We start from the raw sequence: 63,940 nt of genomic DNA on the forward strand, positions 1-63,940 counted from the left end.
TTGGCACCCATAAACCCAGTAAACTCAGCATGTGTTTGATGAATTATATTGACTCAAACATATTCCAGAATATAAACCCGAGAAGTGCCGACCGGCCGGATCTCACAAAGTCTGTTACTGATATTTTATTGCATTACAGATTACTGCAGTAGCAAATGGATCTTCCTCACTTGGTTCTTAACTTGCAGATTTCTAACAGTAGCAGAATCAGGTTTTTACTCTAAAAACATGAGTTTCATCATCAGGAAAGCATTTCACTGCGGTGCTTATGTATCTGCCATGCTTCCCTCCATACTGGGAAGATCCTGTACTCTCCCATGAGGTCTCTGGAATTTCGAAGAGAGCTTACAATCAGACCCATAACGGTTTTCAATCAGCTCTGACCCCTTCCCCAGTCACGCCTCTCGCCGAGGCTCCCCGGCGAGCCCGCAGCCGCGCTGAGCTCGGCCTGGCTCGGGGCGGCCGCAGGAGCAGGACACCCAGGAAAGGACCGGGGCTGCCACATCCAGCCCCCTCTGCCGAGCCGGGAGCCAGGAACGGTCGGCACACGCTTCCAGGAAGACCACAGCCCCTCCAGTCCCAGCACCTTTAAATGCAACGTAGTGCCAATGGAAAAGACAGGGTTCCCATGGGAACGGAAAGTGCTGACATTTCTAAACTAAAAAAGGAAAGAAGCAGCAAAGTATGCGCTCAGCAGGACTACCTGGACATGGACGTGTGGGTATACTGCCTTTTTCCCACTTCTGTGCTTGAAGGTAAGAGACTTTTAAAATAATTCATGTTAGGACACGCACAGTTCACAGCCACGATGCAAACAAAGTTTCTGTTTATCTGGTTGGATGTTTTAATTCAGGCCAGTTGCCTGCAAGATTAATTTTTATGCAGGGATGTATTCTGCAGCCTTTACCTGTAACCACATTAAAGGAGATGAAGCGTCCACATGAAATCATGCTGAGACATTTGTCTCTCTCATGCAAAATGATTGAGATAAATAAGGCAAATTAAACTGCCATATTGTTGTAGCTAAATTATTTGTAATGGCAATATAAAATGTACTTGCTGCACAGTAATTCAGTGTCCTAGAGTTTCGGATGGGAAGATCTTTAGCTCAGAGAGATGTTTCTCTGTCAGGTCAAAGTGACATTGGAAGTGGACTCAGTGGAGATGCAGGTGTTGGACACCCATTTCTCCAGCACGCGGGCACAGCGCTGCCCCAGATGTGGCTGGTCCCCAATGGACTGGAAGAGGTGCTGCAATCCTGGCTCTCTGTACAGCACAGCTTCACCATTTAAAAACCAGTAACTTTTTTTGCAAAGGGAAGACGAGAAATCGATGAAGAAGTCTGCTCACTTTAATCCATAACCACGGAAAGGAGTTTAGGAGGGCAGAGAGGATGCATCTAGCCAAGGAAAAGATGCGGTTCAAAGTGCCTGGAAAGCAGCCTGAAGAAAGGAAGAGAAACAAAAAGGAATTACCAAATGTTTCTGACAGAGTGAATAAAAATAACAAATGATTAATGTCATCATTTAGGAATACAAAAAAGTGCCAGTTCTTGTGATCAGGAACCGACTTCAGAGGGAAGGTCGTGCTGCTGCCAGCTGGAAGGGTTACCTGTGCAACCCACAGGCTCCCACAATGATCAGCCACTTTCCCCATGTGAAAATCTGAACATTGACAAAAGCCGCATCCAATTCCCTGGTGACCAGAGTGGGATCTCCCAGTAAAAGGCAAAGAAAAATTGACTAAATCGACTCATTTTTTTCTTCAGGACTCACAGCACAGTTAAAGCAAAGACACTGCCTCCCCTCTGGAGACAGAAAGCCAAGAGCATCCTCAAGCTTGTATGGATAAAAGAATGCATAAATCATGGGTTTGCTGGAAAATACCCCCCCAAACCCTACAAGCAAGCTGGAGCCGCTGCCCTCAGAGCACAAGGGCTGCTGGTGCGTCGAGACAGACGCAGCCCAGTACAGGTCCCCTCTGCACAGCCCAGCAGGCTCGGGGCCACCTCCTGAAGGGTGGTACCCAGGCCGAATCCAGTCCTGTGTATGCCCATGGACTCTCCATCTCCTCCTGACCCCCATGCCACATGCTGTGACTCTGGGGGAGCAGCCCCTCTGTCCCCACCCCTGCAGCCCCTCCGGGAGGGGGTCCAGCTGCAGGGGCCTGGGGAGGAGAGTGGCTGGTGGTGCTCAGCAAAGCTTCACTGGAGCGTGCAGATGGCCAGACCCACGATCCCCAACGCTAAACCGCTTTCTGACAAGCTCCTTTTGAACATTTCTGTCTCTCCTGTTGGCAGCATGAGGAAACGCATCACTCTGGGAGCAGCTACTAAGGGGAGCCCAGATGAATCACACACAGACCATTTCACCGAGTCCATTGAGAGAGGCATTTAAACTTTCTAAATTTTTATGAGGAGGAAATAATGAATTTTTAAGGAAATGCTTGGATGTCTCTCCTGATAGAGCAGGTTTCCCTAATCATGAGCAGAGTCCCACAGGCTGCCCAGCTCTGCTACAGCAGGAGAGCGCCCTTCTGGGAAGCTTCACGGGGAAACGCAGGTCGGCCATCCTGCTGCTGAAGGCGACCCTCCGGCAGGCTGCACGCGTGTTCCTCACCCAGCACTGCAGAATAGGGCAGCTCTCCTCACCCCGCTCCAGTGCACACAGAGCGGAGCCAGGGAAGTCCTCGTGTCCCCAGCCTTTTCGCATCCCCCCAGCACATGGCACTGACTTCTCACCTTAGCCAGAGACCCCAGAGGCATCTGTCCTCACAAATACATCAGTTAAAATCTCCCAGGTATGAACGTGCCTGACAGATCCGTATGGGAGCAGAGGGAATGAGAGGAGCAGAGGCCAGCTAAGCCCTTCCAGTGCTCCTCCTTGTCCCCAGGCGAAACCCTGGCCCTGGGAGGTCAGTAGAAGTTCATTACTTATTTTTGTGGAGCCAAAATTTCATCTCCAGAGCCCAGGAAACTACAGCCTGGAGCACACATCCACACAATTACAAGTCTGTTTCTCTGACGCTGCACGTGAAAACACAAATATTTTAAGGTACTTGTTCTCCCAAAATGTTCAGGAATGTTTCCATCCCTCTTCTGTGCTTCTTCTTGCACCTGTGCCGGATTTCTCCCCCCCTAAAGATGCCCCATCACAATATTGTCTTTTTGGAAGGCAGAACCACTGTACCGAACAGGCAGATGCGGAGGGAGAGGTTTCCCAAGCAACAGTAACCAGGTGAGAGCAGTGCCTGTCCTCCTCCTCCTCCTCAGCGGAGGGCTCCGGGCACAGGCTGGGCAGCCTGTACCCTCTCCAGCTGCCAGCGCCGTCACACAAGCGGGAGAGACAGTGGGGGTGCAAATTACTCATCCCGCTCACTAGCCCGTGGGTGGCATTTGACAACTTGCTGCTGTCACGCAGGTCAGTACACCTCTAATTATAACAGGGACACTTACAATAACCGTGCATTATTCAGCTCAAAGGAGAGACAGGCAGATTTGTGCATGCACGCTCCTAAACGCTGCAGAACCTATTTTCTAAATCAGCTCATGCCTTGCTCCCACCCTCCTCCCATAGCATGCTTTCTCGAGTCTGTCTCACTTCGTGACTGCCAAACGACGGCAGCAGGTTTATTGACGCCATGCAAAGCTACTCCTGAAATAAGCGTCGGAGATGGGCGTCCCCTGCCTCCTGTGGCCACGCTCCGCAGGAGGGCCCTCGGTGGGTGCAGAGGTATCCCTGCTCCCGATGGCAGCGATGAGCCGGCCCGGGGGCTCTGCAGACCCGTGCAGACCAAGATCCTTACAGCCACCCTAAAAAGCACCCTCAGTGAGGCAACCTCGTCCCACCAGGGACCAAACAGGAAAGACTTCCCAGCCGAGGAGCACCCAGCCAGACACCTGGTTCTTCTGCAGCTCTTGCATCGATGCAGTGCCAAGTGAGGCACGGTGAGGCACGGACTGGGCAGCATGCCTCAGCTGGAGGGACTGACTGACTGCTGTCAGGGAGTACCAGGCACTCCTGTCCACCCAGGAGCAGCAGCTGGCCCATCCCTCCCTAATGAAGGGAGCAAGCAGGACAGGAAATGTTGCACTTCCAGTATTTCAGGGTTTTCAGCATAATATGGGTAAGGGTAAAGCCCCTCCTTCCCATTGCAAGGCCATTGCTGGGAGCACTCCAATGAAACCCAGAGCAAGGAGCTACAGAACTGCCCTGTACATGTGGAGATAATGCTCACTCAGCTGGCCATGACTAAGAGGCTCCATGCAGAACCACCAGGCTTTTGTACAGGCAGAGGCACCAAGCAGCATCCCTGCCTCCTCAGATCCTCACAGCAACCACTGACCATCCCACGCACAGCAAAGCAATTTGTTGCTGCCTTCAGGAAGGATTCGTGACAGTCCTGACATGACATACTATCAGGTGAGGTTTCCATCCCACTCCTACACGCTTCAGAGGCAGGAGGACATGCTGCAGTTCCTGCAGGGCCTCTCTAACTGGCCACACTGATGCTCAGAGTTTGCTTTGGGTGCAGCCAGGGCAGGCAGCTGCCTGGAGTACCAGATCTCCAGGGTGGACAAAGGGAACGGTTGTTGTGGACTTGCTGTCTGTTTTGCCTGAGCTGGAGGAGACTGGATGAGTTCGGTCCAACACTGATCCTGGCCCACGCTGCTGAGGAGCGGGGGCTCCTGCCTGCCCCTGACAGTGAGCGATGAATGCCCTTGCAGACAGCGTTCCTGGAGGAAGAGTCCCTTGGCTGCCTCACTGGGCCACTCTCATTAAACTACCAAGTGGTCTTATTTGTTTGATTGACTTAGGCTATAATCCTCTTTTATTTCCGGAAGAATAAAGGGAACTGTTTTCTGCCGTGGCTTTCATGGCTCAGGGGCAGAGTTTCCCATCTGGAGTTAGAGAAGCAAATCCAGTCCTCCTTTGGGACGTGGACGTGTTGAAGGAAGACAATCTGTTCTTGCCAAGGACGGCTTTCCAACAACAGGCCTATGAAGATGTCCTGACAGACTCTGCTTGTCACTGATGGTGCTTGCTCCACAATTGCTTGTTTGGGGACTGAAGACGCGGGAACCTGTAGTAGGGAAGAGTAGTGTTGTAACATCTTTTTGTTTTGAGCCAAATTCCGATCTGGGCTGTCCTGGGACAACCCTGGGGGAGCCTTACAGGAGTCTGTGAGGATAGCTCGGGGTTATTCCATCCTTATTTAGGTGTGAACTCAGCTTGACATCTTGATTCTCCCCACTTCAAATTGCTTTTGCAGACAGTGAGCGAGCACCCCTCAGTGTCACCTCCCCAGGTGGGTGAAGGAGGAAGGAGGCAGGCTCGTCTGTATCCATGAGGCTACACCAGTAGCTGCACTAAGCTTAAAATGGCAGTGCCAGCCCTTAGGAAAACAATATGATCTCACATCCGTAATATGCTGCTGCAATAACATGAACACAGTGAAAATGAGAGTCCTTTCAGCTGAGAAGTCAGTTTGCTGCAGCAGATACAGCTAAATGCGACTGAGAAAATGAGGATCCAGGCTAAGGATCGGAGTAGTCTTCCTGCATGGGAATTAGCAACACAGACTGGTTCAGTAGCACACTGGAGCATACCATGCAGAGAACAATTTTACCTTAGTGGAGGTCTCGTCCACCTCTCCTTTCTTTCCAAACTCGAGAAACCATTAGACTGATTCCTTTCCTTGGCAACCACCTTTTGTCTCAAGGTACCTGTCTCAGCCTTGTTTCCACCTCAGTTGCTGCTAAAAAAGATCTAAAGGCTTTGCGTTATCTCTGCACAGGGTAGGAAATGACAGAAACCTTGTCAAAAGGGAATAAGCAAAAATAAACAAAAAAAAAAGTTTTACAAAAATCTCCGTGCAACCTGTCCTTGAACTATCATGCCTGGCAATACTCAGCTGAAGTTTCTGACTGCAAAGACAAGGCTCCTCGGGCAGCCTCTCAGCCCTCCCATCTGGCCCTCATCCGAGGGGCAGCCACTCTTCCTGCAGGAGATCGCGCTGACGGCAGCTGAAGCACTGAGCAGGACCCGGAAACAAGCCGAAATTTCTCATTTGTAACAAGAGGGTTTTGCTCTTGGCCAAACTTTTTTGAATATAAAAGGGAGCTGTTGTAAGAGTAAGTCATAACTGTAACAGCTCATCTTCCCACTCACACCGAACAGCATCAGCAAGCAATAAAGTGACAAATGGAGCCTGCCTGAGCACATGGCATTCTGCTGGAGACTTGCATGTTCAAGCAATTGCTTCTGCTTAGTGAACAGAGCCACGTGTTTAAATTAAGGACAGCAGACAACCACGGCTGTTAGCCTATTCATCAGAAGCAGCGTACTTGCTGTCCAAAGGGTAGTTGACACTCTAAAGTCAATGATCATGAGCACAGCTGGGACTGGTACGGCACATTTTTCACTCATTCTGATGCACATCTTTTGATGGGGCTCCCCACAGATCTGTGAAAACATGCCGGGGGCTGAAAGCAACCCTGTTAAAATATTAATTTTAAAAAAAAAAGGACCCAGGAGACTGGGTTTGTCAAGAAGAATTTTTCTGGAACTTGTAGAATTCAAACTGACTGAAAAAAGGAAAAAGTTTAGGTTCCAGCACAGTCTACCTGCTTTTGGTAGCTTAAAACATACTTTAGTTAAGGTATGTTTTATGATGATTTCTATGATGTACCAATTTGTCCACATGTGTGATTCTGTGATAGACCACAAAAGCATTTTCAGCATCAATATGGTCTCCTAGGGAAGGAAGTACCACTCTTTTTTAAATTGCATAATCCCACCCATGAGCTGGCCGCCAGAGAGCAGTGAGGTTGCACACACACGTCAGTGGCAGGCGCCCCGAGACCCAACAGCGGCATAAGGTTATCCTGCTCCCTGGCTGCAAAACTCGAGTGGGATGGTCAGGCAGGGATCGCAAACGAGGTTTGGCCCTTTGCCTATGTATTGGAAAAAAGAGGGCTATAGGCACGCACAGGCATACATCATGTCAGCCGCAGAAGCGGACTCGGAGTCCTGACCTCAGTTCCCTTGAACTACAGTATGAATATTTTATAACAAGGCAAAAAAAAGGCATGCAAAACTACCTGCGTTTCAAATTCTTGAAGTTATAAAAGCAATCCCACCTTTCTGGTGGGTGCAATCCCACACATTCTGCTTCCTCATGGTTTAAACCTAATGAATTGTGCTATTTTAATGCACTTTTAAAGTATGCAATCTGTATTCTAACCACCGACCTTTTCCTAATGCCCTTCAGGCATCCAACAAATAGGTTACATCTGTTACTTCAAAAGCAAGACAAAATGTGGAGGCCAACATCTCCTGGGGTTTTGAGCGAAGCAGCCATATCTTTGTTCTTTAACATGACCTAGAAGGCATGAATGTGAGCACCCAGAGTCCGTAAGGACTCACAAAGGGGTCCCCACAGAGTGCCAGACTGGGCCTCGCACTTCTGTATGTTTTCAAGATCATCTTATGCTGAGCAACCCATCACAAAGCACAAAGTTAGATTTTTGCCTACTTTTATTATTTTTAATCTTCAGAGTTCAACTGTCTTTCATTCACTAGCATTAACTTATGTTAACAAAGTGAAATACTAGAGAGGATGGCAGTTGCAGTGACCACCCACCCAACTGACCTGCTACGTGTGAAGATGTCTGTAGTGTACAACAGAGACAGAAGCTTTCCATCCAAATGGGAGCTACCCAAGCACACTCTGCTGAGAGCCAGCAGCCCACAAATCCAACTCTCGCCTCTGTGAGCTTCTTCTCTTTACACTCCTGTGTGCTGGCACTGCCTCACCATTGAGGAGGTCCATATCTGCTCTGAAGTAGACTCAGTCCATCCATTCTGTAAGTTCACCAAAATGCTGGACAAGATCATCTTCTGCCCAGTGCAGAAATGGGCTGGGCTGCATGAGCTCATGGATACAGAGGCAGAGTGGCTCTCACTCTCACAGCCGGCCAGTCTGACTGTGTCACTCCATGTCCGCAGTTAATCCATCTCTAGCCACCACATTAATTCCTCCTTGAGCCAAGGAAAAAATTCTCACATCAAGTAAGATCTTCTGCTCCTGCCATGCCCAACAAAAGGTAACCAACCGTCTGTTGGTAGCAGAGCCCTAGAGGTGGTCATAACATATTGTCACCACCAGCTTTGGCCTTTACCTCACACTGTACATGCTGGGGATGAGATCTGATGAGGTGGAAACCCATCTGATGACCCATGGAGAGGGCTTTAGGGATCCCCATTGGAATCACAGAATCACAGAATTGCTAGGTTGGAAAGGACCTTCAAGATCATCAAGTCCATCCAACCATTAATCCAGCACCACCATGTTCCCTAAACCATGTCCTGAAGCGCCACATCCACACGTTTTTTGAACACTTCCAGAGATGGCGACTCCACCACCTCCCTGGGCAGCCTGTTCCAATGCCTGACCACCCTCTCAGTGAAGAAATTTTTCCTAATATCCAATCTAAACCTCCCCTGGCGCAACTTGAGGCCATTTCCTCTTGTCCTATCACTAGTTACTTGGGAGAAGAGACCAACACCCTCGTTGCCACAACCCCAGGTAGTTGTAGAGAGCGATAAGGTCTCCTCTCAGCCTCCTCTTCTCCAGACTAAACAACCCCAGTTCCCTCAGCCGCTCCTCATAAGACTTGTGCTCCAGCCCCCTCACCAGCTTCGTTGCCCTTCTCTGGACACGCTCCAGCACCTCAACATCCTTCTTGTAGTGAGGGGCCCAAAACGGAACACAGTATTCAAGCTGTGGCCTCACCAGTGCCGAGTACAGGGGCACGATCACTTCCCTACTCCTGCTGGCCACACTATTCCTGATACAGGCCAGGACGCTGTTAGCCTTCTTGGCCACCTGGGCACACTGCTGGCTCATGTTCAGCCGGCTGTCAACCAGCACCCCCAGGTCCCTTTCCACCGGGCTGCTCTCCAGCCACTCCTCCCCAAGCCTGTAGTGTTGCATGGGGTCGTTGTGGCCGAAGTGCAGGACCCTGCACTTGGCCTTATTAAAACTCATACAGTTGGCCTCTGCCCATCGATCCAGCCTGTCCAGATCCCTCTGCAGAGCCCTGCTACCCTCCAGCAGGTCAACACTCCCACCCAACTTGGTGTCATTTGCAAACTTACTGAGGGAGCACTCGATTCCCTCATGCAGATCATCAATAAAGATATTGAACAAGACCGGCCCCAGAACCGAGCCCTGGGGAACATCGCTTGTGACCGGCTGCCAGCCAGATTTAACGCCGTTCACCACAACTCTCTGGGCTCGGCCATCCAGCCAGTTCCTCACCCAGCGAAGAGTAAACCTGTCTAAGCCACGAGCCACCAGTTTCTCCAGGAGAATGTTGTGGGAGATGCTGTCAAAGGCTTTACTAAAGTCCAGGTAGACAACGTCCACAGTCTTTCCCTCATCCACTAGGCGGGTCACCTGGTCATAGAAGTAGATCAGGTTGGTCAAGCAGGACCTGCCTTTCATGAACTCATGCTGGCTGGGCCTGATCCCTTGGTTGTCCTGCAGGTGCCCTGTGAGCACTCTCAAGACCAACCGCTCCATAATCTTCCCCGGTGCAGAGGTCAGGCTGACAGGCCTGTAGTTCCCGGGATCCTCCTTCCGGCCTTTCTTGTAGACAGGCGTCACATTGGCAAGCCTCCAGTCTTCTGGGACCTCCCCTGTTAACCAGGACTGCTGATAGATGATGGAGAGTGGCTTGGCAAGCTCCTCCACCAGCGCTCTCAGTACTCTTGGGTGGATCCCATCAGGCCCCATAGACTTGTGGGTGTCCAGGTGGTTTAGCATGTCCTTGACTGCTTCCTCCTGGATTATGAGGAGTATATTGTGCTCTCCATCCCCGTCTTCCAGCTCAGGGGGCTGAATACCCTGTGGATACCTGGACTGGCTATTAAAGACTGAGGCAAAGAAGGCATTAAGTACCTCAGCCTTGTCCTCGTCCTTGGAGACAATGTTCCCCGCCATATCCAGTAAGGGATGGAGATTCTCCTTGCCTCTCTTTTTGTTGTTAATATATTTGTAAAAACATTTTTTATTATCCTTTATGACTGTGGCCAGACTGAGCTCTAGCTGGGCTTTTGCCTTTCTAATTTTGTCCCTGCTTGACCTAACAAGATCCTTGTACTCTTCATGAGTTGCCTGCCCCTTCTTCCAGAGGCGATAAACTCTCCTCTTTTCCCTGAGTCCCAGCAAAATCTCCCTGTTCAGCCAGGCCGGTCGCCTTCCCCGCCAGCTCTTCTTACGGCACATGGGGACCGCCTGCTCCTGCGCCTTTAAGATTTCCTTCTTGAAGGCTGTCCAGCCTTCCTGGACCCCTTTGTCCTTCAGGACTGTCTCCCAAGGGACTCTCTCAACCAGTGACCTGAACAGGCCAAAGTCTGCCCTCCAGAAGTCCACGGTAGCAGTTTTGCTGACCCCTCTCCTTACTTCACTCACAACTGAGAATTCTATCATGTCGTGGTCGCTAAGCCCAAGACGGCCTCCGACCACCACATCTCTCACCAGTCCTTCTCTGTTTGTAAACAGCAGGTCCAGTAAGGCACCTCCCCTGGTGGGCTCACTCATGAGCTGCGTCAGGAAGTTATCCTCCACACACTCCAGGAACCTCCCAGATTGGGAAACAGCTTCCCAAGCTGTTTTAATTTCCACAAGGAGAAAAACCTTTCTTAATCCAGTTTTATGATTAAAAACCCCTTAAAGGCTGCCTCCTATGACAATGAGATGTAACTAAACTCTGATGTGTCACTGTTCATCACTTGCCATATGCTTTGATGGCTGGAAGTGCGCATGACCAGGAAAAAACCTGAGATGCCCTCTTTCTCTTGCTTGGCTTTTTTAAATGAGAAAGCTCTTTGGAAAGGGTTATGATTATTTTTCCCCACTTTTAAGAGGGTTAGCAGAGCAATAAAGCACTCTTGATGTCTTCACGGACTAACTTGCTGTTGAAGAAGACAGTTCGCTCTTGATGACTCATCCTGCCCAAAGCAGATGACACCAAAGGAGGATGAATGGGACACAGCAGCATCCTCCCCCATGGCTCTGGACAATGCTGTACCCCAAGAGTGCATCCAAAGAGAACTTATGCATCCAACCAGTAAAAATAATCTAACAGTCAATGAGAGACGACCGGTGCCCGTTATCTGAAAGAGCTAAAGCATTTACCAGACTTCGTTTAATTCATGCTTGGATTTTTCTAACATTTACCAGACTCAAAGGCCATGAAAAAATGTCAAATAGTTGCAAAATGAGAGTATTTTTGTCCTCATTTTTCACTGGAGATTGGAAAACCCATCTGTCTTCCCAATGGAGAAGCTAATGTGACTAATGTGCTTTTGCAATAGTTCTGTGTGTGGACAAGTAACTTCACAGCTAATGTTTAGATCCCTGCCGGAGGCCCTAAATCCCACAGGAGCTTCCTGATTCCCACAGGGTCTCTGGAACGATGAAAGTCTGGTTGACCAGCCCTGAACCTCCCTGGGCATGGGGATGGTGAAACACACAGGAGCTCCTGTGGCCCACCCAGGGCTGGAGGTGATGCTACCCTACCAGCAGCCGTTCTCTGGTGGATCTTGTTGAAGCCCACGAGTTTTGTATTGCTGCGGACTTCCAAGTGGTTGAGGAGATGCTGGCTGCTAAATATCTTTGTTTGTGTGTTTGAGAGCCTTCAAATGCCTTGACTCTGTTTTCATGCCTGTCTATGCCATCAGAGAAAAACTCAGGCCCAGTGTTTAAGCCCTGGCTTTGTCTCATCACCACCCGGTGTTGTTTATTGTAGCGCCAAAATACGAAAGTAAACAAAGCCCAAGAGGCTGGGACAAACCACGACTGCAGGTCAGAGATGAGATTGGTGCGTGATTTACCATCACGCACACAAAACCCACACATCATGCAATACTGCCAAATTTCATAAATGTACCATGACACAATGGTTACATCTGGAAGCTATTTCTGTAAAAAGCACATAGATGACGTGACCCTGTCTACTCGAGAAGCACACTGGTTTGATGCATACAGCGTTCCACAGTCCATCTTGAAATATGATCTTTAAAAAGCAACCAAGATTTCAAGTGAAATGCTATCATAGCTGTAGGTTTCCTATTTAGGCTCCAGAAAGGCTTCTGGCTCTGGCTATAGATGGGGGAGGTGAGGCAACACTACCCTCTGGTTTAGCCTGATCAGGACATGGCGTAAGGCAAGTTTGGCCCAATCCCTGTACATCACCTCTCTCTTTAGAAGGCTGTGTGTTCACTCACTGGCTTGTGCATCACTAAAGCAAATCCTCATAACAAGGGCAGACATGTTAGGAGGCTGTGGAATACATTCATTTGCCAAGGAAATCAGTGGGAGTGAAGTGGGCTCAGCTCCTCACAGGATCAGGCCCATTAAGAACAACTGCTTGCTATTTCCAGGAAATAAGTGTTTAGATAATAAAGGTGTTCAGACATGCAAAGCAGCATGGATTTTCCTGCAAAGTTCATGCACCGAGAAGTTCAGTTCATCAATATTGGCAATAGCCAGGTACACGAGACAGACCCCGCACCCAGGGTGTGGGGAAACTAGAATCTACAGATGCACGTAGAGAAGTCAACAGGTCAATCAATCACATAGGAGCTAAACCAGGTAGGATTTGGCCCCAGTTACTCTGTTAGATTTGATTTACCCATGTCTCTTTTGTGCAGTGTATAGGCTTGCACCTGCAAGGCACGGAGAATTCTGACCCAATTCAGCCAACTACTACATAAGGTGCTTAATTCTGAGCACACTGTTAAGCACTTTTCTAGACCACAGCTGAAGAGCTCAGCACTTGAAGGACAGATCTATAAGAATCCAGCCCCTAATAAATACAACACAATAAGATGCTGGAGGCACATACAGGGTGTCAAGAGGCCAGATGGCAGGCAGCATCCCACCGGAGAACTGCAGTCCCCTGGTGCCGTCCCCAGACTGAATGCCACATTCAGAGCTGCCTCTCCTCTCCCCTCCCAGAAGGCCTTCGCATCCTCAACGGGATGCAGTAATTAAGCCGACATGGAAGAATACAGCCATTCTCCAAAGGGCTGGCAGATTGTTTGGGGATTTCTCCTGTAGTTGCACAGCTGCACTTTGGGGGAATACAAATACCGTAAAAGACAAAAAAGGAAAAGGAAGCAAGTAGAAACAGGGGAACAACAGAAAATGAGGAAGAACAGAGGACTGTGATGGAGAGAGTGTGCAGGAAAGATAAAACCAAGACAGAAGAAAAATCTGTTCTCTTTGCACAAAGTAACACGGAGGAAGTCAGGAATGACAGAGCACAGCGGACACTGCCACTACGCTCACACAGATGTTCAGAGAGAAATGTAGTTGGCATGAGATTGAATTGTGCTGGACTATAAGTTTAAAGTCTCCACAAATGCTGTGTCGAGGGTTGGAATTTGCAGATCACAGGCTGCCTTTCTTAGCGTCTTTCTTGCAAAAGAAACGAGGGACACCTGGCATTATCAGCTCTTGCTCTGACCCGCGATGGGGACGCCCCTGTCCGAGCAGCCAGCTCCAGCTTAACATCTCAGATAAATGATACAGCCGCCAAGGCAAGACTCACATGAGGGAATGCACTGTTTGAAAGCAGGTGGCAAATGAAGGAAAGAATAAGATACGCTGTTAAAAGCAGTTCGGTTTCTCAGGGTGGGCAGAGGGCATTGCCCTGTGCACAGGGTCGGGCTCAGGCACAGTCAAGGACAGCCCCAGTTTGACTTGTGATAGTCCCTGACCACTTAAACCCTGACCGTTTAATGGGAGACACCAGAAATCACAAGCATCTCCAGCTGCAGTACGATACCTCATGTGCATAACACAATATACGAGCAGTATAAATATTATTGTCAGGATATATAAATTGCGAGCTTAGGAGGAAGCCACGGAAAGACACGTAGCAAGTAGCACGGCTTGGAGGAGACAGAAGGGACCAAAAGCCAAAGAGCTGCAGGATGATGGTTTGCAGCATGTCACTGTGTGAGTTTGGGACAGTGCTTCAGTGGCTTGCTCGAGGTGAAGCACAGTGGCAGAGAGAGCACAGGCGTCTGCTCGCGGGTACGGCACTGTCCGTGTCTCAGGCAGCTAAATGTGAAAGGCAAGGCCAGTACACAGTGGAAGAACTCTCCCGAATGAGCAGGGCAACGGCGGGGTTGGTATACACCCTGAACCCTGAAGGACAGCCATAATACATCCTTCAGCCTTCCCAACTCGTGGATTTAGCTGCTCCCCAGGCAGTGGGTATCTGGGGCTGGAGATAGCAGGGCAGCAGGAGGAGGCTTGGTGCTCACAGGTAGGAGAGCACACTCATGTTTGGAAGCAGCTTATGCCTTATTTATAAAAACGTATGGGTGCGGGGGTGACTGTACGGTCTGCTGTGCTCTCAGCGCACCATCGTACCTGCGCCGTTCCTAGAAGCGGCTGCCCAACTGCGCTGGTGGGGAGGGAGAGGAAACCAGATCCGTTCCCACAGAGCTCTGCCGGGGCACCCAAGTCAGTGTGTGTGCTGGACTCGTTTAATGAAAAATATTTACCAAATGTGTTTATGACCATGGCTTGGCTTCAGTTTCATCCGTAACAAATACATTTCCAGAAAAACACAAAGAAGAAAAAATCCTCTGAGGTAAGGAGCAATAGAGAGATAAGTCTGATTAGGAAGAAAAGTATTAATAGCAATTATGCTTTAATTACTGTGCCTAATCTTTTTGAACCAGCAGTTTCTAGCAGGTCCTTTACCAGACAATGAACTTAACTCTTCTGATTCTCTGTTCAAGGAGATGTAGAAGGAAAATGAGTGGATATACTTCCAGTAGATTCACTAGCAGCTAGATATAAAACTGCTTTCAGAATATTTACATAAACTATGTATGAGACAATATGGCCTCAAAGAAAGGCAGGAGCTGTTCTTTATGGGTGTCACACTGCATGTGAGTGTAAACAATCCTAACATTCTTTGTCTTGACGGCTGTTTCTCCAGGGCAAGGGCAGTATGCTCCCAGGCTGCTGCCACAAAACTCTGGGCATAAAAAAGGCACTGAAAAGGACATGAAGTAGTCTAGACAGAGGAAAGCATTTCAATGCTGCTGGAAGGAAATGTGGACTGTGGCTCGGAGCCATGGCTTAGACGGCATTTGATGTTCTTACTGCCCAGCAATCCAGGCTCGCAGCGGAGTCTTGAGCCAAGGAACACATTCAACTTCTCTGCATATTGACCCTCTTCAGTGGCATCGTGGTGGACGGGCAGAGCCCTCTCAAAGTGCCTCTCTTCACCTTAGTCTGAACAAAGGACAAAATGGCCAAGAAGACAAAAAAAACCCAGTTCCACCGATCCCTGCGGGTCATGGCCAGGTATCTTTGCACATCTTTGCCCTTAGTAATTATAAAGCCTTAGCTGTCCCATGGGTGGAAAGTGAAGGTGATGACTGGCATGTTAGATGAATACAACTACATTGTGACTCTAACAAAATGTACGTGAAAGTTCCCACTAAGAAATCGTAACATTTTCCAGCATGATCTCATATACTTGACACCATTTTGTGGGAATCTCACGAGCCTATACCTATTCTGTCCTACTCCCCCACTGTCTTTGGGGTAAATATTTTTAAAAGTAAACTTCAATAGTGTTAACTTGTGAAAAATATTGAAGTTTATCAAGAGCAAGCAGACTTGTAAAAAAACCCAAGATACTACATTTTAAAGCATTTTCCAATCTTGTAGATGCTGGATCTTCACAGAATCATAGAATCATTAAGGTTGGAAAAGACCTTTAAGATCATCAAGTCCAACCATCAACCCAACACCCCCATGCCCACTAAACCATGTCCCCAAGTGCCACATCTACATGTTTTTTGAATACTTCCAGTGATGGTGACTCCATCACTTCCCTGGGCAGCCTGTGCCAATGTTTGATCACTCCCTCAGTAAAGAAATTTTTCCTAATATCCAGTCTAAACCTCCCCCGGTGCAACTTGAGGTCATTTCCTCTCATTCTATCGCTGGTTATTTGGGAGAAGAGACCAACTTCCACCTCACCACAACCCCCTTTCAGGTAGTTGTAGAGAGCGATGAGGGCTCCCCTCAGCCTCCTCTTCTCCAGACTGAACACCCGCAGTTCCCTCAGCATCTCCCCATCAGACTTGTGCTCCAGACCCCTCACCAGCTTGGGTTAATGCAACAGGATAGGATTTGGGGGCAGGGGCGAAGTGTCTTCTTTCTTCTCCATAGAAAACTGATGAACAAGAAGTTGACTGTCTAATGCTAAAAATGAATCTTTTTGTACAACTGAATAAACAGTCCTACCAAGCACTGTGGAACAACTGACCCTTGCTTTGAAATCACGCATAAATCTAAAGTATACAGAAAGATTAACTGGTCTATCTCAGAACTTCTACCAATAATTTGAATGTCTGGCCTCAATTAAAGAGAGGTCCCAAGACCAAACTTGGCACAAAGACATTGAAAGCTGACACAGTGGAATGGCCAGAACAAAAACCTTGCAGCGGTGAGGAAAGTAGAACTGTCAGCAGCATTTCACCCAGCAGATAAACAGCCTCCTCTGCAAGCACAGGGTGCTGTGACACCCTGGGAGCTCATTTTCAGCATGCATGGCAAGATCAGAGCCACCGGAATCTGTACTCAAGGGCTCTCCGCAATTTAATCCAGCCCTAAAGAGAAATTAATTAAAGAACCTGCGTGTGAAGAGGAAGGGATTAACGCTGCTCTTCACTTGGCAGGGTAAAGTACAACTGAGCGGGCACAGGTAGGGGCCAGCCCACGGCAGAGCCCAGCAGCAGCATGACCGCGGGTGTGCAGGGCATAGCGGGATGGAGCTGCGGTCCTCCAGCGTGGAAAGTGCCCATTGCCTGATCCTGGCTCAGAGCACGGCTGGTCCCAGCGGCGTGGGTTGTGGAGCAAGTGAGAGGAAGGATTCAGGCTCAGAAAGGATGGCGAGAGGTACATTACAGGTGCACTCCTACTTACATGCAGAAGTATCTCTGAAGTAAGCAGCTGAGAGCGTCTAGACCCTTACTTATTCTTTGGGGAGCAAGAACAGTAATTCGGTGAACAGCAGAACTAAAGACACCTGATTTCCAGAGCATCTGTGTTCTTCCCCTACATACACCTCCTGGTGGGTCTCTTCCCTCACTCTTCACCTCAATGGGAAAATTGCTCTGTGTCTGTCTGACAACAGCTACCAATTTTCTCAGCACGCTGAGGAACACGAGGTTTTGCAGACCTGCACACTTCTGCCACAAGCGGACAGGAGGCACAAAAGCTCTCGGAGGGGGACTTGCAGACAGACAGATGGTGTGACTGTAAAGCTTCATTTCTTGGCAAAACTGGGCTAAAAATGTAGATCACTGTAACAGAAACAGTCTTGAGGAACAGGCTTAAGAAGCTGTACTAAAACCATTTGAGGATGACCTTTGTGGAAGAGGTCCCCAGGAATAATTACTCCCCTCTGGCCGCCTGCTGTTTGCTCCTCCCTTTATCCATGGCAGGATCACACCCTTGGTGCCTGTTCCTTGGCTGAAGACACCTTCGGCACTGCACAGGACACAGCTGATCGTAGCAGCCCTGTGCTTATAGCTTTGCCTACGCGCAGCCTGCTGCACATCTTCATGCATCCTGAGCACTCTGATGCTATTAAACTGAAGGGGTTTATTATTATATCCCAGTCACTCTGAAGTAACTGAATTATCCAAGTTCTAGTTGAACCAATTAACTGATATAATACATGACTTGTGCTTTCTTAAAAGAAGAGAAGCATCTTGCTTTCTGCTCATGTCTCACTGTGAAAGTGATTTTTTAAACACTTAAATCTAATTAACTTTTTGAGACTGAGAATCTGTTGAAGGAGTTCAGGTGATGAGGATTGGATGTTGCTGTATGTGGTGCTAACCAAGGAGAATAAGTCTCCAGGGTTGTGAAGATAAGGGGGGCTTAGGGAAAAAAAAATGTCCTTCTTAGGATACACTGGTTTAAAGTCAGGGAGGTCTTGCTGTCTGACCTGCTGTTCTTTTAAAATACGTCTGGAAGGACAAAACAATCAGGAAAAAGTGTTTTCAGAATGTACTGGCTACGGTGTAAAGCTAAATAAAAGGGGCGCATGTGACTGAGACCACAGAAACTCAGCTACAACGGGGAAGTCAAGGATGCGCACACACGTGCGCAGCCTGACCCCAGCGCGTCCCGATCCCAAACGCTTTGCCATGGAAATACTGCATTCCCTCAATCTGCTAAATGGTCCCTTCAAAGGGGATGTTTTGTCGTGATGCAGCACAGAAGGAGTTTCCTGACCATCAGCTGTTTTGCACAGACAGGTATTTCAAACTGAAATTGGAACGTGCCCAACGTGGAGCTTGATGCTGCAGAGCTCTGCAAGAGCAGGTAGCAGCATCCCCGGGAGTCTAACGTGAATCATCCCCATAGCAATGACCTTGCAAGCATTTGTTACAGGAAATTACAAGAGTACAGACCTTGATGAGTTCACTCTGAATTAAACAGCCATTGTATTATCTCTTAAGTGGACCTGAAGCACTAGATTACAAAGGGAAAGTAATCGTACTGGCCCATACAGGCAAGGTGATAAGGAAAACAGGTCAAAGGGTGGTGTGTGGTAAATAATAACTGTATTTGAGGTAAATTATCTCCCAGTGTTTCTGTCTAGAAATCAACAGTGAATCAGATAGAAGCATCATGGATTAATTCCGATTGGCCCTTGCAATGTTATTATAAAATAAAGGATGAGATATTCTAAACTATACTCTAAATGAAAGAAACAAAAAAATGAAGCAGATTAAATTACACATTTGTTACTAATGTGTACAAACATGATACTGAATCTCACAACCTACACCCTTCAGCTGATTTTAAATTAGGACAAAAAAAGAGGTTTTCTTCTTTTTCTTATTGCGGTATTTGAGCTCCTGTGGTTGCACCCTGGGCACACACTGATGCTGGTCAAACCAGATTGCCCATGATTTCCTCTGCTGAGCACATCAGCCCATAGTGGTTGGGGTAATATGCATGTCAGGCTGGCATAAGGTCATGGGAGTCCTCGTGGCACCGGTCCCCATCTGCCCCAGCCTGCCCAATACATCTCCATCAGCCCCGACACTGGACATCCTACCCAGCTCACTGATCCTCCCCACTGTGGCTTGAAATAGGAAATGGGCAAATGCAGCTTCCCACAAGGGTGCTGCCTGGGGTGGTCTCTGTACCCCACATGGGCACCCCACAAAACAGCACTTTCATGGGGTAAGAACAAGGGCAATAAGGGGCCAGGGCCACTCTCCCCGGGCAGCAGAAAGGAACCAGACCCTCTGGCAGGCTGCAGAAGGCAGGAGGAGCGGGAGGTCTGCAGCATCTTCTCTTCCACAGGACAGCCAGCCCTTCTGCCTAACCCACGCCATGCAGAAGAGGCCTGGCTGACATGGCTCCTGCTGGCGAGGACAACGAGCCATCAACAGAGGCTACAACGTACATGCGATTCCCTCAGCCACCTGAAGCAGTGGTCCAGACAATCTGAAATGACATTGAGGCTGAGGGCACTCTACTCTCTAAGCCCACAACCTTCCACCCCAGATGGGTCCTCAGACAGGACCTCACATCCCCGCAAGCCTGTCCCACCAAATGACTTGTGGTAGAGAAGAGGAAACGAGAGAGGGATGAGGGGTGGTCACACCCCAAATGTAGATGGAATTGTGCTCCCCTGATATTTTGAGACTCAAGCCAGATGCAGGGATGAGATGAGGGCATTGAGGGCATCTTGGTTTCTCAGCTGCTGTATAAGCAGATTAACATTACGTGCGGCTGATCCATGGAGAAATGGATCAGCAGGAGTCCCTGACACAGACAGATTTCTCCCTGACTCACATTCTGCTTGCTCACAGTAAACACACTGGATGATGTTATTTACATGACCTATCTTCTCTTCTCTGACTTGCATCACTTCACTACTCAACCTCCAACCTGGGCTGCAGCCATCCCATTAAATTAGGCCCATTGCTGAAGCAGCCCTGACAGCCATTTTTCTTCCTGATCTCTCTGTTCCCCCCAGGAAAGCTCTTGACACCAACTGCAGTCCACTGGAAGAAGGATGTAGAAGACAGAAATAAACCAATTGCTGTGAAAAGCTCCATCACTTTTCCTTTCCTCACCAGAGGAACAAGAACTGAACTTCTAACATGCCCTCCAGGAAGGAGGGAGTGAGATTAGAAGGCACCAGCCCCGCTCTGCTCTCAGGAAGAGAGAAGCTGAGCCTTGAGGAGACCACTCCTGTCTCCCACAGTCAGCAAGTGCTCTTGCTTCTCAGGAAGCTCAGGTGTGTGCAATAGGCACTGTAAAGGAAGGTAGGAGGACATTCCCAGAGAGGGAAAGCAGCTATGGCCATTCAAGATGTTTCCCTACGTCTGCCCGTCCTCCCTCTCCTCTCCCACACAGAGCCTGACACGATGTGCCTCCTTCCCGGCGGCGTTCACAGGGACACCCCTGGCAATGAGGCAGCCTGGCTGGCTCCCGCGGCATTTTCCTTTTCTCGTTCCCATGCAGCAGAACAGCCTCCCATGAGAAGCTCCTGGTGGTAATGGCTTGTCTTCAGCGCCCTTCTGATGCTCTGGGTGGTTTGAGTCAGCTCACCCTGACCTGCCAGTCCAGAGCAACTCTGCTGAAGCTAATGGAAATTTACTGCAGTGTATTCAGTGGAGTTACTCCAGGCTCACACCATGGAAGTGGGAGCACAATTGACCCTCTTGTTCTGCATCTCTGGGCTCAGAGGGCTTAATTAGACCGAGCATTTAAAAAAAAAAATGAGTGAGAAGAGAGAAGATACTTGGCACTTAAAGAGCAACAAAAAATTTGAAGCGGGTGTGTGGCAGAGGGCAAGGAGCAAAAGCAAGAATAGGAAGAATCATATTCACATTGGTAAGGAAATATGAATTTTCTCTGGAAGTATTATTTAAATAATTTGTAACCTAATTTAGCACATCAAAGACTGTTCAGATTGTCAGTGCCCTGGTACTTCAGGCCAGCTCTAACTTCCAAGGACGCAAGCACTTCCCTGGACTTAATGGAACCCTTTGCTCTTGAAAATGTATCACGTTTCTGACCTATGTCAGCTTTTCCTTAACCTGGCTCAGTATTCCTTTTGCCTTTTGGGGAGCATCTACACAATGTCTGCTTCCATTTCCTTTAAGATTAAAGACCGGGATTTTGCTACAGCGATCTATGGTTAACAGACCTGGAGGGGACTTGGGAAGTCACCTAGCCCACCTTAATGTCTGGATCCTGTCCTGCTAAGGAAGGACTCCAGCAGCTCCGGTTTTTGAGGCTTCAGTAAACCATGGCCACCTGATCAACACCCAGGCACATCAGTGAGCTGGGAGATTGCTGCAAGGAGTTTCCTCTTTTCTCCTTCTTCTCCTCCCCTGCACAGGCTGTCTGTGCTATTCGCCACCCTCTGGAAGTTTCCCACAGCAGAGAAGTCCCAGGGAAGATGAGCCCTGTATTACGTGATGAGCATAATGGGAGTAGGGTTGAGCACAGCTCTGTGCTGGCGAGGCAGTAAATATCAACTGTTGCAATGGCTGCTATTTTACTGACAACTAAATTAAATTAGAAATGCACACAATTCATATAATTGAAAATATGTTAATGCACAATGCGCACGGACAGCTCTTCTAGTCCCCAGCTCAAAAAAGTGTTGCTTTTCCTATACTGAAAAGCCAATTCCTCTTAGAGCAATATAGAAAATCTGCCGAAATTCTGATCAGTAGTTTATTATTAAAATCATAGGTTTTCTACTGTGAAGGAAGAAATAGATACATGAGATTCTCAAGTATGATAAAAAGTGCTTTCCAATCCATGTATTGTAATAATAATTTGTTTCCTTTTTTGTTTAGGACAAAGGAAGATGTTCTTAGAATATATGTGGGAATACAAAAGCATGTTTCAAGTTCAGCTCATGGTCTGACACACGGAGCAAGAATCTATGGTGCTCAATTTGTGGCTTGCTTAGTCTACAAGAAAAAAAAAAAAAAGCCCTAACCTAGGAATCATAATTGTAAACTAAACGAGGTGCACAAACAGCACGAGGAATTGGTCTATGGAGATAGTGGTATTCCTGCACTCAGATACACGAATCGTAATCACCTGCTTGCAACAAATTACTCTGTGTTTTGGAGCTCTTCCCTCAGAATTGCCGTTTCCAATTGTCTTCCAGAGCATGAGTGGCAAATAGTAGCAGCCATTTGTGTGCAAGTTGGGAGAAGCAGAAGAATTAGCCAGGCTCCAGTACTACTCCTTACGGCCCAGTGAGCTCTCATTGAATCTCTTAATCCTTAATAAGCATTTGGCCTTAATTGCTGATTTTATCTTAACCTAGTACTTATGCCATAATTGATGAACATTGTTTGCAGCGGAGTTTTATAGCTCTCCAATACAGATGGAAAGTCTTGCTTCAGTGCTCGTGCAATTGGATCTTCTGCTCACGTTGCATCGCGGGGTGGTGCCTGGCACCATCTAGTGCTGAGATGCCAGGCTGTGGCATGGCCCAACGGGCGCTGGAGACCAAGACGCCGCATCGTCTCTCTACGATGTAACTGTTCCTTGTTAGACCAGCTCGCATCAGCTGGAGTAGAAAAACTTCTTAAAATTTATGGTCAGGGCAATACAGAGCCCCTCTGTAAAACAGGAGTTTTAGACAAATTTCAACTTGAGCTTGACAAGCAAGTGTCAAAACAGTCTGTAAAATGGAGAATATGCTCAACTCCCACAGGCTTCCCAGTGACTTAGCAGTGCTCCCTGTAGGACTGGTTCTAGAGACAATAAAGAGAGATTTGGTTATGTGAACCTTTACATATTATGGCAAAGCTGTTGGGTTTTTCGATGTATGGAGCAGGAGATTCCCCGATGAAGCTGGGGATGCTTAAATGCCTTAAAATCTTGGTCTCAAGCTATTATTAAATTTAGTGCAGGCAACAACAAACATAAACCTGCCACCATCCCAACCACTTCATAAATCAATTATTTTAGCAGCACTCATCAAATTAATGTTTTTAAAAAGATGTTTCATGACAGTCTGCTTGAAACCAACATCCATTTATCAGAAAGTATCTCAATATAATACAACGTACCAGACCGAAGGGGTCTTTTGGAATAAGACATGCTGATATAATGGAGAATTGTCTACTATCTTTTTGAACCTCATATAAAACAGCATTAAATTAAGTCTACTGTGACTAGCATAATTTTGCAGATAGAGATGAGGAGGAGTCTTTATTAGAAGGCAATTCCAGCAACCATAGTTCAGAAAGGGCTTCATTGTCCTGGGGAGAGTGAAAATACAGACTACCTGCCCCTGGAATATATAAACGTACGTATTGTGACCATAAAAATCTGGGGAAAGTGAGGTAATACATACATTTTGATATATTTTCTTGAAAATTTAAGGGTATGGTCTGAAACTTGTATCATCCCGGACTCTAATTCCCACAAATAAATCCAGTAATAACTAGCAATATGTGGATATATTCATGTGTAACTTCAAGAACAATCACATGCGCTCCTGGAGGCAATGGCTTTATTAGTGTTGCCTAAAACATTTTTATAAAAATGCTCTTTTATATAAAAATATAAAAATGCTTTTTTATATAAAAATTTCAAGAATGCTCCAAGAATTTTATTGGCTGTAGTAGGGCCTTTGAAATCTGGCACAGCAATACCCCCTCAAGCTACAGAATTCTTCTCTTTGTCCCATGAAATCTCATTTATATTTAGCAGAGTTAAATTTAACTTATTTTCCTTCTCTGCTTGGGTTCCCCAGCAACAAAACAAAAGAGTAATTGAATATGAATGTTTTGCAAAACCACAACCACCCTGTAAGACAAAGGAACCACACCACCACTATATTTAAACAGTTGTCTTCACTCTTGCTGAGCCACAGCTGCTTCTTCACAGGGCAAGTAACCTTTTCCCTCTGGAAGCAGGGAATCCTCAAAAGCTTTCTGCACCTACTCGGGGGCCACGGCTACACCCATCTCCAAGGATTTTTTTCTTCCCCGCCCTGGGGTCTTGGCAGGATTTACAACCAGCTCTCCTCCTCCTGCACTGGGGAGCGAGTGGCAGTCTCTACTGCAAGCTTCCCATGCACATGAGGGAGCACTCGGGTTTTCTACAAGTGCTCTACTGAGGTGTAATTTACTCCATCAGGCACATCTGAATCTCACCCGTGGCGCCTGCTCCAGCCGGGCACTGCGGTGCACCCCAGACTGCTTTCCTCAACAGCTACTAGACGGGCCTGGCTGCAGCTCTGCTCCGCTGAAGTTCATCTCTTCCCAGGGAAATTCCCAGGCAGCAATGCCTTCCCTGCTCCGCAACCACTCCTGCTCCAGGGGCAAAGGGGCATGTGTGTCCCTGCACCGGCTCTGTGCATGCCCAGCTCAGTCTGCATCTCCCAGGAGCTCTTCGGCTGCCGCAAAGTCAACTTCTCGCCAAAGCTCAGGTATAAAGCCTTTTCCAGTGCAACATGCACGCTTCATTTCCCACACAGACAATTCTCAGCCGTCCTATTGCAAACAGGGAGTCTAAATTAATGCTTTGCCTTTTCAATAATTATTCACAAATAACCTACAGGAGTTCCTGCCAACATCTGTGGTTTTTATCCTTGCTGCAAATGTAATTTGCTGCTAAAGGAATTTCACAGGCCCATCAGAGCTGCATACATCGCTGTGACTGCTTCTATCAAAAAAGAAAATAAACTTAGTTAGGTGGAAACGCTATTTAGAAACAACATCTTTTTTCAAAATGCCAAACTCTGCACTGAATCTCCCCAGCTGCTTCTCGCGAACAGATGTGTTTCCTGGTCGCTACCTGCATAGGAGCTTCAAGCCAAACGCTATTCCCTGGATACAGGTGTACTCTTTACACTAGTTTTTCTTCAGAAAGTGCTGCCATTTGATGAGTCAGTCCCAGATGTTCCTTGGCTTGTTTTCATAATGCAACATGTTATAAGAGATTGATTCTGATACCTCACTCCAAATCACTTATTCTCAGAAAGATTTCCAAATCTCAGATGTCCATAAATAAACAATACCATTTTGGCTATAAGAAAAAGTAGTGATTCTATTATGCCTTCTTTTCAAGCTGTTCCAAGTGCCATCTTTATCCTTAAGAGATAAAAGCAAACATTTTCCTTAGATGTCAACATACCTTAATCATCTTCCGCAGCCAAAGTTACATTTTATTTCAGAGATGGGGAAGATGTAGCCGAGATGCTTATGAATCAAGATCAGAGCCAAGAAAGTGGTTCTGTGCCTCCTCATCCACCTCTGCCAAGACTCCGTACCTTGACCCTGGTATCACAATCCATTTAGTCTGTCTTCCATGCCCCCCCCCCCTTTTTTCTTCCAGCTTTGCCTCCCACTTCTTTTTTTTTCCCCCAAAGTATTTGATTGGTTTTAAATAGCTTTAATTCCTACTGCATGTTGCCCTCCATCCCTAAAAAAAAAATTACGCCTTGCTGAGTAGATCTACTCAAGGATGTGCTAAAAAGAAAAGCTTGAGCTGATGGGCTGCCTGTCTGACCCCACACTCAGTAGTTCCCCTTCTTCTCAGTACTCCAAGGATAAAAAATGCTTTTGCTGCATGACAGGAATATCTATACAGTTGTGCAAATATAGCAAACTAACTAAAAATAAGGAAGCAAAAAGCAGCAGCACATAATTTGACTTGCTAATACACATCACTTTATTACAAAGTGTATTTGTAATGTGCACATGTATGTCCAGGTACAGGTGTGCCTGGATGTGAAGTCGTGAGCTCCTTTTAGCTGTTTCCACTTCTTTTTATGCTCCCTCACTAACAGTCTGCTCCTCCATGCTTTCTCTGGAACAATACAAGGGAAGCAGCACCTCAGCTTTCCAACAGTGGTGGAAGAACAGGGGCCATTTGTGATTTTGACAAGACAGATCATTTTACCCTTAAAAGACATGAAGTCTCTTCCAAGACAGATGTTCTTAATAAACCTCAAAACATTGTTTAATCTCTCTTCTTGTTGTAACGAGTTTTGATAAAGTCTCAGGTGAAGAAAGAGTTGTCAGGAAAGTATACAATTACTCTAATGCAGCATCAGATGGTAAGGACTACAAGCAAACTGCTGTAAACAGCAGTTTGCCTGTGATGTATCATTATATATCACTATTTATTCATCTTTATGCTTTGTTGTTTTGCTTTAAGAGGAGAAAATTTCTTGCCTTTTTGCTGAGTGCTGTGTAAGTGCACAGTGTTAGAGACACTCATTTGAGTATATATTTACAGTGTTGATTTTGAGAGATTTTGAGAAAAACTACATATTTTAAACTCAGCAGCAGTCTACCTGTACCCCAACTTAACAAAGTTTTATGTGAACAAACCATAAAACCATAAAAGCTTTTACCTTTCAAACCTGAAGATAAACCAATCAGACAATGGTAATCAAAATATCAGTAGCTGCTCATCCCAGAAATGGTAAACATCAGGATTCAAAGAACCACATTTCTGTGACGTCTTTCTCAAGCTGACAGAAATCCAGCCTGTGACTGCATGGTAGGGCAACCCACCCCTATGAAGGTCTCAAAAGTATGCTCCAAAATGACCACTTGCAAGTACTCAGAAAATAACTGCTTTTACTAACTACTAGTCTTGCAAATAAGCAACTAAAATGCTTAATAGATACAGCTCTAAGCTAAGTAGGTGGTAGCCACTTTGCAAGACAACTGTACTTTAAGCCTCTATTTCATCCACCAGCTCAAAGAATCATATTGGGAAAAAACCCCACAACCCACCTTCCCCTGCTAGAGTGCTATTGTGGTATTAAGCTTGCTACTTTAACTGTGGTCTTACAGATCTGCATGGAAATGTTTGTAGGCTCTGCTGCTCATTTTGACAGTTGCTCAGCTTACCAACAGATGGGGTATGTTAATCAGTTTTTAAAGTATATGCTAAAAGTCTGGGCTAATTTAAGTTCTGTATTCAGAATGTTTGCAAAAAATACAAACTTGTAATACATGCAAAAGAAAGAAGCTTCATTCTGCTACAGTTGGAAGGAAACACTGTATTAGAATATTTAATTATATACTTTTAAAATCACTAATTTTCTGTAATGCTGAATAGATTATTAAATCCACGTGTTTTCTTATGCAGCGTTCACTATTCTATATCTAATTGTACATTAAAAATTTAACCTACAGTTGTATTTTCACTACTTAAAAAGAGGAAAAAAAATCTGGACTGAGTCAGAGCAGCACCCCAGCCAAGAGACCCAGAAGTCCCAGAAGGCGGTTCAGCCTAGGAATATTTTCTTAAGGCTCACCTTATTAACGGAAGAGTAATTCAAGCAAACGAATACAGCTCTGGATCTCTGACCACGGCTGGACCTGATAAACTACAGCCAGAGCTGACAGAAACAAAGGTCACACTCACCCAGGGGCCCCGAGGGGAGTCCTCAATCCCACCCCACCATCCCCAGCCTCCTCCTGCTCCTGCCGGGTGGGTGGCTCAGAATCCCAAACCTCCTCCTATGTACTTCACTGAAACGCCTTTCCTCAAAATCCTTGGGACCCTCCTGGCCAAACCAGTCACCTGCATTCTCTAAACTGGCTTTAATTGCCCTGCTCAGCCTCAGATGTCATTTTTTGGATGCTGGTAACTTACAGATGGATCTTTTCTATCAGCACCTCTTTCCTTCTGCCTGAACTCACACCTAAGCCTGTTCTTCTGACAGCTCTTCCTGGATGTCCAACTATCATCTTTCATAGAGTGCTCTTCCTCTTAGCCTTGAGTTAAATTGTGCACAAAAATAAACAAATATATCTAAATTTATCTTTCATTTAAAAACTTGCTTCAGGTTCTGAACAGATCAAAATACCTGACTAGAAAACAACCCAGACTGTTTTTGTTGGTTTAAATGATAAAAATGTCATGGCATAACATAATATACTCTATATATACACACTAATATACTATATACTAATATACTCTATAGTTCTAAAAATACGTGGAGCTCTTAAACTTTCTAGCTTCACAGCAAAAAAATGAAGAAAAAAAAGAAAAAGAAATAAATAATCAGCAACCCCTTTACAAAGTAAAATGTCTGAAGGGAAAAAGAAAATCAAATGTACACTATGCTTTTCATCAGCAAAACCATCCTACTTAGCGAAACCAACCAAAGAGAATGTCTGTGACTTGCCTGTAGATGCTGTGGAAGAATATGACGCCTGAGCAGCTCTTTGCATGCAACGCAGGAGGCTGTGCCAGCCAACAGCCTGGGGAATTTCAGGTACTTGTAAGTCCGTGTGCATATTCTTGAAAGTCAGTAAGCCTTTTAGGAACTCCACTGCGTGTCTGTTCGTCACTATACATGCCCTAGATCCATACAAGGAACTGAAGAAATGTGTTTTCCCCCTCGCCCTGTCTGGTCTTGGAGCATCCAGAAGCATTTGATTTCTCAGTTACCCTTTTCACCACCGTACGCGTTTCTCCAGTGCGTGATCGGTCCCTAGCACAGCACGCCCTCAGCCGAGAGCAACTTCTACATCCAAAATATTTTAAAATGTTTTCTGCTCACCACAGTACTGAGTGTAAAAGACCAGGAAAGAGGATGCATTTTTCAGGTTATTAGCATTTAGGCCTTGATTATGAAATGCAGGGTACACAAGAAGAATACATAGTTCTAGGCAGTAACAGCACATAGATCAAACCAGCAGTTTCTTAGCTTATGAGGTTACTTTGAACGTTTGCTTCGTTTATAAGGTCTTGCACGCTGCAGCTTACACTCCTCTGCAGTCACCACTCAGTTCTATCATTCTTTCTTGGAAAATGTTAACACCTTCCAGAACTACTATAATTTCATATTATCAAATCTCCCCACACTTTTATTACATCCTAGCAATGCTAACATACAATTAATACAATTAAATTCATTTTTCTTCTCTGTGACCTACCAAAAAAATCCATGAATACTGTCTGCATTACTTTTTCTTGATTATCTTAATGAATATACTGTAAGAGTTTGCTATTTTATTACTATTAATTTGCCAAATAACGCATATATTAATATTATCAGCAGCAGACAGTTGATCTACAGAAGCTCAGCAAATAGCAATCCTTGTCTGAAGTGAGACTCGAGGGTAAGTTCTGAAGCTTAAGTGAACACATCTTTCCTCCGCAGTTCCCCTCTCCCCTCCAGATTTTGCAGCCTGGCAAGGAAAAGCTGTTCCAAACCGGTACTTTTTGATTGCTGCATCAAGAGCCACGCTTGCCACTGCAGCAGTACCATCAAGGACAGTGTGCTTCAGCACCTCGTTACACAATCTGCCAGTCACCGCCGATGTTCTTTATGCTTCATTGTTTCTGCCTGACTCTACGCGCCCTAGAACCCCTCATTTGTCCCCAAGAGGACCATGTCCCAGGCGTGGTTTTGCAGAGCTTCATGCTCTGGCTCTCAGTACCCAGAAATACGTTCCTGCAGGAAAGGCCACGCAGTGTCACGTGGAAGGTCCATCCATTCTCTGCGTAGCGAGGAGCAAACGCTTAGGAGCAGAAGTATGCAGTGACCCTTTGCCTCACATACCCTCTAAGGAGTCTAGGTTAGGAATGCGGTTTGAATCTTAACCCTGTGTTTCGCAGTCCTGGAGGAACTGCTCCTCTACTGATTTACATAACAGCTTTTTTAATTCATTCATATTTTTGACCTGCACAACACAGTGGTGGTGATGCACAATTAAAATGTGCAGTGTGTGAAAAAAGTATGTCCTTCCCTTTAATCCTGCTGCCTAGTAATCTCACCCAGTGCCTGTTAGTTGTACTGGCAACAGAAAAGGTACATAATCTTTCCTATTCATTTTCTCACACCATTCATCATTTTACATATCATTATCATAGTCCTTCTCCCTGTCCTCCTTTGCAACTGCCTTGCTTTCTCCTCGAACAAAAGCCGACCCACACCTTTGATCACCCCTCATTTTGTACCTTTTTATAACCTTGTGATCGGAACTGCCGCGTTCAAGGTGCGGAAGAGCAATGAAAATTCATACACCGACAGTATCTTCCATTTTATTCTTAATTTATATCTTGCCAATTCCCAGCATTTACTTCTCTTTCTCCACCCCCTTTTTTCTGAGGATAAAGGAGACATTATCAGAGGGCACCAAGAGCCTGCTGTGTACGTGGCATTGCGGTAATTTTCTTTCTCCTGTATGCATTACTTGACATTTATCAAAACTGAATTCCTCTGTTGTTCTGTTTACTCAGTTACCCAGTGTCATGAAATTCAGTAACGCTTTCTAGTCAGCTTCACTTTTGATTATCTTGAAAAATGATAACATAACTTCCACAAATTACATCACCTTGTTACTAATTCTTTTCCTCAGATCACTTACGACTATGTAGAAAAAGACAGGCGACAAACTGTCATGTCACTAATAAAGAAGCTTTCTCCATTCTTCCTAACTTTTACCTAATTGCTAATTCATAAGCAAACGTTTCCTCTTACTTTATAGCTTAATAGCTTAAGAACCTTTGGCAAGGGCCTTTCTTAAAAATTCAAGTGCATTATGATGATCAAATCAACCATGAGCATTTGCTTTTTGCCTCCTTCAGAAGTCTCTCACAAGAACTAGAGAACTGACCTTCTTCCAAAAGAGCTGTGCGGACTCTTTCCATAAATACCATCTGCATCTGCTGGTCGACTCTCTCTAGTACCCGTAGCTTGGATGAACCTGCCTGATCAGGCTTCTCTTTTGTAGTTCTTCAGGTCACTCCTGGGAGGAGATCAGTCAACCAGTGTCCTGGCCACCTAGCTGGAACCGCTGCTAGCAGCTAAGTAATGTCATGTCTGAGTTCCTCTAAAATCTTGTGTTCTGGTCCTGAATAGCTCATCAGTCACTTAAATTCCAATGACATTTCCAGTTCTTCTGACATACACCCACCCCAAGAAAAGGCTCTGCTCTGAGGAGAATCTGCTGCAGTGAATAGAAATGCAGCACCTTTTCTGCTACAGCCTTATTTCTCCTTGATCACTTCTTTTTACACTTTTGACAAAGCTGGTAAGATGGCAGGTGACCAGATCTTAATTCTAATGCATGTGAATGTGTTTGTACGCCTTCAGCAAGTTTCTCTGTGAGGTCGTTCTGGTTGCCACACAGTAGTTCTACATTCAACTTGACAGACTGCCTTTTCTATTTTCTTTGTTCAGACACAACTTCTGTTTCCTAGGAAGGTGGCTTTTTATGTTAAATAGCCTCTCCAGCTCTGTTAAAGTATGCTGTTACTTCCGAGATCTTCTAGAGTGTTTCTGATGTGACCTGGGATGAGTTTCTAATACTCTGTCTTGAAACAATCTCCACATTACATAGGATCATTACATCCCCTTAAACAATTTTGTTTTGACAAACACATGCTATGTTTTGCGCAGCTCCCCTTTCTGAAGTTAGACACTACTATTGCATATTTTGACTTTTTTTTTTATTTCTACAAGGATGCTAAATTTGAATACCTTATGGCTACTCTTACAGAGAGGCTCTTCAGTTGAAAGATCTGGAAGCACATAAGGTTTTGATACATTCCTGAATAAATTTTATTCTTGGCCTCCTTCAGTTTCTCCAAGATAGGGACGGTGTTTAAAACTTCGTTCTTGTGCTTGCATTGTGTTTCATGACGATACGATGCAGTGTGCACCAGGCAATGGCTCAGAGTGAGGAGGTCTAGAGCCAAAGAAGCCAAGACAAACCATTCTGAAGGACTAGCCAAGACCCTGGTCAGAAGTTGAGCTGAAGATGCTGAGAGATACGTTATTTCAATGTGCAATCCAAGATGATAGCCAGAAGCTCAGGAAGAGGGAGCAGGCATACAGCCTTCCAACCAGGAAAAGACTAGACTAGGACTGGATCATGGGGCCTGGAACACGGCTGATATTAAATGGCAAAATAATTGGAAAAAGAAAACTGCCTGGTATTGCCTCACCTCCCAGATATGCAAAGGCAACCACAAAAAATGCGCAAGGGCTGGTTCTTACCCAGGCTCACACAGCTCCCTGTTGTGAGGGAGATTGTTTGCTGCCAGCTATGGAGCTGGGAGCTCGCACAGAGTCTGACAGGAACGGCTTAAACAGGAGGGGGTAAGTATCACTGAGCACTATGTGGCGATTTCTGAGCAGAAAGAGAGGAGATTTCTGAGCAGACTTTTACAGGCTGTTAAGAAATCAACGTGTGTGAAATCCAGGTATAGTTCTGAGCTCAAATTTGTTATGTTTATATTGTATTTACATTATTTAGACACACATTTCCCTTCTCACGGTGTTCAGGTTTGCACAGAGTAAGTGTATCCAGAACGAACAAGCCTAACAGAGCCGACTTAAAAACCTGTAACTATCTAGCTTCACGATGAAGTAAAATTTGCAACACCGGATTTAGAATGTGAATCTACATCGCCATCTGCAGAAAGCAGATTGGCAAATTAATTTGCTATGAGTATAGCAGCAATTAAAAGTGCCAAAATGCAAATATTGGGATGCAAGTATGGTATACAGTCAGGTGGAAAAGAGAAAGGGATATATATGCCATGACACCATTATTACAGCTGACATTCTACACAACGTGTGTTGTATCTCAGGAAAGGAATGCGTTTTATACTTTATTGCTTCAATGTTGTTCTTCTTCCCCCTTTTAGGAGGTAAACTGATCCCTTTCTGTTTCTCCCACATCCTCTCAACATCATTTTGCAATTTGAAGGTACGGCGATTGTATCACGCATGCGCTGTACTACAGGAGCTCGCTCCAAACCCTTCCTCCTGTCTGAGGTGGTTGGCCTCAGGAGTGCAGCAGATTTATTAAATCTTATTACAGAAAGAATGAAAAAAAAAGAGAAGTCTCTGAAGCAGTAAAAACTTGTGTGCCTGACTTTGTTATGATCTGCCCACCCTCACATACGAGACAGTGGCTGCTGCCTGCGGCCGTGAACCAACCCATGTCCTGAGCGTGGAAGCCAGCTCTGCATTTCTGACCAGTTCAGTCTCCCTTCTGCCCTGAAGACCCATGTACCACAGTGATACAAGAGATTAATGCTTGCGAAGCAATCTGATTAAGTATAAATGCTTTGAGCATTTCTTATAGAACAACTAATTTCCTCACATGATTTCGAAGACACACTGTGTTTCCTTCAGAACCACCTTTCAAAACTACTCAGTGGCCTACTCTGCTGCTCCTCCTCCCCAACCGCCTGTTATATTCGCCCAGTGGCCCAGCCCGACTCCTTGGGGACCCGGGGGCGCCGGGGGGGAGCAGTGTTCGTGCGTGTCTGTGAACGTGCCACCGGCGGTACAAACCCGCTTTCCCCCCGCCCTACCCCGCAAAAGATGGCGCCCGTCGGACAGCGGGAGACCACGCTCTCGCGAGAGGTCGGAGGTCTTATCTCGCGAGAGGTTGCAGGCGGAAGGGGCGGAACGCCAGGCGGAAGGGGCTGGGCGGCAGGGCCCGCTGCCGGCCGGCGAGGTGGGCGGCGCGCCGCGGTGGCGGCGCCAGCGCAGCGTTGCGGCCTGTCCCTCCCCGCGGGGCGGGAGCGGCGCCTGGGCCGGCCACGGCAGCGCGGGTAGAGCCCTGCCCCCGGCGGCTTACCCTCGCCTCGGCCGCTGCGCCCTTCGCGCTCCGCTCTCCTCGGCTGCCCCGGCAGCTCGCTCTCCTGTCCCCCCTCGCCTCAGGGCCCTCCGCCGCCGGGGATGCGCCCAGCCTCCTGGGGCAGCGCCGCCGCCCGCCGTCCGGCTCCCTGAGCAGCCTTCCTGCCCCGCCGTCCCTGCTTCTCCCCTCTCAGGTGCGGGCAGAGGCGGTGAGGGGGTGAAGTCCCCGCCCGTCGGCCTTCCCCCATGGTGGGCTTCGGGGCCAACCGGAGGGGCGGCCGTCTGCCTTCCCTCGTCTTCGTGGCGCTTCTGGTGGTGATCGCCATCCTCGCCTTCAACTGCTGGAACGCCTCGTCCCGCCAGGCCCTGCTGCAAGAGGAGGTGGCGGAGCTGCAGAGCCAGGCCAAGCGCACCGAGGTGGCCCGGGGGCGGCTGGAGAAGAGGAATTCGGACCTGATGGGCAAGGTCGACTCCCACAAGAAGCAGCTGGAGCAGAAGGAGGCCGACTACAGCCACCTGAGCAGCCAGCTGCAGGCCAGGGACGGCCAGGTGAAGAAGTGTGAGGACAGCAAGGTAAAGCAGAGGGTGCATCCAGTCCTGGGGTCGGCGGGAGGGTCTTTTTTTGAGCTCTTTTTGAGCTTTCCTTCTCTGCTGAGATGATTTGATCTTGTGTGATCAGTCAAAAAGCTATACAGAGCCTTAAAACTGCAGTTTGCTTGGCCTCAAGGAAAATGAAACAAGTATAATGTTCAGTTGTAGCACCGCTGAGCTTGTTTTCCCTGTCTCGCTCAAAATGCCTTGCACATCAGGGTCTGGTTCTTATGCAGGCAGCATATACTTGAAAAGAAAAATTCTTGCTGCTAACATAATGTGTCATTTTCATTAGCCGGGAAGAGAAAAGCTAATACAAAATTCAGCTTGCCCTTTTATGTGGAGGTGGCCTGGGGATTTCTTTTGTTGTGGAACGGAAAATGAGTGAATGCATCAACTTTTACTGTTCCACTTTCATAATCGTCACAGGCAACTCTTTACAGTGGAGTTAAGCAGACAAGTTCTTTTACTCAGTCGTGTATGGTGGTGTGTATTCTGTTTGCATGCAGTTCATAATTCCGCTAATTGAACAACACTTTTACCACAGTAGGATGTAGGGAAATACCACAGTCTCAGGCTTATTACTGGCTGAGTTTTTTCTGGCCCTTTCATATTACACATTTGATGAGCAGTATAAGAAAATGCATTTAATTGTCACGGAAAAATCTGAATATATACATCTCATTACAGAATTACAGACTTCTTCAAATTAATTTAGTTTGTATTAAAGTTATGTTTTCTTTCCTACTGAACCATTAAAATTAAGCCATTTGTGTGTTCAGCAAACATGTTTCTTTAATTTTTAAATTTTTTTTCTGAGATTAGAATAAAAAGCCTGATTAAGTATGTAATGGTGGATACTGGTGTGCTCCATTGGAAATAAAAGCAACTAACACCATTGTGATTAAAAATATTGTGATACTATAAAACCTAGTTTGATTTATGAATAAGTATTTTATAGAGGTATCAATAGTTAAGTCTGAGTAAGTGAAGCTGAAAGATGCTTCCCCTTGTAGAAGACAGAAAACAAGTAGTTTTCTAAAGTGTTGAGGGGTTTTGTTATGTTCTTTGTTTGTGTTTAAATTGAACTTTTACATGCAAATGGAGGGCAAATAGGTTTAGTTGTTCATTGCCCTCTGATAAAAGCAAGCATCCAAAGATGGTAGTAGCTTGAAGATACAGGCTGTAGTCAGTGCACGGAGTTGGAACTCCCTTTCTCAGGCTGTTGAGGATACTAAAATAACATGAGTTCATGGCTAGGCTGGACAAATTAGTGGAGGAAGTCTGCTGTAGGTTGGTAAGTGCATTGAAGCCTCCTCCAAGCTGCAGACTGTTGGAGAGGTGGCCAGGGATATCCAAGGGAAGTAACATAGGTGGGTATTTGTAGTATGGCTGTTCTTTATGTAGGTGAAGGTGACTGTGTGTTCCCATGATATAGCCTGTGTTCGTAGGGCAATGAACTTTAGTGCATTATTGTAACTGACCGACAGATGTAAAACTCCACTGGTGGTGTTCAAGTAAGCTATTAACTATTGGGCTGCATGGCAAGGCTTGCTTTTAATACCAGAAATTGGTATTTTTTGGAAATGTGGTGTCCTACAGTAAAACATTACAGGAGCCAATGCAAGTGCGAAGTCAGGGTGTCTAGCAAGGGTTACTGGAAGGCAGAGCCTGCTTTGATGCACATGATACAAGCAGAGGTGCTATTGAGTTGCCCCTGCCTGCTCACCACTTTGTTGTTCTCTGTAGATCTGGCTGGTTGCTGAATGCTCTCAGAGTCTGGTATCTCACAGGGCAGAGCAAGAGAAATGTGACCAGTAAACCTCACAAATTAATTTTATTGTTGATTGTGTGCATACTGCAGTGTATGCCTGTATCTTCATTCTTAGTTCCAGAAGCTGCCATTTAAGGCCATGTAAGCTAGTAGCTTTTGAATATCCTCACTGCTTGTGTTCAAAACCTTCAATGTGCCTTAATAGGCAAGAATAGCAGTATGTTTTATCAATAAACAGCCACTGTCCCTTTCTCTTTTCCTCCCATGTGAACTACTGTCATGTTCTCAGTGGTGACAATCCTATTTTTTTTTCCTAAAGAAACCTTTTAAGTGACTTAACTTAGAGTAGAGAATAGAGCTCTGTTGTAGAGAATAAAGATTTGTTACCAAAAAAATAGTGAGTAGTAGGCATATAGTGTCTGACCAAAAAAGGCTTGAATGATAATTTTTTCTCTTCGAATTTGGCAAGGATGTTCTTTGAACAAACTGTTTTTTACCAATAATCTTAGTCCATTTGTGAAATACAGGAACTATAATAAAACACCAGCACTGATAGGTCCCAGGATATCAGGAGATCACAATAAATCTAGGCTTATTTCATAGAAAACTCATTTGAAAGACGCTACTCCGGTGGTTATCATGGTGTCAATTCTGCTTTATGCCCCTTTGTCTTCCTAAGAGATTCTTTGCCTTGTGGTCATGTAAATCAAGTGTGCATTTCCCAGTGTTGAGGCAACATGAATTTCTGCAGGCAGCTTCCTCCTAGCTCAGTGATATCTGTAGTCAAACGTAAACCCTTGTCTCTCCTCCCTCTCCCTGCATGCATAACAAGCCAGTCACACTGCACCAGAATATTGTTTGCTCTTATGAGCAAATGTAGTAGTGTGACCTACTGTGTTGTAGAAAGAAAAAATAAAACCCATGAGTTTTTGAGAATGCTCCTATCACCCTGTGCTCATCTTGATGGGCTTGTGATGGTCTGCCAGACCTTGGAACAAACCAGAGGAGTGCTCCTCTTTTGGAGCTTCTCTTGGGAGGCAAACGGGGTTAGTGATTGCCCCAGTGTTTGGGGGGGGGAGATACGTGCAGAGTTAGCATTAGTTTCCTGACTATTTCATGCTTCTTTGCAGCATGCAATGAGGAAACTTTTTTTCATAGCTCTATACATCCCTTTGCAATAAGCTCAATAAAATGATTGAATGGCAGGAATTTGTAGTGGAGAGCTTCCAAATGGCAACCATCCAGTGTGTGGGGGTTCATAGCTCTGTATGTGCTATTGCAGCTCTCGGGAGCATGCCTTTCTCATTCCAAAGCTATTGCTGATGATGCCAGGTGAGCCCTGCCCCTTAGCTGATGCCTGGAAATGGTGCTTCATAGGATGAAACTGTTTAGTAAGGCACCCTTGGGAGCAGCTGTTATGTTTATGTTTGATAGCTCCTCAGTTCAAAGCTGTAGCTTTACAGCAGTGATGTTGGGTGCATTTTCCAGTCTTACCGTGTGTTCCTGATAATCACAATGTCATCTCTGACGCTGTATTAATTGCGTGATGTCAATTCTGGAAAAGGCAGTTGTCAACAGTAGAAAGATGATGGAATTGTGGCGTGCAGACCCTTGTGCAAACAGACTTTTAAACAGCTTTCCTGTGCTGTTCCAGCAGGTGCCCTAGCAGTGTGTTGGGAATGCCAAAGCTCGGGGAGCTGCACAGAGGGGTATGGACACCTGCTCGTGCTGCTTCGACAGGCAATTCGGGGCTGTTCTTGAGAGAGAAAGAAATGACTCACAAGGAAATATGCCTGAATGTCTACAGTTTACCACTTTGTCAGGAAGCAACACCACCTGTGTTCTGTCTTGCCATACACCGTGATAAACTCCAGCATGTTTATAACTTCTTTCCTTACAGTGCCTTTCATATGACAAGACTGTTAACAATTCAGACAGCACTGGAAGGTTGCCTTGCATGTACGTAGCTACATACATACACAGGATTTTTGATGCTTTTTCCTACAGAGAATTTCTTTTATACATGGCAACTGCTTTGGAAAGGATCTGAGAAGCCACTGAGAAATATGAACGGTACAAATAGGTCTAGACTCAAGGAGGACACAGCTCAGAGAACTGGATGTGCGCCATGGTTTGTGGAGTGTATTTTTTGCATGTGTAGGTGGAACAGATCCCATGAATCATAAAAAAGCTTCTTCCCTTTCTGTCCTTCAGATGAGGGACATTTGCTGTCAGCTGAGCTGTTTTGGATATAAATTCTGTCACTTTTCTCTGAAACCCAGAATTGCCAAACTGAAAGATTGTGTGATAAAACTGATGCTATCTTCAAATCAAACTCCTGTTAACAGACAGGCAGCCGTCCCCCAGCCCATTACAAGTCAATCATTTTATAGGATGAGCAGAAGCAAGCTAGTGGGAAGGCTTTCTGTATCATGAATTCTGGTAGGTGAAGGTTTGAACACAGAACTCACTACTTCCCAGGATCTCCTTTGTAGATTTACTGGGTTCTGGGAAAGAACTGCATTAGAATGGAAGACAGGAAAAAACTTGTCATTATTGCCAGTGGCACTGCAAAATAGGGAAGGATACTTTTTCATTAACGCTGAACAAGTCCCTCTCTTTGTGTCTGTTCCCGTGTCCCGGCGTGCGTTCGATGGAGAGCTGGCAAGCTGGGCGCCTGTTGAGGTAGAAAGGCTCGGCGGTTACTTTCGTCTTGTGCTTCTGTGTGAAGTCCCCACCACAGGGCTTGCTTGTGCTTTTGAGATAAAGCATAGGAAAAGTGCTTGAGATAAAGCCAACACAGGCTTTCGTTCAACTATTGTTCTTTGTGCATCCTGTAACTAGAGTGCCTTAAATGTCTTGGTGAGCAGAGCACACGTGTAACCGCTTCCCAAATGCGTGGCGCTCGGACATGCCGCGAAGGCTCCTTAGCTGTCCCTGCCGGGTGTTTTTATTTTGTATCATATTTCAGAGCAATATGGTCAGGGTTCTCAGGTTCCCGAAAGATTGCAGCATCTGCCATTCTTTCTTTTTTCGGGAAGAGCCTTGTGAAGTGGCTGGGCGTTCCCCCCGGATGTTGGAGCCATTGCAGTGGTGCCTCTCGGCGAAACCCTCCTGGCTTGTGTTCTCGGCCGTGGGGCAGGGTTTGCTGCCAGCACTGCCCGTGTGTGCATTGCTGCTAGGGATGAGCCAGGACACTGCAGTCTGGCACGAACAAAACTCTCGATGGAGCACTCTGTTTCATAAGGAGCCTCTATTATGTGACTGGAGCTGTTGGATGCATGCCTCAGCGTACGCTCTGTTCTGCAGAAAATCACGATTTCAGCAGTTCTTGTATGGCCGTAGTTCCTAAAGTTATAAATGCCAGCCTCAACCCATATGGGACCAATTGAATCGGGCAGTCCAGAGCTTGAGTGCCTCTTCCAAAACCAAAAACATTATGTGAAACATTTTTAAAGGAGTGAGTAATTTGATAAAAGGGAAGGTAGAGGTGGGTGGAGGAAGTCTTGAAGTAAAGGCATACGTCTTTTTTTGTTTGTTTTGACAGGAAATGTAGGTAACTGACTCAGACACTAAGCTTCAGAATCTGTGTGGGAATTGGAGTAGCCTGTGTGTGTGTGTCCCGCGCCAGAGTAGGTGTGCTCATACTTCATTCTGGTATCCCGAGAGGCAGTTCTGACCGTGTAACCCAAGAATGACAACCCTCTTCCAGCACCCTTTCTAGAGTTACTGTTTATACCGATCATCAAACTACAAGAAAAATAATTACAGCATCAGTGTTGCCTGATGACGGTCGTGGATTTTTTCATCCTTTCTCAGGGTGTTCTACATGTGCATCTTTCTCTTAATTTCTGCTATTTTTTGTCTTTATATCTTTAAGAACAAGACAAAGCGTCTTTACTTAATGACTTTGTGTACATGCATTTCTTATTTATTGTAACTGCTATTTTTCTCCTTACTAAAAATACCAAATTAAAAGCTGTTGTGGAAGTCTACTGGTGTCAGATTTGCTCTTAAAAAAGTGTGTTATGAATATTAGGTAGCATCATGTAAAAACTTACTTTAAATATACATTGGGTAAAAATTGTTTCTGCTAATGATGCTATGTGTTTATTTTTATACACTTTCACTATGACCTTGGAAATTTGCCGTCTCCTTCTGCAGTATCAGAATGCAGTGTGTTTAATTTTAGTCCTGACAGAATCTACTTTTTGTCAGATAGGTATGTTCTGGAAATAAATTTAAGTCCTTGTAGCAAAGCCTAAATATAGTGTTTAGGTTGGTGATATCATTTACAGATAACTAAATATACACTACTTAGATTTACAAGAACTTTGTATATGTTGTTCTGATAATCCTTTACATACATTCATTGTTTTCAAAGACAATGTAAAGTGAAAACAAACACACCTGAGTCTTCACAGTCTACACCTTCTCTATTCTTCTGCTGATTGTCTATATAACCATTTCTTCCTTTCAGATGAAGCTGCAGAACAACATATCCTATCAAATGGCAGACATACATCGTTTGAAGGGTAAGGAGTTTATGGCCAAACTGTGAATTTTTTTTTTTTGGTGTTTATTTTTTATCTGCCTAGGTACTGCAGAATACATTTTAAATAAAAGATCAAGTGATGCTGGAACATTGCATAATGTGAAATTTCAGTGTATTTGTTTATTACCTAGTCTGGATAAGCGTAGGCTTGGCTCTCGCAGACTTTGCTCTACCGGCTGCAGAAAGAACCTGTATTCTGGTCCTGCTTAGTTCCAGGGTACTGGAATCATTGTCATGACCAAATACACAGTTTAGTATTGTTTGGATCAGCAACACTGTGTGTGATACTTACGCTGGGTCAGAAAAGGTCCAGAAAACATCTTTCAAGGCTGTTATATATAGACATGATTACAATGCCTGTAATCTTACTGTATGGCTTTCAGAGTGACCTGGAACAGCTAATGCCAAAATTTGTACATGCCTGCAGATAACGTATTTGTCATTTCTGCCTCTATCTGTGTAGTTGCCACTTAAAATATTAGGAAGCCTAACAATTATTTGTAGACTGTGGAGCAGGGAGAAAAACTGCCAGAGCAATTACTTATGAAGACAGGAAATATGTGTTGGTTTTAGTGTGAAGGTACCTTCTTTTGTACATTTGTTGCAGAAAAAGCATATTTGACCACTGTGCCTAAAGTAATCTAGTAGTATTTTTGTATTACTCAGAGTGAAGTAGCATTGTATAAGTCTTCTGAATGAAAAGGTAAGGAAAAATGTAGGGGTTTTGGCATAGTATCAGAAGAATTGTTCTATAATTCATAGTGACGTCAGGCATACAGGAGTAAATTGGCATCTTTCTCAAGTTAGTTTAAGAATCTTTAAAGTATATCCAGAAGAAATAACATAAAAACTTGAGCAAATTTTTAACTTCTATAGCAATGCTGAAAGTTGTATCTGACATGGGGCATTTTTTCTTTTATTTCTGTATTCATGTTGACTCTGCTTTTTGGTCTAGAACAACTAGCGGAGTTACGTCAGGAATTCATTCGCCAGGAAGATCAACTTCACGAGTACAAGAAGAACAATACTTACCTTACAAGGAGATTGGAATATGATAGGTATGTCTTCAAGAATGTTAGTAACTGTAGGTTTGTGTGTGTGTAAGGTTAAGTCTGTATTTATTAAAAAGTGCAAATTAATCCTATTTCTGCTAATCCTGAAACTTGAGTATACTCCCTTAATGATGTAATACCTTTGACTTAGCTGTTTGATTTTAAAGTTCTATTTTTTGTGTCATTCTACTCCTCCTCTTAAAAGTGAGATATGGTCTAAGAAAAATCTGACTTACTAGAATTGTTCAGCATTGGACAATTTTAAGTCAATGCATTTTTTTTATAACATGGAGATCTTAGTTAACAAATACATGGAAGATTTTAATCAACACACCAAGGCTGTTAATTGCAATTTTTCTAGAAGTGTAATTTTATTTTTTTCCAACTGAAGTTGAAACTATTGTGTAGATTGAAATTTTAAGTTGACCTCAGTCAACTTTTAAGTTCATGGTGGAGAAACAGGGAGAACAACTACTTCTGAAGCCTTGAGGAATGGGGGAGATTAACACTTGCGAAAATGTTTGAAACTTTCACACACACACAAAATATCCTTTACCCTATGTGTTATGTGGAGTATTTGTGGGTTTGTGGGAGAAAGGAGTTTCGTTGAATTGGGTTGATCTCTGTGTGGCTTGTTAGAGAAGTTGGGACACTTTGTGTCATTCAGATGTTATTTGAGTTGGTAGCAGTAACTGATAGCAGTAGTTGTGCATCTTCTGTGTTGACAGCCATGGGACATATATTGCTTTCCTACTGGAATTAATATATGCTGATGACAGATTAACTGTGAAGCTTGAATTTTCTATCACTTTCCAGGTTTTGGAGGAAATATGTTCAAGGCCATTCCGTTTATTTTACTGTTTTTCTGCTCTGTCCTTATTTTTTTTCCAGTTCTGCTTTCTTTCTGTATTCAGTCCATTTCCACTCCATACACTTTCCAGGACAAGGCTTTTTGGACAGACTATTCTAGTTATATCTCAGGTTTGGCTTTTTGTGCCACTTCATATTTTTCCCCCTATTTTATTTATGGAAGAGCAGATACAACAAATGAAATATAACTAATAATGTGTTTCTAATCAAGTCTGCAGTGTGGGCAGCAGATCAAGGAGATGAGACTGCAACATGAAGAAAACATAAAGAAATTAATGGACCAAGTTGTGCGGGAACAAAAGGTAATGCGCAGCTATGTTTCTCTGTTGAATTAGGCGAGCCCGAAGTCTGCTGTTTGACTCAGCATTTTGGATATATGGAGGCCTTGGACATTTGTCCCCTGACTTTTCGTTAAATATAGTCCGGAGCAGCCCTAAATAAGTGTGAGAACATTTGCCTGTTTTGCTCAGTCAGTGAACTGAGCCTTGAAGATCAGGCTTAATTCTTTACTCTCCTACAGCCTTCCTGCATGACATCATTGCTAAGGATTTTGGTTTCTTCTCTGTAAAATGGATGTTACTTTATAGCTCTCCAGGGTAGGATCTATGTTCTTACAGCCTTCCACAGTTTATCGCAAAGGGAAACCTGATCTCTGTTGAGGCCTCGAGGTGCTAATGTGATGCAAATAACAATGGTATTTGAATGGTATCAAGGGTGTAATTACGTGGTGCAAGCTGCCAGTAGAATATGGGCATCTTTCCTACAAACAGATGAAATAACCTGCTTTTCTTAAAATTTCATTTCCTTTGTCCCTGTTTACAAACATTTCAAATAATAAGGCAGACTTGAAGTAGGGTTCAGTCAGATCTTTTCTTAAAATCTAGAATTCTTTCAAAGCCTCTGACCTGAGGCTTAAGGCCAATGATGTCTTAACCTGTTTGCCTTGTACTTAAGAGCTACATATATACAGCCATGCTGTATTTTACATTTTCTGTTCAGCTACGTGTCCATACTCTTGTCTACCCTCAGGGTTCATATTTGTATAGAGAGGGCTTCTGCTGTTGTTTGCTTTGATCATGTAATTCATAAATGTGATTTTGCTTACCCAAAGTAGTCTTGAATTTGAGGGGGTTTGTTTTGTAATTTTCAGGGTTGTGCTTAATATTGATTCTTTATGAATTTATTCTAACAGGCCACACAAAAAATCCAGTCCAGTAAAGACACTGAAGTAAGTCCTAATAACAATGACCAGGCAGTATCTAAGACTGTTCCAGAGGCAGAAGATAAAAACACAGTGAAGAATGAGCAGCCTTCAGATCATGTTGTAAATGGCAAAGGTATTTCTTTTTTTTTTTGTCATTTCTGATAAATAATGGGCCAGTTGTGTTGCATCCTTTGCTATCATACAGAATGGTGCATTTCTCATTAAGTAGAACAATGAATTATTTGGCTCAGATAACTTCATTAGCTGCATGTGATTGTACTAAATTAGACTTCACAGGTATCCAGAGATTGGCATGTCCTTTCATGAAAGTAGTTTCTTGCACAGTTTTGTGTTCACTTTGTTGGTTCATTTGACATCTCCTTCCTCATGTGGCCAGTTGTGAACTAGAGATTGCCTCTCCGCTCCCTGTGAGATGTGTCTTGGGGTGAGCTAGGGAAGGGGCTTCTTGGAGACCTAGAATCTGCACAGAGAAGGTGGCTGGAGGTGAGGAATGTTGAAACTGCTGTGAGAAGTCTCTAGCTGGGTAAGTCAGCAGGAGCAGCGGGGACCTTTTGGTTATCAAGAGCTGTTCAGGAGGCTCTCTGACTAACTGTTGCAGTTGTTGCCTCCCTCTAGGCCTCTCCAAAAGACAGACGGGTTCTTTTTGTTTCTACTACTTATGTTGCTGAATCAGCACCTTTTTGTATCAGTGTCTGTTCTGGCCAGCTTCTTGCAGCAGGCTTTTCCTACTCTGCTACCAGGAGCAGTGCATCTGCTTTCCATCCTTTTCTGAAGATCGCACTGACTTCGGGAGCCCTGCTCCAAAGCAGTCTTCAGTGACTTCGATGGTACAATATAAGGAGTGTTGTAGTTGCATTATCAATATGGGATGTGTTCTGTGGATAAAGGACTTTTCTTCTGGTCTTAGAGCCTTCCACAAGAGGGAAATTCACTGTTCAAACTTGAAGGTTAATAAGGCAGAATATCCTATTCTTGTCTTACAGAGAAAATCAAACCAGGAGGAGATGCAGGCATGCCTGAAATAGAAGATAATGACCCTGCTAAAGCTGAAGATACTCCCACGGGTTAGGAGAAATATTCTAATACTTTCACATTTGGGTTCTTGGTGGCATACGTGTTCTGTTTGAATACCATGTGTTTTGTAATGAATGCAAAGTTTTGAAAACGGTGTACGGTAATAAAATTCAAGTGGGGTGTAAAATCTGATAATTTTTACTGTGCTTTAGAGGTTCAAATTCTCAAAACTGAATGCTTCTGATAATTCTCCCCACCCCCCGAAATCTTGTATTTTATATTTTCATCTATGGTTTAAAACCAAGAAAATAACAACAAAAAAGTTTACAAGATTGTTAGAGGAAGACCTTGTATATAGTGTCTGTTTGTTTTGTGTTGATGCTTTTGTCCTTATGTTTTATTTTAGCTTTAAAGAAGCCACTTATTTCAGCTCCTAAAAATGAAGGTCATCAACCTGTTATAAATCTTCCAACTGAACAGCCCCATGCTCCAAATCTGGCAACAGGTAAAATTCTTATTGGCTGGTGACGAGTCAACATTTTATAGGAAACTTACCATTTAATATCTGCTACCATGTCATGAATGTCAGACAGACATGGCCAGCCCCTTTTTTGTGTTTGATGTGGTTACAAAAAGACAAACAATGATGAATTTCTGCAGGATACAAGATTGAGTGTATTCTGAGTCTGGCCTCCTGAGGCATGAGGTTGCTGGTTATACAGTCTCTCTTCGCCCCCCCCCCCCCCCCCATAATTTCTGAGCCTTTTGACCAACTTCAGCCAAATTTGAGAGTTAGAACTTTCAAAGGCAAGTGTTTCAAGATTTCTCCACTGGACAGAGGAGAGTAATTGAAATTAGTACTCCTCCTTAGGGGTACTAATTAGACTGGGCTGCAGTGTGTCGGGAGTTGATTGTTGGTCTAGTGGTAGTTATAGTTGGAGAATAAACAGTGTGGTACTGTTGCTTGCTCGGTGTCCTATTTCTGTGAACAGCTCACTTGAGGGTGACGTGGGGAAGGTTTAGGACATGAGACCACTGAAAGTACTGCAGTGAAAGGGTTTAGAAGAATTGCAGTTAGAAAGTACAAAAATCCATTGAAAATATACTTAAATTTAATGCTTGTGGATCAAGTCACTTTGCTTTAATGTCAAAGAGAACGTTAGGTTATATCTGCCCTGGAAGTGGCATGTTCAAATACTGGCCTGCTAAAAAACATTGAATACAATGTACTCAATTATTTATTTGTGACATGACCAAACAGCTTGAAGCTTTTTATTATGCCCATTATTGGTTCTTTTGAAAAAAGACAACGGAATTATTTCTTAATTTCTTTCCTTTTGCAGTAAACATGTAAGCAGATTAGAATACCAAAATCAGTGAGCTCAAAGTCTGTATACACATTTAAAGTTTATTTCCAAATGTCAAATCTTTTAAATTGTTTCTTTTTGTTGTTCTGAGACCTTCGTTTTGACTTTTATTAATGAGAAAACATAAAAGACAGCAAGTGAAGTTTGCTTTGTTGAATTTGGAGTATATCAACAGAAGGTTGATGTGAATTTCCAGGGGACCAGGGTTTTCTGTATTCCTTGGTTTTGTAGTCCTGTGATTCTGCTTATTATTTTTAGCATAACTTCTGTGACCTGCTGCAACCTTCTCAGATCATAGCGCTTGAAACAATAAGTGGTGCTTAGTAGATTTGAAAAGCAGAATCAGCAGGAGGATATAAAAATACAGAAACGTATTATTGTCCTGGGCTTCATCAAGTGCTTAAGTACATACAGAAAATCACCTGAGAAGGTAACAAATTAGGATTGATTATGTATTAAAATGTGATGCATTAGGTTTTGCGGTAAAGTTATAGCCTTCTTTTGGAACCATATAAAAACCGAATATGCTTTCTCATTCTGTAGGACTGCACAGTGACAATGATGGAAATGCTGATATTGCAAAACAGATACCTCCAAATTCTCTCCAGCACTTAAATTTTGAAGAAAATATGGAAAATCAGAAAGAACGCAAAATTGAGACAGACCATATAAAAATCCCAAAGAACAGAGTTAGTGACTTGCAGAAGATGAAGCAAAGTAAGTTGGCCAATATCATATACTTCAATATATTAAGAAAATCACTTCATTTTCTATCTGTAATAGTGTGTGTCTGGAAAATAGGAGCCATTACAGCAGGTGGCCTTCTGGAGAGTAAGCCTGAAAAGAAACGTAACATGTTACCGTGTAAAAGATATGCCTTAATGTGTCACTTTTCATATATATATTTGGTCATTAAAAAAAAAAAAAAATTTGCTTATAGGAATTTGAACTGCTTTTGGACATTATTACACATTTAAATAGATTAAGCCAAGACTTTTGATACATGCATGATACTGAGTGACTTACAGTCACACTGGATTACTTGACTTAAATATGATGTTTTGGACAATATCATAAGAATTTAGCCCTTACATAGGGGGTCTTTGTGGTGCAATGTGTGTATTGGCCAGAAGTTTGTTCTTCTGTGAGAGGAAGTTTTCCAGAACCTTTCTCTTCCATGTCTGCTCAAGGAAGAAGCCTTCAGACAGGAGCAAATCATGTATTTGTTTGTGTGTGATGGTGGTAATACTGCTGAGGCTTAGTGGGCAGACAGCAGGTAAGAACTTGCAAATGCAGGTACAGTTGTCCGTGTACTGTTGTTTTTGAGACGTGTCTCTACCTTGTGGCTGATACCATAACGTTGGGAGAGTATTATGCCTACAGCGTTTGATTTAGCGTCTTCCTAAAGAAACTGTTTTCAATATAATGTTCCTAATGGTATCAGTGGAGATACTGTGCTCCGAAGTGTAGTACAGAGTATACTGACTAGGTATACCTTAACCTAGTTACTTTTAAAGAACTAATTCAACTCCTTTAGCATTTGAGTGGGGAAAGGGGCATCTGGAAGAAAAAACATAGTGCTGAAACATTGCCTCCTGTTTTTTACCCAACTAAGATTTTTTTTTTTTAATTATATAGCTATTATAAATTCAACTTTAAATTTCTTTGTACTCACAGATAAGTAGCTTTCACTTAGGCTTTGGTTTCTATGATTAACATCTGTCTGTACTCCAAGATGACAAGTTGTTATATCAGACCAGCCACACTCAGAGTCACAAGAATTGAGAGGAAGAAAGGATTCTATAGCATCCTGCCAGAAACCTTTGTTAATTCTGTGGACGGATAAACAGTAGTACAGAAATAGCAATTTTGTTGACATAGAATCATGAATTGGTTTCAGCAATCAATGAAAAATGAATTCTGAAACTTAGGGTCACTCTTGGGAACATGAAACTATGCATTCATTTTTGTCTCAAAAGGTTTAGTTTGGGAAGTTCCCTTTGTTAAAGTTAAGTTGTTGCAATTCCTTTTCATGGTCTAGAGCTTGACTGGCACTTCTGTAGCTTAGAGAAATTGCAGGAAAAAAATGTCAGCTTCTAGCAATCTCTTAAATATTCCTTGAATAACAGAGAAATAAGTTTAAAATAATACTCCATTTATTCTTGTAAAATATTTTAGTTGTTGTTCTGAAGCAGAGGTTAAATTAAAATGGGGCCTGAGAGCACATAGATTGGCTAGCAGATAGCTAGCGTTGTGTGCGTTGGCCTAAAGGGGTGTACAGGGATGTGGGAGTTCAGTGTGTCCATGCCTTCTCCCCTCAACCCCTGGAGGCCCCCAAAGGGTTGGAGGCTGAAGCCTGTAGGTAGTGCCACACCTCATCTGAGAGGTTTAAGAAGCTACCTGAAATGGCTTCTGAACCATCTACAACTTCGAGAGGTATCGTTGTAGCACAAGACAACATGCCTTTAAAAAGTGAATGGAAAGAGGATTGGGGAGTTCTAGAGACCCAGCAGCCTAGCTTTGATACCTGGAAAGGTAACAGAACAAATTCTCAATCAGTTTGAATGTAATATGACAAGTGGCTAACATGGATTTTTCAAGAACAGAGATTGTGTCAAAGTGATACAATCTGAAAAGTACATATTCGAAGGAATGAAAGCAGTAAAAACAGGAATGTGACTTCGTTGTAGGCAAATTAATGGAGACCTGGTCAGGAATAACGAGCTATTTGGTGGGTGCACAACTTTAAGAAAAGAGTATTTCAGGCATAGGTGTCAGAGTTTTACTTGAAAAGCTTTTGTGAGGTTTACAAAGATGCAGCCTTTGCTTGGCACCGTTTGGTATTTTGAGTGCTGGGTGATAAACAGTATATGAGACGTGGTTTACAGAAATGTAAAAGCTTGTAAACATAGAAGTAATCCACAATTAAGAATGGAGAAGTACATGCATGGAGTAAGTGACAAACAGCAAGTGAGCAGTTCAGTCAAAACCAGTGTGGTCAACACTGGGTATTAGTTACTAACAAATGTTTCAAGTGAGGTTTTTCTTCTGGGATGTGTTAACAGGAATGTCAAATAAGATCATGAGATGGAGTAACTAACTGTTTCAGCTAGTGCTTGTGAGGCCATCCTCTGGCTTTAAGTACCAAAGAAAGATGATGGGAAGCTGGAAGGAATTCCAGGGAGAAAAAAAAAAAAAACCGGGGAGGGAGCGTAGTATGAGGGGAGAGTAGCTCTAAAATAACTCAGGTTTAGTAGGTAGGGAATGGACATCAATTTACTGTTGGCTTTTTTTAGAAACAGTTATTTTAATATCACTCATGGATTAAGTGGGAATAGATATATTCAAAATTGGCATGCAACCTGTGCAAGCTTTTCTTCCATTTTGTGCATCCTGAGATGTGCAAGACTATGTAGTTTCTCAGAGGAGCTTCTTGAAGACCCTTTGCTTGTCTGACTTGAGCCGCTACGGCTGAAGTGACAGAGCCTCCTGCTCCAGTTGTTGGGGTTTTTAAACGGATTGGCTGTCTTCCCTGGTAATGGATTAAATGGTGGCAGCTACCTCTGTAGGCCGGAGCAGTGAATGTCGCCGTCGTAGGCTGTGAATGGGTGCCTAAGAGCCAGTGATCGTCACTGATTAGTCTTTTCCTTTTCTCTTTGCTCCTTCGTATTTGGAATAACTTACATTGTAATGATGCAGTGAGGGAGAGACTTTCTGTATCACATATGGAAATAGCTAACCCAGGTTTGCAGAAGATTTATTTCCTGATTGATCAGCAGTGGGTGTTCTGAAAGGTCTGTTGGTGGTGAATTCAACCCTCTGGTGTAGAGGCACCCTGCACTGGCACACAGCTTTCCCTGTAGGCACTTGCCTGGCTGGGGTTTTGGTTACTGAGTGCTTCAAAACCTGCTATGCATCAGCCCGTGGGATGGTAACCATCATGGGTCAGGATATCCTTCATATCTGTCTGGTTTCAGTGTCAGAGAACTTCTTCCCAAAAGATGTTTTTCTTTTTGATAGCATAGATTTAGAGAGTAACTTCAGTACTAGGCACAGAGATAGGCACACTGCAGCCCTTTGGTTTCAGAAGCAGCAGAACCTGAAAGCAATTGCAGCAAGGTTGCTATTTGTGCTCCTACCTGGAATGTGGAAAAAACCTGTGTGCAGCAAACCTCCACTCCATGCTGCTGTTTAAAGTTGTCCTGTAAGCAGGTCCTTAGTGATGAGCGTGTGGACAGCCGCTCTGAGTAGCGTGCTTGTAAGGATCTGGCTTGGAGTAATATGGCATGTGTCTAATCAGAATTAATTTCAGCAAACGTTACCTGCAGATTTTAGCATCAGTGACATCCTTATGGGACATCCCATGCTGTCGCTAACCTCTCGTGCTTCATGACAATGTATTCACTGTGCCTCAAATAGTCAGTCCGTGTATTGCCTGCGTGATGGCCACTGACTCGTGGTTGGAGTGACTGGAGAGATCTGCAGTGCCATCAGGACTCGGATCTTGTCCGTCTGCTTCAGACAGCAGTTGGTGCCTTGCTGGCTCGAGCTATCAGGGACTCCTGTTCTGGTGTTTGCCTAAAGGCTTGCTATCCCATGACCATTGTATGTGCCCTGTGCTAAGAGCATTGCTGTTCTCCTGGTGTGTGCGTGAAGTCATCTACTGCCTAAACCTTTTGTACACCTGACTCTGCACGCACAGGCAGTGGAGTTGCTGTCAAGACCGCCTACCCAAAATGACCACTGCTGAGGTTTGTGTGCTCAGCCTTTTCTCCCTGGATTTGAAGTAGCTTGAGCTAAAGTACTGAATACTTGATGTGAATGAAGTACCTGTAGCGAAGGAGTAGCTGCATCCTGAAGCTGTGCTGGAATCCGAGCTTGCCAGGGCTGTCCTGGAGGCTGGGGTGCTCCCGCGAGCCCCAGCACACAGCCCTCTCTGGGCCGGCTGTGTTTCCTAGGATCTCTTTCTAATATTTTAACCTTTCCTTCTGTCAGCTTAAATTTATTCAGTAATTGTTTGTCACAGTATTGTTGGCATATCGACAGGCTCATTTTTTTCTGTAAGTTGAGTGCATTCAGTTGTCTTTCCATAGCTTGTTTTATATTTAACCATGCGTGAAATGTACAGTTCTGTCTGCTTTTTATATATAATGCAGTGTCCAAAAATACAAACAATAAAATCAAAGATTACTCAATTAGAGATGAATAGAGAATGAATAATATATTAAACTTTTGATTTTGAAACAGATAATAGTTTCATCTTGCTTATTTAATTAAAATAACAGAAACTTCTGTTTCTGTACATTTGAGCTGCACTATATGTGATTCTTCTGCTTTTCTTTCCCACCCAGATAAGCACTATGTTATTGTTTCTGTCCTGATTTTTATATACTGCCATATGTGATAGTTTTCATTGTTTTAAGAAATATTTTCATTTTTACATCTCTCCATGTAACCAGCCTCCTTTTTAATCCTAATGTCGAAATCATATTCTTCAGTTCTACTTCGCTGTTTAATTGCTTCCACTGCAAATCACTTAACATTTGCCTTGGCAGACTTTTTTCTCAGTCCGTTTCCAGTCTGTAAAGATTATATCACACTTCAATCCTATTTTTTTAATTTATACATAATCCTTCCAGACTTGTATCCTCCACAGACTCAGTGTCACATTCTGAACTGCATTGGACTTGAACAGATCTCCTTGTATCGCATTAAACACCAGCTCTGAACTTGACATTACACCATTAATCTTTCATCATGTACTTGGTTGACTGTAGTCATTTCATAGCTTCAGCTAAATCTCATTTTTCTTGTGCATTGTTTCAGTATCTGGAACTATTCCTAATTCTTTACTGGGAGACAAAAATACTGGATTCAGAACATTTTGAAAACTGTTAAAGCTTAGTAGGAAACCAGAGTGTAAAGCCAAATTAATTAGTTAAAATCAGTTCAGAGATGCGAGGCAGATCTTTGCTAGATTTTTACCCTTGACAGTATGGTACACGTTCTGCAGACCTTACCGTATATGCAGTCAGCAATATATTGCTCTGTTGTTTGTAGAAAAATGTCAGTCCTCAGAAAAATGTCTAGATACAAAAACTTTCTCTGTATGCTCTTCAGCATTTTAAGAAAACTTGTATTAGTGTTTGTAGGTAATCAGGTGGAGCTTTTTTGCTTGCTCTAGCTCTTTTCTCCTAAGAGTGAAGCTCGTAACAATCAGGTTTGACAAGATCCAAGTGCTGAATGACCGAGTACAGACTTTTTGCACGGAGGTGTTCCATAAGCCTTGTTATTCTCCCCCAGCCCTTGCCCTTCTACCCCCTTTCTCCTCCAGCTGAAACTACTACAATAAACCCGCCTATCTTAACCTGCAGTCTGCTTTCATTTAGAATCTTCCTATTTCTTTCCTCTCTGCTTCTGACTTAATCGTTTGCCTACTTCACAGGCCGATTCTTTGATGAGAATGAATCCCCTGTTGATCCGCAGCAGGGTTCTAAACTGGCAGATTATAATGGGGATGATGGTAACGTGGGTGAGTATGAGGCAGACAAACAAGCTGAGCTGGCTTACAATGAGGAAGAGGATGGTGATGGTGGAGAAGAAGACGTCCAAGGTGAGCTTGGGCCTTATCTCCATCCCATTGTAATAAAATCCACACCGAGTTTACTTGTTGAATTTGTGTAAAGTGTAGCTATTTTTAGCTGATCAAAAATTTCCGATACAGAATAAATAAGCTGTACGCAATCCTAAAAATTCGGTCTTGCTCTCCGTTTGAAAGCAGTGTTATGTTACAGCAGTTTTCAGTGAGAGCATGTTGATACCTTATTTCAGTCGTGTATACAGTTTCTGCTAGGCAAATCACGACACTACAAATTCCAGAAGTGGTTTTGTGTGAAACCCCAAATCTGGTTCCTAGCTAGTTGGGATGGAGTCTTCGACATTACTAAAGCAGTTTTCAAATACTGAAGCGTAGTGGGGTTTTTTTGACTACCGCTTTTGTCCCACCTGCCTTGAGGTGGTATGCAGGGGGGTTTCAGTTAGCAATTCTAAGTGTAATTTTCGTGTATCGTACACAGATTCAACAGGCTTCTGGTTTTCCTTGCTAACCAAACTGCAAAACTCATTAATCTGGTGCTAGTGTGATACCCGTGTATGCATGTTCACCACCTCGTTCTGCATGCATTTCGGTGCAGCGCCTCTCCATTGCTTGTCTGCCATGCACATCTGCCACGTTGTCTACCATTTTCCATCTACTTGTTTGGTAACATTTTGTGAAAAGCGTGCATGTCTGTAGGGTGAAAATGTTTATGTAAACATATATAGTATTACCAATTAAAGAAAGTGCAAAATAAAAGAGGGGAAAAAGAAAATAAAACATCCAGTTGAAGTGCTACAGGCACTCCAATTTTGATCCTCCTAATGCAAGTTTTTTAGCTGGTAGTTTTTCAGACATGTATTTAATTGGTATCCAAGCCTAATTAATGGGAAAAGCTAACAAAAAGCAACTAATTTCTGTGTGCGGGCATCTAACTATGCAGTATAGGCATTTTTTGGCTGGGCTGGTAGTTTGAAATTCATGAACAAGCAAAAGAAAAGTCTGGGTCAGAATCCTGGGCAATTAATTAACTTATCAATGAAAATGAAAACTCTGCTGCTGCTCTGGAAGATGAGGCCTGCTTTGTTACATGTTTTGCTCAGAGCTGTAGCAGTGGATTTTACTCTGGGTTGCCAACGCCTCTTCCCCTGGATGGGTCGTTGCTGGGTTGCAATTTGCGTGGACAAGAAGGTACAAAAGTATATAGAGTGTCTTCTGTCGATGCTGTGCTGTGGAAGTAGGAGACTTGCTTCTAAAGATTACGATCTTGTAGAGAAAAGGAAAGCATGGTATGTCGTGCATGTTTGTACGTCTAAGCTCTGCTCTGCAAATCCAGGCAGTTGTGTGGGCTGGGTTTTTCCTTTTCCCAGTTCGGTGCCCCTTACTGAGCGGCGGCTGATGCCTGGCTCCTCGCCGCAGTAGCTCCTTACCCGGACTCGAGGATAGTTCTCGAAGCAGTCACCACGTAACAGTTACTGAAGCTGCGCTAACTTCTGCCGTTTGCCTCACTCAGCCCTCGGGCTCGTCTTTACGCGCAGCCGCTGCGCTGCTGACCAGGAGCCTGGGCGGAGGTGGGCCGCCCAAGCGGTGCGGGGCTGCAGCACCGTCTTCCCGCCGGACGCGGCTCTTCTGTACTGTGGCGCTCCGTGCTCCTTTCCTTATTGGCACAAATACGTTGCTGTGGTGGCCTCTACAGGGGAACTAATGGCTTTAGGTAGCAAGAGCTGGTATCGTGTGTGCTGTGAACTATTACCGGTAGCACGAACAACGTTCCTGTATGCCACTTAGGAAAGGGTGGGTATGATAGAGTAGCAGGTGGTGGAAAATTGGTAGAGATTGTGCTTATGGAGCTTGCCATGCAAGGGATATTTAAAAACAAACAAGCAAACAAACAAAAACTGTAACTGAAAGTGGCCTCACAAAACTGTTTCCCATTTCACTGTGGCACCTGTCAGTTCACTGCTCTGGTGGCTTTAAATTTGGAAAAAAATTGGTGAAAATCTTTTTTCTGATCAACCCCTCTGTATATCTGTATAGATATAATGGATTTAATATCTGGTAGTAAAGATTAAAGAATGTCTTCTGGAAGCCTTTTCACGAAGAATAGTCTGAGCAGCCTGTGTTGCTACCTCAGACTTAATTTTCCAAGCCCTTTGTTATGTTGTTTCCTAATAACTTGTTGACTTGATTTGATAGAAGTCAAACAGCATGGCAAGTGATGCTTCCAGAAGTACCATTTTAGAAAGTGTCTGCTTTAGTCTTTACACAAATGTCTTTGCAGGGTAGGAGAGGGTAGAATTATGGGGGCTTGGAGGGAGGGTGGTTTTAATTGTTTAAGGAGGGGAAAAAAACCTGAATTTCTGTCTAAAAACTATTAGAAAAACATCACATGGTTTTGCATTAGGCTGGAACCAAGCATGTGGCATGTGCAAACAAAGCAATTTAATTAAACATGTTTTTCTCTTGCTGCTAGAAATGCGTGGGCCCTAGATTGAAATTATCAGAGGAAAATACACAAATTTGGGAGATACTCCCATGTGAATGTCAGTACCAAATCTGGCATTCCTCCTTCCAGTCCACCTGTTCCAAATGCAAGGTGATACTTCAAAGTTGTTGGCTTCTACTGTAGTAAATATGTTGTTGTGGTGGCTGGATGGTGGAGGATCATATAAATCAAGTGATACCCACATGCTGTATTAGTAGTTTATTACCAGACAAAAGCATCTGTGGTGTGGATAACCTTCAGCCTTCTGCCGTTGGGCGTGGGCTACCATCGAGTACCTGCCTCGTGGGCAGGCTGACGAGTGATGGTTGTGGCAGTGTTGAAGAGCTTGAGACAGCTTCTCATCTAGTAAAAGACCTGGTCAACTTCAAATTTGCTTTCCAAATTCCTGTGAACAAGCATCTTCCCTGCATATAAAGCAACACAGCTTTGAAATGCAGCAAAAGCTTGTTAATTGAAACAAACTGATGTTTTATGGCTCCTTCGCTTATTGAGGGAAGAAGGCTGGGGACCCACACAGGAGAGAGCTGAACTATGGCAGGTAGAATGCAGGCTATGTAATACATTTTAAAACATCACTTGAAAAAAATACTCAATGTGCATTTTCTTGACGTATTTTTTGTATGTGCTACAGTAAATGGTTATACTGAGGATGCACGAGGTTGGTTTTTTTAATTTTATGATTTTTCATGAGCCTCAAAAACCAAAACCCAAGGGGTAGAAGTCAAGTAGAGTGGTGGAGAGAGAGAGTTGTTCTGGATCTGAAAGACAAGGTGAAACATCTTTGTGCTTCCAGTCAAGGACAAAGCTGTAAATCCATTGTTAAAGATGAACCAAACGCAGCGGAGAAAGATCTGGCGCTCCTCAAGTGGCCACTCGGCATTGGTTGCGGGGCCGCATACAGTGCGTCGCCCGTGCCCGGCTCCTGCTGCGTTTCCTGGCTGAGTGTGCAGCTACTCTGCAATTCAAGACAAGATGTCTTGACTGGTGGGCTGAGTGCTTGCCACGTAGGAGCCTGGCTAGATGGGTTTGTTTCAGCTGTGAAGAGTAGTGGTGAAAAACGTATTGTTGATTCTTCAGCAGTGTGGAGAGACAGAACAGGGATTTCTGTTGATAAAAGGTGTGAAAAGCTGGAGAGCTCCTTTTGCATTTTTAAAAGTCTCTCCTCAAATTTTACCCTCAAGTCTGAGATACGAGATAGTGGTATGTAAAAATGTTGACAGCTAAGTTAACTCCAGCATCGGTAAAAGTTCCATCACTGAAAAATGTGCTGAACCACGTCTGTGTGCAAGGGATCATTTTTCAAATCTGAGAAGTAGGTGGAAGAAGTACTAGCTTAGCCTGGAGGGGGTCATACAGAGTTCTCTGTGCTCATCCCATGAGGTACCCAACCTTGGCAAAATCTTAGACCGTATTAACTCTAGAATGGGTTAAAAAATGGCAGTGTAACTCTCTGAAGTAGTTGTCTTTGTAGGTGGGCTTTAGTGGGAGAGTTCGAAACCTTTACAGGAAGTTTCTCAAATTACAATAGTACGTGTAACTAGTTCTGCAATCTCTCAAGTCAACAAATCTCTGAAATGCAGTTGCAATAGAGCCAAAGATATTAAATAGTGTGAAGTCCCTGTTCTGCATGAGGGACGACTCCCCGGGTGCTGACAGCTGGACTTGTAATCGCAGGCCCATAGGCGCTCTCCGTATTGTCCCCGATGACTTCATTCCCATAAGCAGACGAGGCCAGTTCCGTGTGGATGTGTGTGTGTTCTGGGAAAGTATGCTTAAATATTTTTTCAGTAGCATCACATCAGATTTGATCTGAGTATTTTAATTGCAGATGATGAAGAAAGAGATCTACAAAATGACCTCGATTATGGCAAGCCACGCTTCAGTGATGGTGTTCTTTAAGGCTGGAATTAAGCAGGAAATGTGGATGAGAAGAGATCTTCACTGAGGAACTTGAAGTGCTGCAAAACTGAACCATTTCTACTTCAGCGTTTCTTACTTTACAGGAAGCTGATCATTGCAAGTGACGAGTATACTCAAAGTCAGCACAGTAACAGAAGGAAACAGTTCTGTACATATGTACATAGTTGTACTATTGCAGATTGTATTAAAACTACATTTTTGTTGTTACATTGAGCCAATTAGACTGTACCTTATCTGTAATAATCTTTACATTTAAAACCAATATTATAAATACGGGCTGAACTGTTTCTGCAATTTAGAAAACTTTGTAAACTGGAGAACTTGTACAGTTTGTATCTCATGTAACAAATACACTGTGGAAACAATGTACAGCCAAAGGACTCCTTTTCTACAGTAATACCTGTATGAGCAAAACTACTCCTGCTTTTCTCACGAGTGCTATGTTTTTGTATTTTGCAGGTGAGCTATCAGTTGAGAATGAAAACTGAACACTTAAAAAAATTGCTCTTAATGTAACTGAGGAAAGGCTGTGATGTGACAGTCTTTGGAAGCAAGTACCATTTTAGTTCTCATATAGTGACCAAATCTCGTAGCTAAAGCTGGAGATCGGCAATATTAGAATTTTAATAATTTGATACATCTTGAAAAAGTTGTGTAACTAATAGCTTATTTTAAAAGGTAATATAAGTAATTCAGCACAGCCTGTAGGAAATCTTTGTGTATGTGTTAAAGAGAGCAAATGTGTTAGTGAGAAAGAGAAGTCTACATCAGCGTTGTAGGAACCTTAATGGAAGGAACAACCCTCACCCTCAGTAAATATGTTATATGCACCGTTTTGCTGTCTCGAGCATCCATCCTGTGTCGCAGTCACTTGAGTTAATTTACAATTTAATACTTCAATACAGATCTCTCAACATCTGCCATGTTCCACGTTTTGATTTTCTATATCGGAAGGTTTGTAAGTTAGATACTTTTTGTATTCTGTGTTTAAGCACTTTCTGAATTTTATGGAAATTACTCTGTTGATCTACAGTAGTGAAAATTAAGGTTATTAACCCAACCTGCTTCTCCAAAAGGGCTACTGTGAAAAGAAATTGTAGGGCCTATGACATGGGTGATTGATTGTACTTTATCTCTGTACTCAGGTTCCAATTTGAAGTAACAGTTAAGGTTTGCTTGATGCCAATTCAGTGAGCCTTTTAAATACATTTCAGCAGTCATACAACTTGGGTTTGTGTTTTTTGGTTTGTTTGTTTTTTTTTCTACAGGCATCTTCTACCAATCAGTCTTAAATGTACAAGTAATAAAAATTTCAGATCCTAGCATTGCAGCTCCAGGGTTTTATTTTTTGGTTTTGTTTAAGGCTTGAGCTCTTCATTCCATAGTTCTGGGAGGCAGATGGGGGAATAGCCCTTTGCATGGTGTGATGTACTTTCAGTTGAAAATAAAACGCTGAACCTGCTCAGAATTAGGTACCATACTAATACCACACAATACGTATAAACTTAGCATTCTTCAGTAAGTACTGTATTTAGGCACTACAGTTTTTCTGTTTGTCTTAAAACGTAATTTCACCCTGAATTAGGTGTTAACTTGATTCTTCTAATGAAAGCAACAGTTATGGGTTCTAATAAATTAAGTTGTTTAAAGTATGTGAGGCTTCTGGCTATTTTTTTTCTCCTTTTGACTACTTAAAACTGGATTAACTGAGGGCTTCCCAGAGGTTGGGGTATTCTGACACCTCCTCAGCAGTGGTTACAGCTGTTTGGGGCAGCGATGGAGGCGAGGAGCTCGCTGGGTGCCTCACACTTGCCTGTGTCACCTGCAGGGCAGTGCCAGCAGGTGCCAAAAGTCTCCTTCGGCTCCAGTACCAACATGGGCAGGGAATTTTGAGCTGCTTTTACGGGTATGTAAGAATAACTTGGCCACGTTGTTAAAGTCTTCCCTTAAGTCTGTCAATGTGTAACCTCTGGCACGGTACAACAGCTGCTTTGGCCAGTCCTGTGAGCCGTGGCTCCGGCGGTGCACGTCTTAGCCCCGCTGCTTTCCACCCCTTGAAGCCTGAGGGACTTGTAGTCAAACGACCAAGTTACTGAGAAGTTTACAACAAATGAGCTGCCCCTTGAGAAACGCCTACTCAGAGGTCAGTAACTTTCTGTTGTTACGAAATAAATTAGGCTGGCTTAGGGCGAGGAATGCGTGCCACAGGCAGGTGCTGCTGTTCACACCCAGCTCAGTTTTCGATAGATCTCGTGGCCGTACCCTGACTCAGCTGGTGTTACCATTCTTTCCCAGTTACGTGATGGGGAGATTGATTAAATTTTAGTTCAGCTTCTCGTCCCTAGAAGATTAAACGATTTCATGTTATTTCTTTGAATCTGTACAAGTGTGATGCTTTTGAAAACAGACCAAAAAAACGGTCTTCTCCATCAAAAGCAGAATGCTCTGTTAGTGCTCAGGGACCACTTTTGTATATTTACCATCTAAGTGAGATGGTCAATGACGTGAAAGATTCCTTAATGTGTTTCTGTTCACTCTGCTTTTCCCTGTAACCTGGTTACTTCTGTATGTGATACAGAATGATGTTATCTGGCATTTCTAGACAAAATCATTAGGTAACTGATGTTGGGAAATAGGTGAATTTTACAATTAATAATCTTGCTATAACTGTTATGTACATAATCAATTTTGTACTATGTAAAACTTCTCTTCTATGCCTCAGGCTGTCTCTTCATATGTAGAACGGTCCCGTGTTAAGATTCTCTGGGTCTAGCGATAGCAAAAACTACACATCATCCACCCTCGCTTTCAGTGCCTTTAACTGCCACGTTGGTTACCTCACTGCTCTGGAAGGGGCCACAGAAAGCTCATGAAACACCCGCCGTGCCGTCGCCTGCGCACAGTTTGAGCAAGGCTTAGTTAGTTCACGAGGTGGCACCAACTCTACGTCTGCAGCAAGTGACCTGGCACGTGACCGCGGTGACAAAGTACTCTGCATCTGCCTTCCCTGGAAAGAGCCCTCGGTCTGCGCCCACCTCCCAGCTTAAAATCGGTTAGGCAAGGTAAGAAGAACGCATGTTTTTCATGCTCTTTGAAGATGGCAAAATGGCAAGATACCAGCCCGGATGGACACTTGCTCTCAACCAGTAGGCTTGCGTCTTGTGGTTTTCTACTCTATTCCTTGAGAAAGTGATACTCACAGTTTTATGGCTGATTTCATAATCGGCCAAGGGAGGGAGAAATACAGTTACGGAGGAGAGACACAAGCCTTGGAAGAAAATGTCACCTCTGGTTTGGTTGTGTCCGCTCGGCAGGGCGAGCGGCGCTGCTGCTGCTGCACCCACAGCGCTCAATGGAGCTGACAACAGGCAAATGCTCCCAGTTCCCTTTTGCTATTCGAAAAGCGCTAGGAGACTCGGGCAGCAAACCCTACGCACGGACTTGGGCTTGTTTTGCCTCTGTATTTTGGGAAAACATTTGGCTTAAGTATAGCCTGTATAGAAACACAGTTTGATCTTAGCGGGTATCCTTTTAAGGAATCTAATTTAGGTCACTAAACACTTCACCCTTCATTATTTAGTGATTCAATGTTTAAAGAATTTTATTTCTAAGGGGAATTGTTCTGTCAAACAAATTCCACTTCAGTAAAAAAAAAAAAAGAGAGAGTCTATGTTCTTTTGGGAAACTGCCAATGTTTTTAGAGCAATGCTCCTTGCTTTTTTTCCATTTGATTTGTTTGTAGGTGCTTTGTTTGCTGAGCCATCTCCCCTCTCACACACACATGTGGCTGCTGCTGCTTCCTCCACCCCAGCAGTCAGTCCTGTGCCCCCTCCTCGTTCCCATTTCTCCTTCAGGCCTGCAGTTCTGCCTCGCTGCCTCCTCCTCGCACAATGTCAGCTGTCTTCCGAACCACGTTCACACCAGGTTCTTCCCTCACAGCCCTGCCTTGCAGCTCTCTGGTGGTGCTGCCTTCTCCTTCCTCTTCCTCAAGCTAGGCCTCCTCCAGCACCTCCTCTCCCGCTCCGTGTCTCGCCTCCAACAGCTCTTCGCCAGCTGGGAACTGCTGCTCTAGAGGACTTGGGATACTGGCTCCACCTCAGCATCTAACTGCTGGAGCTAGGAGATAAATGCCTGAATTACCAAGCTGAAGATGCAAGATGAGATTAGAGGCGTCCTCATTTTTCAGGAATTCCTGGAGCTCCTCGTCCTCAGCTTCCCGTGAGATTTGTTCTTTGTACAATATCCTGGGAAGCAAGAAGTCCCACTAGTATAATCCTGTTGCTTAATGCTGTACCTCCAGTGAAGCGGGGTAATGACGCTGGCTGTAAGTGGGCTATTCCTAAAGCAAGTGTCCCCAAAGGCAAAGTAGCGCGTCCCCCCCCAATGGGGCTTGCTTCATTTTTACATGCTGCTAAAGATTACAAACTCACAAATTACCAGTTCTGTGTTTCACGAGCCACTTCATATTTTTTTTAAAAGTGTAGTTTGCCAACTAGCTGAAACCTGTAGTTCTCATCCAATATACATCTCACCTCTTTTGAGAAGGTGGAGGGCTGAAGAAAAGAGAAAACTGTGATTGCCTTCAAGTACGTAGAAGAGCATGTGCTGAACAAAATGCAAAAAATGCATATTTTCTAACAAGGTTCTATCAAACACTAGCTCACTTTTTTAAAAAGATTAAAGTATTAATCACGGACCTGACGATTCGCATGACTATACCTAATGTATTCAAAAGACAGGTTCTGTTCAGTACCACTATCGGCATTCATGATTAAAAATAAGAATGACTAACCTATCTTGATTTTGTTTTTTAAAATGCAATTTTGAAATCCCTATGCCATTTCTGCTGAGCCAATACCCGTTTCCATGGAAATCGTAGCATACAAAACGTTGACATATTTCAGAGCGAGCGAGCTACTTCAACATCTGCTTCCCTGAAACCACCAGCTAGACTGTAGAGAAAACTGGCTCTCACATTTGGTGGAACTGGTTTACAAGAAAAATCAAACAAAGCATCTTTAGATGACAGCCCAGCCCAGATCTTTTTGAGCAATCTATCCAGACAGCTAAAGCAGCACGCAGCTCACTGAATTCTTGTCTTAAGGCTCATATTATCAATGACTTTTAATCTACATGGCAATGTATTTAAGGTGTAGTCTCTTGAAAAAAGTAGCTAATAGGACCAACAAACCTTTTTGTATCTTTTCATCCAATTTTCATACACACTTTTTACGAACTGCATGTCTCCTTAGAATTCTGCATTGCTGCATGCTTAGTGTTGTCACTGATAAGACTTGTAAGTGTGGTAAAGATGAGCACCTACTTCTCACCAAAGCCTAATTTCTAGCCACGATGGCGTGAAAAAGCCAGTATTTAAAACAGGATTCAGACTAAAGTGACTTACTGGCAATCGCTTTAGCCAGCCAGGCACAATGTCCTTCTAGAAGCCATGTTAGCTGAATTTTAATACAATTCTTGAGACTGGAAGAAAAAAAAAAAAAAAGAGGAAAAAAGGGGGAAAAAAAGAAGCATCATCTGATAAAAGGAATAGAGCATACTTTATTTTGACTGTACCAGAAAACTAAAATTTCAGTTATTCCATTTTTTTCTAGAATGATTTCTGATTACTTTGTTCTTTTCCCAACAGTTACTTTTTAAGTCCACGAAGAGTAACAGCTCCACCCTCACATAACCCTGCAAATGCACACCAAACCAGGTTAAATACATTTATTGGAAAATGGGCTTCCTACTGACTTGAGATTAAAGGGAAAAAGAAAAGGCACTATTCAAAAACAACATGAAAAAAAAATCTATTTACTCTCTTATGTTTTTCCCCAATCTACATCTGAGCAACCTGTATTAACTTGAGAGACAACGGTGGCCAACAGCTTTGCTCTTTTTTAGAGACATCATCTATTTTGAAAAGTGAAAAACATTTAATTTGTACAAGGTTGAAGAAAATAGTACATTTGGAGTAAAAAGGACCTTTGCTGATAACCTTTGATTTCTCCCTCTGCATCACACCCCGCCCCCTTAAATTAGCTTTTCCCCTGCAAGAGGACAGCACGGCTGAAGAACAGCAACCTCATCCCTTGACCTAAGCCAGAACTCCTAGCGGCAGGGTTAGCTGCTCCCTCTTTGTTGTGCTCATCCCTAGAAGTGTCTTCAACCAAGACGGAAACTTTAGGGATAAAAATTAAATTAGCTTTTGAAGAAGTAAAGCTTGGAAATCTTACTTGGCAGAAGGTACAGAAATCAGTGTTTTACGAAAACATTAAAGAGCCTCTGACAGAGCATTTCTGACTGAATTTAAGTGTTAAGAACCATGGTTGTTGACATTAATTATTATAACAATAAAGGTCATGTACTTCTTGCTTTGTAAGCTAAGCATTCGTACCTCTTCCCTTCTGGCATGTTGTCTAGACAGACAGCTCTATATGCAAGGATATGAGAGGGATTATTCCTGAGTGCGTAGAATTTCATCTGCTACTAATCTTCACAGAAAACTTAGGAAATTGGACAACAGAGAAAAAATTATCTTGGGCTGTGTCTACAGATGTTTTTTTCAAATGTTAAATACACTCCCACTTAGAGTTGAGATTAAGTACACAGGAAAGACATTTGCATCAAGAGACTCACTTTTTGAGTATCTAAAAAAAATACTTTTTAAAACATAAGGAACATCCTAATATGATAAATTTTCCTTTTGCGTTTATACTTTTGTGAGTAACTGCCATGACATCTGAATCACTGTCAGGGCTAGCAGTGACT

At 44.0% G+C, this 63,940-nt stretch overlaps 1 protein-coding gene across 2 annotated transcripts; it reads left to right on the forward strand.

The window, feature by feature from the left end:
* Positions 1 to 33,946: 33,946 nt before the first annotated feature.
* Positions 33,947 to 57,148, forward strand: GOLM2 (golgi membrane protein 2; the record flags this gene model as incomplete). 2 transcript variants are annotated; one of them, XM_082005172.1, is made up of 10 exons in its annotated part: positions 33,947 to 34,273; positions 40,546 to 40,600; positions 41,576 to 41,678; positions 42,754 to 42,844; positions 43,735 to 43,879; positions 44,751 to 44,831; positions 45,188 to 45,286; positions 46,692 to 46,865; positions 52,594 to 52,761; positions 57,078 to 57,148. In XM_082005172.1, the coding sequence occupies 10 exons, from the start codon at positions 33,947 to 33,949 to the stop codon at positions 57,146 to 57,148; spliced, it is 1,314 nt and encodes a 437-aa protein (XP_081861298.1). The 2 variants fall into 2 exon arrangements, with proteins under 2 accessions (XP_081861298.1, XP_081861299.1); XM_082005173.1 differs by lacking the exon at positions 52,594 to 52,761 and having other exon boundaries at positions 45,212 to 45,286.
* Positions 57,149 to 63,940: the final 6,792 nt, after the last annotated feature.

The sequence above is a fragment of the Phaethon aethereus genome (assembly GCF_964289735.1).
Source record: "Phaethon aethereus genome assembly, chromosome: 12".
Lineage (NCBI taxonomy): Eukaryota > Metazoa > Chordata > Aves > Phaethontiformes > Phaethontidae > Phaethon > Phaethon aethereus.